The sequence below is a fragment of the Struthio camelus genome, chromosome 4, assembly GCF_040807025.1.
Source record: "Struthio camelus isolate bStrCam1 chromosome 4, bStrCam1.hap1, whole genome shotgun sequence".
NCBI lineage: Eukaryota > Metazoa > Chordata > Aves > Struthioniformes > Struthionidae > Struthio > Struthio camelus.
Genome location: NC_090945.1, coordinates 52,087,785 through 52,159,873, shown reverse-complemented (window position 1 = coordinate 52,159,873; position 72,089 = coordinate 52,087,785). Strand labels below are relative to the sequence as shown.

General features: G+C 37.4%; 1 long non-coding RNA gene across 1 annotated transcript; it reads right to left on the bottom strand.

Annotated features, from left to right (window-relative positions):
- Window positions 1-16,340: 16,340 nt before the first annotated feature.
- Window positions 16,341-38,630, bottom strand: LOC104138318 (uncharacterized). Its single transcript, XR_692892.2, has 5 exons — window positions 38,460-38,630; window positions 33,423-33,529; window positions 23,528-23,705; window positions 21,719-21,804; window positions 16,341-19,492 (listed from the first exon to the last, which is right to left on the bottom strand). It is a non-coding gene; the product is annotated as an uncharacterized lncRNA (long non-coding RNA).
- Window positions 38,631-72,089: the final 33,459 nt, after the last annotated feature.

Here is a 72,089-nt window from a genome sequence, read left to right as displayed (position 1 = left end):
GGGGATAAAATTCTTCCTGCCCTTACATCTAGTCATCACTATCCTACTGAGCACATGAATGTGACGAACCCACCAGATAGCCAAGAGAAAGGATTTCCTTTACCATTTTGAATTTTACAGCAGTTGGTTTCTAGACATCATCAGGGTGTGGTGTTTCAGAGAAAGAAGGAGGAAAATAGCAATCAAGAATACATCTGATCAATTGTGTCTCTGGGAAGAATTTTCTTTCTAACCTCAGTGGGGAAGCCTTGAAGCAATATTCTTTCCTTGAATTTCAGCAAAGAAGGAGATGAATAAGCTGACTCATATATTCATAGCTTTTTAAGTTGAAAAGAATAATCCTAGCCAACTCAAACACTATGGGCCTGGAATTTCTCCCAAAAGTTATATTAAACTACATTATTTAGAAAAGAAAAATCTATCTCATCCAAAAGACAGTAAGGGATGGTTAATCTAGCATTTTTACCTGAAATCCTTATAGGCAGGAAATTGCTTCTAATTTCAAGGTTGAGTTTGTCTAACATCAACTTCCTCTAATTTCAAGGTTGAGTTTGTCTAACATCAACTTCTAACTATTAGATCCTGTTATGCTTTGATCAGCAAGATTGAAAAGTTCTCCATTATCAGATAGATTTTTCTTCCTCTGGATAAATAGATTTCCATAGGAATCAAGAAATATTTCAAACTCCTCCTTGATGAGCTCCGTATGGGCTTATTTTCCTGCCTCACATCATTTCTGGAGCACTCATTTGATTTTTTTTTATGAGTTCAACACTTCTCCAAGTATGGATCCCAGAAAGGGACATAATATCTTGGTTCATTAGTGTAGTGTGCAGTTACAAACTTCAACTTCCACCTGCAATGTGATACTCCCATTTTTATGAATACAGTAGCATTTTTGCCACAATATTATATTGAGAACTTATTCTTAGATGACTATTTGTATTTACATCATAGTCCTTCTCTGTGTGTCTCCCTCTTTGAAGAGATTCTTGCATTTTATTAGGTTTAATCTGCATTTTTTGCTTCCTTGTCTCTGACTAGTATTAAAACATATTTGTGACCATTTAACCAAATAATTCAGATCACTATGACTCTGTAATGTACATATTATTTACCATAATAGTCTGTATATCATCTGCAGAGCTTTCCAGGCAGTATTTTATTTCACCATCTTAACAAATGGCAAGGAAACTAAATAGGGTCATAGAGAGAATTGGTCTCTAAAGGATCCTACTTGAAATGACCTTACTTACTCATTTGTATGTCTCACATTTTGAGGTTTGTCAGTGAACCTGCTTGTAGTCCAGTTAGCATGTGAATTCCATCTAATCAATGTCTTTCAATCAAAACATATGTCAATACCTTGAAGAAATCCCTGTGTCTTTAGTTATAGCAATTATTCCCATAAGCTGGCCTCAAAAACCTTGATGCATTTATTTAAGGAGATCAACTTTCCAAGAAACTATGCTGACTAGCATTTTTTTGAGTCTTAAATTGATCACCTGATTAGATATTCAGCTTTTAGGTCACACTAAATGATTTATAACTGCGTGGTTGTTCCTTTTTACCCTTTTAAAAAGGAGTTACATAAGCAGTCTTCAACTTTTGATCAATATTGACACCAGTTTTTCAGAGGTGCTCAACTAGTTCCCTCTAGGCTGCATATTACAAGAAAAGATAGAAAAACAAACATTGTAGTGGCATCCCATTGACTTACGTCAGTTCTAAAATTTTGCTCTGTTGGAAGAGAAATGCATGCCGTAAAGGATGCTCATCTGGGAATACGGTGTGTCAAATTCCCAGCGGAGAGATTAAAGTGAGATGCAAAATCAGCATAGTTTACGGATTGTCACTGTTCAGAATCATCTAGGATACAATATTATGTGAGAGACCAGCTGGAAAACAAACAATTTCACTGGAACGCTACAAAGAAGGTTGTAAACTAAGATTTATTGTAACACACAATGAAAATTAATGCTTAGCTCCTGGGATGCTGAAATTCAAGGAAATGTACTGTAGCATCATCTTCATTTTTATAGGCATTATACTTGATGTTCAAAGCCCACATTAAGGGTTCAATTCAGCTGCCAAAACACAGGTATGTAACAGCATTTGGGATGCCCCAGGGTATCTTACCTGGCCTACAGCTGAGGCTCTGGAAGGTCATGCTTATCCCATAAGCCCTTGGTCATGTCTGCCAGCCCCAAGTAGCCTGTACACTTGCTACCTTTTCATTGTAATTTTAAAACTTTCAGTTTTTACCTTGATACTGCAGCACTGCATTCCTTCTTCACTACATCGTTATGGAAGGCGCTGGCAGTGAAAGGCACTCAGATCTCAAACATCAGAAATATGTCTCTCACATACTGTTCAGTCCTTTTTTTCCACTGTGAAAATGATGGGTGTTCATTTAGTTAGGAACAGTATGACAATGTTCATAGTGAAATCTCGAAATTTCCATGGATAATGCCTTAGACAAGGATGTTCTGGCATTGACTAGGTCCTGGTCATTTTACCTGTCTCTTCTCTTCTCCTCTCCTCTCCTCTCCTCTCCTCTCCTCTCCTTTCCTCTCCTCTCCTCTCCTCTCCTTTCCTCTCCTCTCCTCTCCTTTCCTCTCCTCTCTTCTCCTCTCCTCTGCTCTGCTCTGCTCTGCTCTCCATGATGAGAAAGGTTTTATGGTGTATTCTTGGCAAAGAATGCACAGGTAAAACATTTTGAAAAATATTGGGTTAAAAACTTCAAAGTTGGCTTCCTGATTCTTTCAAATAAACTGGACAGCAACAGAAACAAAGAAGAAAGAATATAGTAGAAAAGGAAAGAAGAAGAGCTTTGGGCCACGTCCTGAATGTGATAAATAGTCCTGCTGCTGGAGCCCACAGCAGTGGATATGCCCCCTTGCCTTTACAGTAATCATGTAGTGATGTTAATCAAAGAGCCCAAAGCAGACTGCAAAAAAAGACGAATCACTGAACTTGTAAAGAGCTCTTACTGAGATTTTTGCTGCTGTGGGCTGGGATTTATCTTAGTCTACATTCTGGGAATTAAATTGCAGATCATACTGAGTTGAACCTTTAACTAATTAGTTCAGATACTGCAATGTATTTTGGGGTGGAATTCTTCTCTCCTTATAAGCTATGTGAAAGTTAGGGATGGAGAGGAAACTGGACTCTTAGGTTCCTTCTGTTGTCAAAGAAAAGGCTGAGTTAAGTTTTGTGTCTAGAAAAGGTAGCATGACTTACCCTCTGGAAATACCTTTCTCTCCCCTCATTGTTGAGGAGGCCTAAGCCTAGACCAAATTTTAACTTTCAGATGGTAGAGTCTGGCAAGATGAGTCTCACTCATCAATAACTGATTTTTTGAACTAATCAAAAGCTAGAATCAATATTTCTGTATCACTAGCAATCACAACAGAATAACTACAGAACAGAATGCCAATTTGGAGTTTGACCATAGGATGAAAAGGAATTGAGAATGAGTGAATCCAATAAATTCTCTCCTTACCTCTTCATGTAGAGTACATAACCGATTTTTGTGGAGAAAAAAAAAAGATCTGGAATAGTTTGTGCAATCTGAATTCAAGAGAGCAAAATGGCAATTCAAACAGTGTAAGGGATTACATAGTATTTTTTTTGGTGAAAATCTATATTTTGCCCCATGTAGGAGGCAGATTAAATTATCATAGAAATCCCTAATTTCTTTGGGATATCCTTTTAGATAATTCCTGGTATTTGAAGTGATTCTTTCAAAAGCACCGTAGCATATTGCCTTCTTCCATAGATCCTCTATGTGCATAGGCATGTACACAGTGGTTGATATCCTCTGTGTCTTGAACTAACTGCAAGATGTGGTAAGCCTAACATTGCAGACGGTTCAGCAAATACAGCTTTTTCTAATACTTGCACTTGCTTCATCAACACATATGAGTTAACTCAGTCAACTTTTAAAAACTCATTTAATGTTAGTAGGCTACAAGATGAATCTCGTACTGTCCTTCTTTGAAGTTGAGTTTGGAGCACCATTTCCCCATCCCATAAAAGATGTACCATGCAGGATAAGATGTTTATGATGCACGGCAAAGGGCAACAACTGGTGGGGGGGATGAGGGGCTTAATCTCCATGACTAAAGCTGTTTTGCTTTCTGCTCTTCAGAGCAAGGCCTGGAACTTAGGTCTCCCAGAGTGCCCTCACCAGCAGACTGTAAGGTCAAACAGTGTCTTTTCTCTCTCTGCTTTCTGACTAGGTTATATGATTTCACTTGCTACACATCGCCTGCTCAAGGCTGTTCAGCAGCAGACTTTGCAGCTTTTGAAATCTCACAAAATGCAGTGAGCATGCAGTAATGACTGCAACAGTTGCACATTTTCCACACATCACATTTGCATTATATTTCCCAGAATCTGAGATGACATGTGTTACCATATTAAAACATTTTCAAAAACTGAGCAAACAGACAACTTGTTATACATTCCTGTTATACATACCTGTCTTTTTAGCATGAGAGGAGACATTAATATGCAAATACATTAATTCTTGCAAGCCTTGCTTGTTGAATGACTGAACATTGTTCAGTTACTGTTGTTAGAATTATTGCTTTGCCTGATTAACATCAAGACGTTTTTCCCTGACATGAACTACTGTATTGGTTTGCATGCTGGTGCTGATCTGCTACCTGGCCTTCATATAAGCAATGAATACTGAAGATCTTTTTCTCCTCAGATGCTCTCACACATATGATCACTGTTGCTTGCAACATTTTTTCCAGTTAATATGACAGTGATAGAGAATCTCAGTTAGAGTTATTCTGTTTTATGCCAAGCAAGGGATACTCCTGGAGTAAAGAAAGCAGTGGGAGAAACTCCCTAGAGTTTCTCTTTCTTTCCTTCTCTCTGTATTTCCTCTGTCCACTCCTATGTGAATTTCTGCCACAGAGGTCACCGCTAAGCATCTGGAGGACAAGGAGGTGATCAGGAGTAGTCAGCATGGATTCACCAAAGGGAAATCATGCTTGACCAACCTGAGAGCCTTCTCTGATGGAATGACTGGCTGGGTAGATGAGGGGAGAGCAGTGGATGTTGTCTACCTGGACTTCAGCAAGGCTTTGGACACTGTCTCCCATCACATCCTCCTAGGTAAGCTCAGGAAGTGTGGGCTAGATGAGTGGACGGTGAGGTGGATTGAGAACTGGCTGGATGGCAGAGCTCAGAGGGTTGTGGTCAGTGGTGCAGAGTCTAGTTGGAGGCCTGTGGCTAGCGGTGCCCCCCAGGGCTCAGTCCTGGGTCCAGTCTCGTTCAACGTATTCATCAGTGACCTGGAGGAAGGGACAGAGTGCACCCTCAGCAAGTTTGCTGATGATACTAAACTGAGGGGAGGGGCTGACACACCAGAAGACTGTGCTGCCATTCCGAGGGACCTGGACAGGCTGGAGAGATGAGTGGAGAGGAACCTCCTGAAGTTCCACAAAGGCAAGTGCAGGGTCCTGCACCTAGGCAGGAATAATCCCATGCACCAGGACAGGCTGGGGGCTGACCTGCTGGAAAGCAGCTGTGCAGAGAAGGACCTGGGAGTCCTGGTGGACAACAAGTTAACCATGAGCCAGCAATGTGCCCTTGTGGCCAAGAAGGCCAGTGGGATACTGGGCTGCATTAGGCAGAGTGTTGCCAGCAGGTCGAGGGAGGTGATCCTCCCCCTCTACTCAGCCCTGGGGAGGCCACACCTGCAGTACTGTGTCCAGTTCTGGGCTCCCCAGGACAAGAGAGACATGGCACTACTGGAGAGAGTCCAGCGGAGGGCTACAAAGATGATGAGGGTCCTGGAGCATCTCTCCTATGAAGAAAGGCTGAGAGAGCTGGGCCTCTTCAGCCTGGAGAAGAGAAGACTGAGAGGCGATCTCATCAACGTGTACAAGTATCTGAAAGGGGGAGTGTCAAGAGGATGGGGCCAGTCTGTTCTCTGTGGTGCCTAGGGACAGGACAAGAGGCAACGGGCAGAAACTGAACCACAGGAAGTTCCATCTAAACCTGAGGAAAAACTTTCCTGTGAGGGTGACAGAGCATTGGAGCAGGTTGCCCAGAGAGGTAGTGGAGTCTCCTTCCCTGGAGATATTCAAAACCCGCCTGGACGCGATCCTGGGAAATATGCGCTAGAGGACCGTGCTTGAGCAGGGAGCTTGGACTAGATGATCTCCAGAGGTCCCTTCCAACCTAAACCATTCTGTGATTCTGTGATTCTGTGATTTGAAGTCTTGCTCTGTCTTGATAGAAAAATAGCTTCAAACTGTGTAAATATTGCAGGAGTTCCCCCGTTCTGTAAGTCTCTCCGTATAGATTTATCTTTCTTTCTGCTGTATATTCCCCCTTTTTCTAGGACAGAGATTTCTCATTCAGAAAATGGAATATTTTACAGCATCCTACTATTATGTTATGTCTTTATCTTTTTCAAAAAATACGATCATGATAAATAGCATTAGGCAGCATCCTGTATTAATGTCTTGATTTTTAGAGAAGAGTCAGTGGTAACAGATGTTCTGTGTAATGGAGATAACACATTAACAAATTCGAGAGCAACGAGGCAAGGGTCCATGCGACTCCATGGTCATTAGGAAAGCTTTCTAGTTTCCCAGTGAACTAATCAATCCGCTCCACTTTTCCTCTATGATATCATTGGACATAAATGTTTCCTCACCTTATGGATGCTCTAAAGATTCTGAACTTACTCCATAGAGGTAATGCTTTTTCTAAAGAATCAGTATGACAGGTGTAATAGGAATAGGATGTTATACAGTTCTTTAGAGTGAGTTATACTTTAGACTCTGTTTGGTACAAAATTGGAATTCCCTAGAAAAAAAGGCAGTCTCTTAAATCCGATCAGGTATTGAAAAGATCTTTTCTATGCTCTTGTTGGAAATGATATAGCCAATGAGTAAACTTCTGAGAACGGAAAACACAGCGTGAAATAAGCGTTCAGTAGTGTAAAGTGCTTCCTATATGAATGGCTGTGGTTCTACTAAACCAGTCACTTCAACTATGGCACCAGCCATTCTGATGGAAGAACTACTGAAAGAAATGATCAGCGGAAACTAGTAGCCTACTGCTTCAAGTCATAAACAGATGACTGTAGACCTCCATTGAAATATTTTTCCTTTTTAAATTTATGGTTTATAAAATGCAGTTAGAAAACTAGGCTGTTCTACACAGTAAGGTACAGTCTGCAGGCAGTTCATGTGGTTGGTAATGCTGTGGTAGCTGCCAATTACCTGTCTAGACATACTTTCAGAGTGACTGTTACAACAATAGCATAAATGACCCAATACATTTAATCGTATTAAAAACCTCCAAAAGTTGTATTAATGTCCAGTGAATTGATATAATCAATCAGAATGCTAAAAAATGAGGTAGTCCAAAATGTTCTGTGGTTCAAGAGAGTAACTGTCGTAAATATCTTGAAATCAAAATTATGTCAGCTGTCTTCTTGGAGTTGTCAGAGCTTCTTTTCTCAACTTTGTTCATCTTTGGCATTTGTGACTTTACAGCCCCAAATGTTAAACTGGGCAGAAGCAAAGCTAATCCTGCTTATTATCTTCTCAGGCGTAGCTATGAGACCAGGAAATGAGAAATACTAAAGTACATGAAAGGCAATTTTATAACTTCATCATTTGTATAACGTCAGTGCCTGCAAATTTCAAAATGAGAATTTTTTTCAATGAAAAGACAAAAAGAAGTTTCACTACCTATAGTAAATTAGTAGAACTATTTACTAAAATGATTCCTAGCTAAGGAACAATATAAAAACCTATAAACAATGTATTATAGTTATGGGGGGGTTACCATTGCAGCTTGATGCTTTGAAATTTTGATATGTAAAACCATGCATAGACAGCTTTGCAGTTTTACAATCAGTCATCTGCATTTCTATTTGATAAAATTAGCTGTAGAATTACTGACATGTATGGAAATACAGTTACTTGCTTAAGGTTGGCAGCTCTAGCAGGAAATTACTTTATTTATAAATGTGTGCCTTTCTTTCCTCCCTGTAAGTAAATTTATACAATCCACGACTATACTGCTTCACAGAAGCAGTCCATATGCAGAAGGAGAATACTCACAGGCTTGTACACGATGATAATTCAGCATCGGAAAGAATACTTCCCTCGTAATATGGGATAGTGAAAGATATCAAAGTGTTTATAACAAATTCAGAGGTTAGCCAAGACGTTTTGCTTACTTGTCCAAAGGAATTCTATCCTTTATTTGCTGTCAGAACCTGGAAAGAAGTAGAGACTGACAGCTGTGAGTTGCAGAGGTGGAAGCACTTGGATTCACTTTACAGCTTTTCCAAATACTTAGGAACTGAACACATATCTGACCTTTCTATTTCAAGTGTCATAAATAGCCTTAAGACTATGTTTTTGCATGGTGAGAAAAATCTAGGAACTTGTCATATGCAATGGTCCACAGTTTTCTGGGAAACAATTCATGTCATTTATAGACAAAAATTACTTTAGCCTCTAGCTAATGCCAAAGCAAAGAGAACTGGTCAGCACACAAAGAATCCATTGCTAGCTTTATTCTACTATAAAAAGTATTACTTTTTCAGCTATAATAAATAATACTGGACTAATTTTAGTCCAGTATGGCTGATTATTAATGTGTAGGTGAAGATGCTGATTCCTATGCTAGGAAACATATTGCATCCTAAGCACAAATCTATGCCAAAACAAAGATGCTAATAGTTCATCAAAAATATATGGTACACATCCATTTTAGAAAATTAATACTTCAAGGGCAGCACATAAGCTGCTTTCCTGAGTTAGAGTAAAATAGGCTGGTAAAACTGGTTGACCAGTATCTATTTTTGTGTAGAACAATTGCATGGTTTCAAGCCAAGCAGGTACTTATAAGACAAACTGAGATAGCTGCTGCTTATTCCAAGGTCAAGAGATGACTCACTAAACTATAATAATATATATAAATATTATAGTTAATATATAAATAATATACATTGCAGAGTTTTGATCAAGGACATCAGTATTCCTCTAAAGAGGAACTGGAGATCTGCCTGTTAGGTGGTATTATGAAACCATCAAGATCTCAAGAAACCATGTGAAAGTTTCTGGTTCAAATTTAAGACCACAAACATCTAGAGGAGGAATCATCATGAATGATTGATAGTAATTCTGATATATATATTTTTTATTTTGAATAATTTGTTGTCTATTTATTGCTGGAGCCTCAAAAGTAGCTGATTACAAATCTTTCCCTCTTGTGGGATCCACACCCTAAATCAGATGCTCAAACTTGCAGTGCAATGCAAAGAAAGCATGTGACACTTATGAATGGATATTCCAAAAAAAAGTTGAGTGAGGAATTGTGTAAATTAGCTCAGAGAGATATAAAAAGGAATGATTCAGATTAGGTGCCTAACTTAAAACAGCATGAATATCTCTTGTCTTCTGCCATTACCTTTTCAATACTTGCATGTGTCTCTTTCTGTCTCTCTGTCTCTCTATCTCTGTCTTTCTTCCTGTATATATGTAGGCACACAAATGCACGCACGTATGAGCGCACACACACATGCACACATGTACATTTTTTTTTACTTCTTTTAGAAGGTTCATATTGATGTCCTTTTTCTTTGGCTAGCTCTGTTGTCTTTCCATATTCTCTAATCAATCAAAAAATAACATTAAATACTTCAGGCTTTGAACCTAATTTTTCTTAATTGAATTTTTCATTGTTGCTATTTTTTTTCCTACTGGCAATATTACCAGTATTTTAGAAATTTCTACAAGTTTTGGAATAGATTAATTTACTGGCTTGAAGCCTTTCTTCTTATTATAGCTAGGATTCTCTGCCAGTGAGCTATTTGCATTTAAAACGTATCTTTTGGGTGTTTGCTGATGCTAGATTAATGCCATCTCTGGCTTCATTGTAATGCTGAGCTTAGACTTTAGGAAACACTGCCCTCTTGTGCCTCTGTAAATAGAGTAATTTGTGTGGATTTTCTTCTTTTAATTTCAGGTAAATCATATGATCACATTCAGCTGATATTTTACTGCGCTATAGCAGGTTGCTTCTTCCTTTGACCGTCTCATCTTCATTTGTTTGTAGGCAAAAGTGCAAGGGATGTCTGCTGACAATCTTTATTATTAATGGATGAATAAGAAAACAAAAATGAAATCTCAGAACAGAAATGGCAAAAGCAAAATTATACGGCTGGGAGAAATGCATGCAACTACAGATAAAATAAATAGACACAAGTATACTAAAATAGAGAGAATAGTAATGGGAAAGAAACATGATATTTTCTCAGAAATAGTTATTTGTTACCTTGGTAAATAGCGAGCAGTGTCCCACTAAGACATTAGCTATGTGTTAGCTGTCCATTTTTAAAACCATATAGATATATATAAAATATATAAATCTGTCTGATGATAACTAAATCAAGAAATAATTTAAGAAGAAATTAATAACTGACATTTTAAATTATTTCTCTGAGCATACTAAGAAGGTGGCTACAAAACTGGCTACAAGAAAGATGCCTCTGAGATAGTACTTCAGAGAAGCGAGGGACTTCTGGCCTGCTCCAAAACTATCCCATTCCGAACTTACTTCCAACACACCTTCATTTCAGACCTTACTGAGAGCTATAACTGAAGAAAGGTAAAAGACTGACACCTTCTCAAAACTGAAACCTTTGACAAGGCCTTGTAAGGTTCCATTTTTGCTGAGTTAGGCCTGGATTAATAAGACTCCAGGATGCCTATCCAAGTCTTTCACAATCAGCCTGTTGATGGGGAAAAAAAAAAAAGAAAAAAGAAAAAAGAAAAAAAAACACTTAGAAACTAATATGAGGGCATTAATCCTGAAAGCTGATGGAAGAGTATCAGTAATTCTTGGGAAAAGTCTTAGATCAAAAAATCTGAAGCTGAAACTCTGGTAAGGCTGTTGCTGCTGCTGCTGCCCTTGGGATGACTCATACAGCCAGACTTGAGGACAGCAAAGAAGAGGAAGTAGAAATAAAATCAATAACTCATTTCTGGTCATCCAAAGTTCATATGATCAATTTTGTAGGCATACCGGCTCTTCATAGGTTGTTTTGTCACACACGGACAGTGACATTAAAAAACAAAAAAAAAATTCTCAGTAATTACAAGTCAGATCTGTTATTCATTACATATAAATATAATTTCTTACTGTGTATTATAACATTTAATTTTCCCATTGCAATCGCTGTGTTATCTATATTCCATCATTGACTTGCTTTCCCTGTGTACTCCCTTACAAAGAGTAGTTAAGAGCTTCCATAAGTACTTTATTGGTGTATGAAACCAAAAGCCATGCATCTGGGAGCTGACCTTGTAAATCTTTTCACATGGTATTTCAATCTTTTTTAGTGTGAGAACAGTCCACTGAAAATCCAGCAGTGCAAGCAGTACGGCATTTTTGTTGCATTTATGAACTTCTGCCTTCATTCATTCTCTCATCTGTTCTGCACCTGTTTGTGTAAGACCTGTCCCATATTTTCTGCAGTCTCTCATCTCTGATGTAAGCTTTTCATAATATCAGAGATTGCACAATTTCCTTGCTGGAGTTATATTTGGCCATTATGCCAAACATAGTTTTCCAGTGTTTGGCACAGCTGAAATCCTATCTCTCTCTTCTAAACCTAAAGGTCTTGAGGAGAAGACTGGACTGGTTCATCCCTTCTCACAGGAACAACAGGAACAGAAGTAACAATTATTTTCCATAATATTTTCTCTGAGTTAAGGGAAGAAGTGCAATCTGAGTACAAAATATGTCAAAGAATGAAGGCAACAAAGATGTTTCTCCTGGAAGTGAAAATTTGATAAAATTTCACATGCATTTGACGATGCTATACGTTCCTTCAAATACAATCTGCAGAATTACCATGAGGTGGTCGATTCAAGCAACTTACTTAAAAATATTATCATTAAAAAGGCCAATTATTACAACATAGACAAATAAACAGCAATTAACAAAGGTATATTTGGGAGGGATCTTTTGACTACTGAAAGTCAAGATGTCTACCAACAACTACACACAAGGAACTTTTAAGACTACATCAGGTCTGGAAAACTTCACAAAACATCTTTAAATTCATCGAGGTAAAAGCCTGACATTTCTAATCCAAGATTCACAGTATAAGAGTATAAATAGTAGGAAAAAAGAATAAAATACACTTCTGATGGAGGAAGCCAGACATCTAACTGAGGATCAGCAAATCTGGATGGCAATAGATGGATGTGGCTACTTAGAAAGTAGCCAGTTCTTCATTTTGCAACTCACAGTCCTACTTCCTTGACCATCCTATTGAACTGTACTATGGCTTCCTCTCTACCTGTATGTTCAGGAATGCTCCCAAAGAAAAGCCAAGTATATGGAAAGATGGCATGCAACTCATTCTTGTTCTAGTACAGAATCAGGATGTGTTCTGACTGCATACACAGGACCAGACTGCAAGCTGCAACCCAGAGTAGACAGACTCTACTATGTCAACACAGCCAGTATAGATTCTAGCAGATAGTGACAGAGGAAGAAAATTGGTTGTGAAATTCACTGGAAAGAATTGTCTCGTTCTCCCAATATGCTGTGCATGTTTATCAAAGAGCATCTCCATCTATTTTGTGGAAGTTCCTCAAACGCATAGCAAGAAGGCAGTACACTCAGACAAGCATCACTTTCCTTTTCAGTTTTCTATAATAGGGAAAGATTCCTAATTGCTTTATAAGAAGCAAATAGCTTAATGAATCAGCATGAAAGATTTCTGAAAATATTCTATTTGGTAACATCCATCACTCCAAATTTCTTTTCTAGAAAAGCCCTTTTCAAAATATTTGAGATGTGTTTGTGACAGAGAATGTTACTGAGTCAATATACTGTCATATTCTGAGTGATTCATTAGTTATCCTGTCAGAGTTAAGAGACTGGCAGCGTTATATCTCCAAAATACCTTAACAGCAGTACAGTAAAAATATTTTTAATGGAATGAACTAATCCTGAAAGATTTCAGGTGCTATGAAATAAGACTGAAATTGAAGTTAGTAAAGTTCAAATGGAGAAGAGGTATGGAGGCAAATGTCGTGAGTGGAAATAATCATCATCTTCCAAGAAGCTAAGGAAATCTTCCTTTACTTTGCATGATTACAGTAAGGTTGGATAGAACTCTAATGCACTCTCATACTGACGTAATATTTCTCTAGAAGATCTGTGCTCATCTGTGCAACTATCTATCAAGGAAGAAGAAAAAATGAAAAAGCCTATGTTCCTCTCAGATGTCAAATCATACGGACGTTAACAAAACTGTGGATGGAATCTGTATCACCAGATACATGAGACGTGATACCAGAAATTCTACTTTCTCCAAAAGCACTCAGGCTATCTCAAGAAGTGCCCTATCTACAGGCATGTTTTTACAGTATGGGGCTATGAGGACTTTAATCCCTCCCAGGAGTGATTATTTCCTGTTCACGTGCTGCAGAGTTTGATTGTCACACTGTCACTCAAACTGCTATGCCCTTTTCCCACTCCAGGCCTCCCTGTGACGGCTGAAGCAAGCTGCAGTGCTGCACTGCAGCTAGGGGTCAGGTACCTCTTCTCCCCTACAACTGTACACAATGAGGACTTCTTGTCACAGGAACCGGATTTGGCCCTATCACACATGACTCTGTGTCAGGACACTCAACCAGTTCTGTATCAAAAAGGTGTCCCTCTAAACACCCTGCTTTGAGCTAAACCCTGTATGGCACGCACATGGTACACTCCAGAATTATGAATTCAACTCAAGGGTGCACAACACTATGAGGCAGAAATATTAGAAGGATAAGATATTGGCTAATCTATAGAGCAACTAAAAAGAGTCTGCATATCTTTTTATAGGAGCAAGGCCATCTTTCAATTTCTTTAACCAAAAATTTCTCTCTAGTGTTGGCTGCTATTTTACCTTGCTGCCTAAAATCTATTTGCTTTAAGGGTTCTCTATAGACTTATATACAAAGTCAGTAATTTATAACCAAGCCTTGCTTAGCTAGACTAGCTAAGCTCCCTCATGCTACTACTGAGTATCTGGGGGGCAGATCTTCCCAAATGAGTCACTGGCTCCAGATCCACAGGAAGAGGTGAAAGAGGGTTTATACTCAGAGACACATGAGTTGATCATTTCTTTTCTCCAGCTGTTACAGAAACATTTAAATCCCATGCCAAGTGTCTGTGTGACCCTGCACCTATAGACTGAGCCAAGGAATTGTGTGTGTGCCTCTACGTTATCAGTTTCCAATTATCCACCTATATCTGATATCTTATATATGGTAAGATTATAGGGACTTTTGAATTCAAAAGCATTTTGAGATCCTTCAAACTGAAAAAAATATATTAATATAAAATTTAGAACCGGTGCTTGAACTCTGTATAAGAGGTGAAGCATCTCTTCAGGCACTTGCTACTAAAGATCATGGGAAAAAAATCTGAATGAGTAAGAATATTACCTCTGATATTCTTTATTTTCCTGGGGAAACAGCACTATTATACACATTTGTGAACTAGCTCGGTCCAACTGTTCCCAGATCAGGTATGTTGTCTCATTAGAATATTCACTGTCTCAGGCCCTCCCTAGCTGAACTGAAACATTAATATTTAATGACTCCTTCCTTCTCTTTTTGATAGTCTGGAAGGAAATGACTGAGAATTAGAAAAACTGTAAATATTCAGGTAAAGGATCGAGCTTGTAAGCTTTCTACTTCTGAGCTTCTGAAGTTTCCTACTTCAAACTCATCATATTTGAAGAAGTCATATAAACAGGCTAGCCCTACAGCATTTATAAATGTGTAGGATTTCAATTTGGTAAGAGCCCTGGCATTAACTGCTCACTTGATAGTCACTAGACATATGCTACTGTGAGAGGCTATGAGGAATGCAAACTAGGTCATATTTCAATATGTGTTTCCTGATGTCTAGAAGAAGCAGTTCTCTTTCAGAGAAAAATTTCACTTTTCCCCCAAAGATTAAGATTATTAAATAACCTGAGGAAGGAGGTGCAAGGAATTCCTTCCAAATTCATGCAATATGAAGGTACAGGGTAATATATATCCTAGACCATTTTCTAATCACTGATGTCATATGATATAATTCCTTTATCTGTATCAGGTGAGAAATATGGCAAAAGAATTACTTTGAGCCCATTGAAAGCAGATAGGTCAGCTGTACTGAGGAAAATTAACTATAGGTGTTTGAATTGTCTATGGTTCCTTAAACACTTTGAGCCCACATGTAATCAAACATATTCAACTGGGAGCCGTTGATAAGGAGTCAATCTGAAAATTTCTGAGGCACAGTGGATGTGGAAGAATCAAATGCCATCAGAGTCCCTGTGGTATGGTGAAGTACTCCATCAAGTTGTTGCCCTGTGGACCAGAAAGCAGCGGGCCAGGCTTTGTATTAACTTAGCAAAGCCTCAGAAGAGGGACTTCTTTGACTTGTTATCAGTCTCAACTTGTGTGAACTTGTTGTGCCTTAGTACCAGTTATCTTCTGTTATGATATGGAGTACAAGTAAGGGGTAATAGCAGAAACTCTGAAAATATGAGCATGGGCTGAAAGCAGTTGACCAAATAGGTCACTAATAGTCAGTTAGATCATTGAAGAAATGCAACCTGAATGCTGGGTAAAAATAATTTAGCCACAACAAAGAGAATGTAAGATTTAAGCTAGAAAATAGTTAATCAAGGGGATAGAGCACCTGATCCAGTTTGGGAAAGTTAATCCATCAGATGTCACACAGCGCATAGTCTGGAGGTGGGAGGCAAAGGGCTAAGAACCTGCCTAGAGACTCAAACATAGTGTAAGAGGATAAGATTTCAATATGATGGAGAGATCATCTTGCTGGACACACTGTATTGAACCTGCAAATACAGCACCTGCTTCAAGAACCCTAACTCTTCAGTGACCTTTCCACCAGGCGATCATTCAGGACTACATTTAGTGTGTGTGCCTGTTTGTGTGTCTGTGTGAGTGTATGTATGTTTTGCCTTGGATTCTGTGCATTTCTCCCCTCTAACTGAATTACCATCTATCTATAAAAAATAGTTCAATGTGACTTGTAATTGGATCATTACTACTTTGGGCAACAATGTGGTAGATGTCATTTTCTATACATAATGTGAAAGCAATAGATCTTTCACCAAAAAGCTGTCATTCATTTTATAGTTAGTTTTTCCAAAGCCATTTGTTCCCACAAGTGTATATGAATGGCTGTACTATGTTAAATAATCAGCTTTGGTGGGAAAAATTGTGGAAGAAGGCAAGAGGACAAATGAGAGAATTCTTGTCAGAGTCATATACAAGACCTTATTTATTTAATTCTTATGTATGCAAGATATGTAAGATCTCAAGATCATATTAGTGTTCATCTTGTCCAATATTTTTGTAGGTGATAGTGTTGTCAATGAGCCTTCAAGGCGTGGGTAAGGAGCACCACAGCAGACAGCAGTGAAGTATCTTTACCAGATGTTTTCGTATGTGTACATAGATCTTAGTATTTTAGTTCTAGATCATTTTAGTAAGATGATCTAGAAATAATCTTTTTTTTAATTAAAAAAGATCATCTGACAAATCATCTGACTTACCTCTGGTTGGGGCAAAATATTGTCACAACCCTAGTCTATACTGATCAGAACCAGCAACTAGTCTTAATGCAACTGATGACTAAGGGAGGTGAAAAATACCATCAATCATTGAAATGACTGGTGAGAACACCTTCACTTTAAAAAGTGCCAACAATAAATTAACAACTGCTTTAGGAATAGAAATATTTTTTCTTAGTATCATTTACTTAAGGATTTCTCAGCTAGAACAGATAGGAACATAGACACGAATAGAATCTTTTTATGGTTACAAATGTACAGCTGGCTGTCAAAATTCCCACAATGTAATATGAATAGCAACAATGGAATATTGGATACTCAATAAAATGAAACCAGGTAAGAAAAAAATCTTTACAAGCTAGTTGATGTAGTTCAGAGTACTTGAATAGCAATAAGGTATAACAAGAAATTGAGACAACAGAAAACAAATGAGATTATTCACAACTGAGAAAGGCTACTTGTGTTTTCTCGGTCAAAAGCTGGCAGCTTTCAAAAAACACAGAAAGATGAAAAATTATTCAGGATATTCACAGGAAGCGGTCAATCCTGAGATGTATTAAAAACAAATGCAGCACAACTCTGGATTTTTTTAATCAAGGTTTTCCTCCCTCTCCTCTTCTGTGTGTGTCATGCCCTTTAAAAAACAATTTCTGAAGAAACGTTTCATAAAAAACATCAAACATTTAAGCAATCAGACCTGCCAGGAAAGGAAATGAAGATGAGACATGGACAACTTTGAATCTCATTAGAATTCCTGCCTTGGAGGTCATTGTTAACCTATTTTCCCTCTCCTTTCAGAAGTCATTATCTGTGTCAGTTAGGAGAAAGGAAAGAGATAGGAAAATACAATGAAGGTCTTCTTAACCTTTAAACGACATATATAGTTTAACTTGTGGGAGATACTGATGCTGCTGATAATATAGTCATTTTTATCTGGAGATAAAAGTGCAAAAAATAACAAGGGACTAGAAAATTATGTGAGGTGAGGCATATTCTTACTACATCTAGAAGTGCTGAGCATTATAAGAAGTATATAAATAGACTTGCTTCAGCAAAGCCTTTTATACATTATTGAACTTTCCCACAGATTCAGTGGTTTTGCCGCTATGTGGTAACTGAAAAAATGTATTATAGTATAAATCAGAGAAAGATCAAATCACGGAAAATGTGAGCAATACAGTCTTCACTCAGAATTATAGACATTCCCCTCCCTAACCTCATAGATTCTTGTTTTTAGCACCACTTACGGGATTATTATCTATGGAGCAAGGAGATAGGACATAATAGGACATAGGGCTGCTTGTCTACTTTTGCTTCAGTACTTTCTGCGGCTATCTTTTGCCACCTCATAATCTTTTCACATAGCAGAATTTCCAAAAAACCTTTTAGGATAAAACTAATCAAGGAAATTTTGGCCAATATGTCTTATTTTCATCTTGATGAAGAGCATGGGGAAAGACACAAACTTCATTTTCATTCCACAGGTGCCCAGAGGAGATACCTCTACCATTATAAGTAGTTCTTCCCCAGCCACATGTATCTCCTTTACATGATCAAAATTGTGGCTTTATTTGGTCAAGAAGGAAGGAGGTAGAAAAGGATGTAGTCTAATTTCCCGGGAATCCTATAAGATTATAAGGATTTACAAGGATTGTGTTAGCGTCCTCAATATTGATTTTATCTTGTTTTATTCACACATTTTACCCCCATCAGGTGGCATTCTTTTGGCAAATGACTGCTGTAACAGGCAAGACAATGGGAGAAAAGATTCTGGGTAGAAAGCTAAGATATAAGCCTTCTTTATACAGATGGACCCAATTTTCTTGTACAGAGGGGGAATTCACACTTGTAGGAGGACAATCTCCTACCCATCTCAGACCACTTTTCCCTATCCTAGTGAAAGAAAACTCAAAAGGACACTATAAATTGACTCATAAAAGAATGATAGGCCCTTTATTCAAGAGCAGCCAACCAGGTGGGCAGGAAAGGAATACGTACTCAGGTGCTTATAATTCAGCAAATCTCCAAAGCGTAGCTGCAGATTCTGACAACTGATCTGCCAATTTTCATAGCATCTTGGCAGTTTACAGTAACGCACATCTACCATTTACATTTAGCTACTGTCAGTTTTTGATTCCTAATAAGCGCAACTTAAATGACATTATCAATTAGAGCGTCATCTTCATCCACAGCAATCGTCATTATATTCTTCTGTTTTAGAAAAGAACAATTTGAGGATAATAAGCATTTGAAATTGAAGGAAACAGTGACAGTTCTAAGGTTGCTCAGCCTGGAGGCATTCTTATTGCAGCTCTGTTTTCTCTGTGTGATGTTCATGACTACACATTTTTCCCATCTATGTTTTCCTTCTGAAACAGCAGTAGCAATATTAAGAAGCATGTTTTGCTGCTATCATGGGTCTCAGACACAGGATGCTCTTTGGAGTAGCTCAAAAGAATACTGACTGGTTTGCAAACTGTAAGAGAAAGGCTAGAGTATCAATAGCTGTGTCATAGGCTTACTCCAGTGAATATACTTCTTCACACTGATAGTTCTTCACCCTTGGGAAGAAAAGTAGTTTCCTCTTGGTTTATGTAAAACATAATTAAGTCTGAAAACAGTAGAACATATCTGATGTGCTCCTGATATGCACCAAAGCTGAGGCTAGTGTGCAAAAAGAAAGAAAGAATGAAAAATTTTGCTGAACTTTCAGTCCTGTCATGATGGATTTCAATCCATTTTCATTTCCTGTTGCTTAGTTCTCATAAGCTAAAGCTTGCAAGACGCCATGGTCTTCTTTTCGCCTCTAGTTGAACGTAATGGCCAAAAAATATCCTTGGAGACATAAAGAAGGTTATTTTTTTTATTTGGAAGGTCATTTATCTTAGGCTGGAGACCAGTGTGTGGGCAAGAGTCCCTGATATTTATCTGTTCTGTGAGTGAGTCTACACTGCAGCAAATACAGTGTACAATAGACTACTAATAATATTCATGGTAACATGAATATTAACAAAACCTAACTGCCTGAGTGTTTACTCAGCTTCTTAGGAGGGAATGGAGCTACTTATAAAATCTACCTGTAGCCAGTACCTAATTTAAACCTAGAATAACTATAGTTACACTATATATCCATCTGGGTCTTGACACTCTATTTTGTCACTTGTTTTGTAATCTAAATGCATTGTTGACACATGCCAAATACTGAATTGTAACTTCTATTCCATTTGTCATTCTGAGGATGATCCATATAGTTCCAAATTATCACATGAAATATGCCTGAGCTTTCTGGAATCAAGATGGTTTAGTTTCTAGATGACTGTGAGCATTTGCCTGAGGCTTTTGAAAGACAGCAGCAGATCACAAGCCATGAACGGTGGCATTTGATTTTAAGTTCTGTCCCCTTTACTGTATTTCATCTTTGACAACAACTTAGTCAAAGTAGAATCAAGATGATACAGACTGCTGAGTTGGAGGGCACTTTCCCATACTAAATTAATATTTAGGACTAAAATATTCAGCATATGCCCTTCTTTCCACTAATTGAAAATATATGCATCTACTACTGGAATTATCAACTTGGAGATTCAGCAAAGATAACAGAAAAATTCTGGGAATCCTGCCATGGATGCTGAGCAGTTTTGTTGAAGCTGAGATGATTCGACCTGAGTGGTTTATATTTCCTAATGCAACTATGCCTCATTGGAAATTTCTGAATTTAGCTGTGCTGTCAAGTTATTGTCCTTCCTACTTTTCTTATTTTGAAAGCTAATGATCATTCATGAGAAAAATATGCAAAAAAGAGAGCACAAATAAAACTATAGAAAACTACTAATATCATGTCAGAGATAGTGAAAGGAAAATGCATCTTCAAGATAAGCCCACTTTTATGATTCTGCAGTTTTTATTTGAAGAATGTGAATCCAAATGAAATAATTTAGTACAAGGTTCAGAAGCTTTTGGTTATTTACTTGTTCCACACATATTCAAGATAGATCTGTGTCATGCTACTTGCTAAATAAAGAAAAATGACTCATTTCCTTAAGAACTGGAGGGGTTTCTAACAAAGCTAAAACTTCAAGCTATCATAATACAATAAATAGAAAACAAAGCATTATTCAGGAATTTTTTTCTGTACATAATTGAGGAATAAGATTCTATATAGAGCTCTAATTACCACTGATGGGAGGGAAAATGGAAATTATAAAACATTTCAGTGAACGCTTTGATACTAAAATAGCTGTGATTTCAGAAGTATTTTTTTCCTATTTTAATCGTCATAGTAATTTCTTACTTCATTCCAGTATATGTTTCTTAATTGATGGTTCTTATAGTAAGCAAAGCTGAATGTAAAATATTGTTTGAAATAAACATCTTTTGATGGCGCAGTTGTACAAAATGTGTCTTTCTGCTGCCCATATACAGTTAAAAAACAAAAGTAATTTGACTATATTAGGCTAATTTTGCTAGACAGATTCAGTTCATGCTTCAGCTGTCAGAACAACTGCTGCCTTCATACTGATACTGATTTTGACGTTTGTTTGAGCAACTGAAATATCACAGATTCAAGGTAGGCTAGATAATTGTGGTGCTTTATTCTAAATGATTTTTAAATGTAAGGTTAGTTTAACAAAATGTTGTACTGAAGAATTTTCAGATTTTTCCTAAACACAGAAATGTATGAACTACAGTTGCACAAAATAGGAAATAGATGATTCAAATAAATTATTCTGCAGATGTATGTATTAATATAAACTAACACATAGACAAATTACTTCTGCGAGTTTGTTAGTTTATGCCATTTATAAATATAGCTTATTAATTGTCAAGCCTGTACAGCCTTAATTCCCATTTAGTGGAACAGGATTTAAGCTTTTTTAAGAGTTTTCAGGTTCAATGTATCACAGCAATGATGGAGAAGAATGAGGAGAAACTGCAAACCGTTCTGATAAATTACATTAACCATACATCTTTGAACAACTCGCCTGAATTTTTTCCATTTTGCCATTGAAACAAATGAAAATGCCTTCTGGCTTGGCTGCAAACATAAAAGAATCAACTTACCCAAATCTCATCTCCCCAAAGACAGTAAATTACGTAACACAGTGAGACTGTCAATATGCCAGTGTGGTATGCAACAGGTTTATGGTCTGTGGGAAGAACATGAACAAAGAATTTATGTTTCCAAAGTTCCCCGCTTCAGTCCATAAAAAAGAGTGGAACCGCTCTGGAAGCACTTAATTGCTATGAAAACTTGCTTGTAGGAATCACAAGTTAGTCTGTGGAAGAATTTGTAAGCTGTATAATGCATGAGACAAGTCAAAGGAAAGGTATTTTTCAAACTCCTGTCCCAGCATATTCAGCCTGCACTTGTAACCACCCTAAAGTTGCCTGCCTTTTTTTTTTTCTCCAAACTCATAGTCCCCTTTCAAACTGACCCCTGACTTGCAAAGGTTTTGCTCTGTCGCTGCTGTTCACTCATTCTTAAACTTAATTAGACTGTAGCTGCTGTACACTGTGTGATGCTGCTGTAATCAGGCTAGAAGGCTGCTCTCATTTTGGATGCAATTTCCTCAGTTAAAGGATGACTTTTTAATGATACAGAAAAGATAAATTGCTTTGTAAAATGTAATTTATATTCATGTGTACATATGTGTGTGTGTTTATGTTTTAAATATAGTCCATATTAATATAAATTCTGATATGTAAGTCAATATTTACTATCTTTGTGGCAAGAAATAATTAGCTTTAAAAAATCCTTTTTCGTTTAGCTGGATCTACAAAAAGTGAAAGAGTTACCCAAAACGGTTGGAAAAATTTCCAGTAGTTCACTAGTCTGTGTAACACATGGAGGCCTCTGTAAGTACACTGCTGAGGGAAGTTAGTTAAATTAACTGCTGTGAGCTTTTTCTGCAAGAATTGAGTATAACTTTGCTGAAGAAGTCCATTCGCTGTCTTCTGCCAGTGAGCCAAGTGGTTAAACTTATTTATGTGGAGTTCTGAGCGTTTTCAGATTTGAGTCCTGACTGTGTCAGTGCAGGTTGTTCAAATCACAAGTCTACTGTTATCTTCACTGTACATGCTAGTCTCAAATGTCTACTCTGACCTTTAGGCAAGTTATTTGCACTCTATCTTTTTATGACTGAAATAAAGTGGGTAGCCTTCCAGCTGATGAAACCTTACTTTTTATACATATGCCTATTAGCAAGGGCAGGCATAGCTTTGAACGACACATGAAAATAGATGTTTCTTGCCTTATTTTTAGCTTTTGCAGAAGAATTTCAATGGACAAACGTTAGCTCCAAGACTAGTTTCCAAAAAATGAACATCCATTTCACATATACTGCAGTAAATACTAGATGACACAATTCTCTGTTAAATAATCACTTTTCAGGTAATATCTACTTTTTTATTCGCTTTCCTAGTGACACTAACTTGAACAATCTGTCAAACAGCTTTCAATCCAGTAGATTTTTTTAAAGTGAGAGCGTTCAGTTTGATTTATATTTTACTTGTGCCTGAAACATGGGAAGGTGTTTCACTTCAGAATATAGAGAATAGCTTTTCCAGAAAGCTATCTGTGGAACTGAGATTCATCTCCTGTTCACATCCAGTCATTTCTTCAACAGTTTCTACCTTTGTAAACCAAACTCCTGTTGGGCCAGTATCCTTCATGCTTGGTTTTAATCTTTGAGTGTTCTGCAAAGTGCAACTAAACTCTGGAAAATTCAGCTAAAATAATCAATAGCAGTTAGAAACATTTACCCATGTGAAGAAGGGGCTTCAGATGTGTCCTATTCAAATATCCTCTAGGAGAAAGGCAAAATAATTCAAGAAAAGAAAGAAATCAATTTCCCCCTATAACTGTCATACCTGGAAAATTGTTGAGTAATTCAATACTTAGGGTTATTGTTTCCTCCAAGCTTCTGATCACGAGTCCGATTTTCCCATTTTCTGTTACCAGTAGGTTTTGAGATGAAATTTGCTGCGCTAATTATCCACCTTCAGTTGAGTTATTTGGAAGTCTTTAACTGAAATCCTTGGGTGGGTTCTGAGAAAAGATTTAGGAAAGTTTTTTATTTTACTGAAAGTTAAAGCAGAACTTTACCAACTACTTTCCCATAAGTTTTGTGTAACGGTCCTTCCCCCCACCCCCCCGGCCCAAACCGGTAACTTTGCTCTCTAGCTGACCCAGGCAACTAAGGTGTTCCAAAGAGAGTTACACTTCAGACCTGGATTGTAAAAGGAGAATCACCTCTGCAGTGATCACTGCATGCATGTGTGTCCTAAGGCTCCATCTGAGACAAGTATAAGCTGCTGTGGGTCATACCGCAGTACTCACTTCAGTCCTGGTCCTTTAGCTAGCCAAAGCGTCCACAGTCTTTCCAAGCCACAAGCTCCCTAAATACCTGCTCATTGGAGGGGAGGGAGGAAGAAAGTGGGGTGACTTCTACATAGTTTGCGTAGAATGCGTAGAATACCAAGATGATAATGAGGGTGAGCAGAAGGAGAGAGAAGGAGAAAAAGAGAAAAAGAAAAGAGACTCTATTCCAGGTATACTTAGTGAGACAGGAATCTCTGGGAAGAAAGTAGCATGCACTTAAACAGTTAAAAACTACAAGGTGTGTGCAAGCAGGGGTATTAGGCAAAGATGACCAAGCTAATACTAATTCTAGTATTTCCTAAGTTCTGAGAGTTTCCCCTTGAACCTTAGTATTTTTTGAACATATGTCATTAGGCTTTTTAGAATGTGAAATGTATTAAGTCGTATGGAGTCATATACTGAGATATATATATGGCTACTTGGAATGAAAAATCGAATCACTCACCTAAGATGTTCTCCGTTTATGTATTTTTTTGTTTCAAAAATGTGTACTGGTATAATTTATGATATTTGGATTATTCTTTTAAAGAACATCAGGTGCAGAAATCAGCTAATCAAAATTTTTTTGATAGAATTCAGATAAAAACGTGAGTTTGAGGCTACACTAAAATGCTATATTCATTAGCTTTTGCTTGCATTCAGTAAGCTTTCCCCCCCTAAAGCAAGGACCTTGAATTGTTCTTAAAGCTTCTTGATTAAACCAATTAGTTTTAGCAGTAATACTCAAAAAATCAAAAAATCACTTTCAGTGAGCAGCAGCAGTAGCTGGGCAATTCTGATTCTCATGTCGAAAAAACAAATTTCCAAAAAACCCACCATTCAAAATGATCTAAGTCAGAAATCATATCATATTTTCTCAGATAGCTTGAAGGATAAATTAATTTATAGCATTTGCCTTTCTTTATTTGACTTACACTGACAGTTTAGGATATTTATTGACTCTAGCTCTCTACATAAGGAGGGAGTTAGTTTAAATGACTTAATTTTGAAGAAGCAAAAAATCTTTTAGCGTGCACATATTGTCATAGCATATAGATATTATCAGAATTTTTTTCAGAGCATGATTTTGGAAAAATGTCACATCCATTTTATTTTACTTAGACATATCATTGCCTTAAGCTAAATTATAATATTTGCAAATGAATCACAAATTTATAGGAGATTTAAAAAACCGAAATTTCATGAGATCTCTCAACACATTTCATAAAGTACAGGAATAATCCTAACATCTTAAAAATTCTATCTCTTTTAAACGTGCTAATACCCAAGCTTATGTTTGGAGCTGAGCAACTGTAACTTATACATACTACTTTTTCACACTGTCCCACTACTAACCACCATAGTAACTGTTACTGTTTTCTGGAACCTTACGCAAAGAAGAAATTGAATACACTCAAAATTCCTATTTTGAAAGTCAGGCATCTAGTACAAGTAAAGAGCTACTGAGACAATATTCAAGTGTTCACAGACACCAAATAAGCCTCCTACCAGGTTTGAAGTCGTGAAGGAATGACTTTTTCCACAGGAATCATTTAATTTATTATCTCTATCCCTTTGAAGCACACTTCATTTTCTAAGACCATTCAGACACTTGGTCATACACAGGTCTTTTGAAAAGCATATTCACAGAAAACTCACATTTCACTTCTAGCTTACAGGAGAGCCTCAAAGGTCAAGAGGTACTAAGAGAAACTAAACTAACACACCAAAATTACTGTCTTTTAATGCATAGATCAGAATTCTGTGTCTGGAGAGTAATTGAGAAATGTGCCTGTAAGTAGAAAATGTGAGTAAAAAAAGCTTAAACAGACTGTACTTCTGTTATCTCATTTTAATCTCCATAGTTTCAATCAACAAGATCAATTTTTTTATTTAACCTTGTTTTTCTGTTTGCAAGGTAACTTTCTTTCATGACACATGTTTGAGAGCAAGTCTTTTGAAGCAGTGAACCTCTCTGCCTAGCATTAGTTTAGGTCACCTTTGAACCTGTTATTTCCATACGATAACTTCCATATGACTTCCACCAAATGACTTGGAGTGTCTTTCAGGGCAACTGGCAGTAGAAGACCTGGCCTTTCCTGCTTTAAGGATTAGTTTATGAACAGTCTCAAAGGCTTATTTTTCTAATATGCTGCAATTACAGTTTAGTTCCTAGCCTGGGCTTGGGACTAGTGGAAAAGTTGGGGACACTTCTAATGGAGGAGATCTTTGTTTCTAAATTCAGAAACCTGAGCCTTGGAAGCCCATAAGACTTCTGTGAACTAGGTTATTTTGGACTTAAGTATAAATGAAGAGCATTAAGCCAGAGGTTTAGCTAAAATACAGGAAAATCCCCTTTGCTGTATTCTATCAGTAATCTGATTTTTCATTAAATTTTCCTAAATGAAGAGAGTGAAATGAATGAAGGAATGTATGTCATTTAAAAGGATATGCTCTAAATGATTTTTTTTTATAAATGCATTCTATTGCATTACTAAAAAAAAATAATGTTTTAGTAGTTAGGATAAAGCATTTAAATTCCTATGGTGTCAATCAAATCCTCTCTAGTGTAAGAGCCTACCATGCAGTTCAGATGATAAGAAGGCTTGAAATCAATATATTTTAGGTCCTTTATTTAATTTTTTTTTTCTAAATATCCAATGAATTCCTTCACTCTGGCATTTGATTTTCTTTATTGTTCATGTTTAATGAAAATATGAAACAACTCTTTTCAAGCAAAAGATAAGTTACATTATTATTCCAAATACTTGTCAAAACATTTGGAATGCACGTAGAACTTCCTTGAAGATGGGTCTATAGTATGAAATTTATATTGCTTATAATAACTTTAGAAATGAATTTTAGACCAATAGGTTTCTGTTGCATTAATGGAAAACAGGGGATTGTTCATATGGAATAAACAACACATCATACTTCCCATAGAGCTGCTAAAGTAAAAATTTATGCTGTGTTGAATAGAGTATCCCTTTTATAGCTCAAAGGCGTGGTACAAATTCAAGGCTTAAAAATATGTTTAGTTACTCTTATCCATGAATAGAATATAATGGTTTTTCATCACTATCCCTCTTCAAAAGTTGCAGAAGTACTGAAGTAAAAATCATCATCTGAACATACCTAGATACAGATTTCCTAGAAGTAAAATATCATTTCCAAATATAACATTATTTCTTTACAAGACTAGGGAAAAGGAGAAGAATGAAGGAGCAAGAAAGAAGAATGTTAGGCCCAACTTGGAACTAGAATCATGAAAAATCACCCTCTGGGAATTCTTCAGTTCTACTGTAAAAACTCCGGGATCAGAGTTTCCTTTATTGTCAGACTTTCCTTTATTGTCAATCCCTTACCTCAAAGAGATTTCTTAAGGATAAGCATCCTTTTGTATAATAGTACCAAAAAATAAACATACGGAAAACAACATCCTAGGAAGACAGAACAGCAGTGACTTCAATTTGTGCAATAGACATACCTGCTCTAGAAACTTTGAAATTAATTTGATAACTGCTGACAATGCAATCATGAAAGCCAGGATTTGGGTAAATGAGTAAGTTGGAAACGACTTAAATCTTTCTAAAAGTGTCTTCCCAAAGGAGTTATTTATCTGCCTTGTTTTATTCTGCGTATCAGTAGCACTGCCTTCAATGTTCAAGAGCTATGTATGGTTCTTTGTTTGCCTCAGTGACTGAGGCAACAAAATAGATTTGATCACTAAAAGAATTTTTCTTAGGACAATATCTTTACAAACACTGGTACACAAAATCATAGAGTAATCTGGACTGGAATGAAGAAGACCCCTAGAAATTAAAAATAGCCACCTCTTTCCCAAGGAAGAAGGTCCAACAAGAAAAAAATTGTTTGCAGGCATCAAAAAGAAATAATAAACTTTCTCCAAAAATCATCAAGAAGTTATAGCATTTCCCAGTGAACTCATCAAGAGTCTATTAACTTCTTTTCCTCCTTCTAAACATACCTATCTTGATAAATTTTATTCCCAATATTAGAATGCAAACGCACCTGAGCTGTCAGTGATGGAGTTTCTGCTTCTTCACATTTGGCACTGAGTACAAGCAACGGACACAAAGCAGAGGGGGAACACTCAAGTCTTATTGGCAGCTCTCTGCCTGGCTCTTTATCTGATAATAGCCACTTAATATGAGTGTATGGAAAAAAATAGCAGCCAGATAACAAATGAGAATGTGGTTTAAACCAGATAAACATTACTCATGACTAAAACAGTTTGCCAAATGAACTACCATCAGTACATAGCAGAAACTCCATGTTGAGTTAATAAAAGTCTACTCAAGGAGCTGTGGGGCCTACAATAGCTATGGAGGTAAGTCTGCATACATGAGAGGTTATAAAATGTTTGAGAGTTTTTTCCTGTTTAAGTAGATGGGGAACTATAATTCAGCTTTTGGTTAAAATTGTCTAAGACAAGTAGGGCAAAAGTGAGTCTAGGGGTGTAGTAACTGACTGAGAAGATCCGTACTCTGCTCACACAGTGTACTCAGACAGGAACTGAGGGACAGGGCACTTATTTCTTCTCCATGTCAACTAATGAATGGGCTAAATAAAGCATAAAGCAGCAAAGGATTCATCGCTGCAGTCCCTGAAATTGTTGTTCCATGGATAGATTACCGGTTTCTAAACTCCCACCTGCCTCAAGAGGGAAAATACTGACTCAGCCAAGGAGCCTCAAGATCCGCATGAGCCACCATGGGAGATTCGTTAGGTAGACACAAGCCCCTGTGTAGTTGTATACATTTGTCTTATTTATATGAGGAGATATTGGTGAACAGCATGTACACGTTAAACCCCTCTAAGCATTTGTGCACACACACAGATTTCTAAAAATAAAATAAACAATCATGGCTGGGATAAATGTATATTCCAAGTATTCAATAATGCTACTTTTAATAGATGATTTTGCTGCAGTACTAAATTATAAGTTTGCTGCATATCATTTCCTCCAAGTAAGCATCAGTTCTGTCTCCTGTAGAATCTATATTTGTCCTTTTAAAAAAATGATTTTGACTGACATTATGACTAATGAACATATAGGGAAGATATAAGATGCTTCAAAAACAAAATAAACTGGCAGTTATATGCAAGCTTCAGAAATTTAATATTTCTGTCCCAAGTATAAAGCAACTAGGACATAGATTATTTCATCTGCCTCCCACCACTGTCTTCAAGTAGCACACTGAAAAGTTTTATGTGATTTAATTATTCCCTTATTCAAAGAATTAAAGTTCTGAAGCTCACACATTGCACTGTCTTTTCTATTTTATTTATTTTTGAAGTCCTTTTCCTTCCTACAATCATTAACCTTAGAGATCAGTCAAAATCATGAGGAGGAAGAATGCTGCAGGAAAAGAACAAATACAAACTACTTGTAGGAAGAAACACTAAAACTTTTAGAGGGTACCCAAATCTACGTTACTCTGCCTGTACAAAGAACCCCAGATCTCCCTTCCTAACTATCTGAACTAGACAGAGGGCTTTTTCGTTTATTAAATTTATAGATAATGCTGAATGGAAAAAAAATGAAAAAGTCCAAACCTAGTATACTCAAGCAAAAATGAAGGAAAGCTTGATTAGTTTAGAATCAGATAAAATGTCAGAACTATACTTACAAATATGAAGAAGAAGGTAAGCTTTTGATTAATGGTGTCTTAAGTGATATGAGCAATGCTTAGAAAAGAGGTACAAAAAAATTTAGAAAGAAACAAGTACTCTTGTGACAACAGTCATCACAGCATCATGAGTTCCTTTTCAGAGAAATGAAATGCAGTGAGTGGCAGTGGTGCTATGATTAGGTGAGTCAACTAGATAAACTTTGCTCTTCGAGACCTTGGAAAGTTCAGCTGGTTTATATCCATTAAAAAGAGGAAGTATAACTATTAAATTACAAACCAAACATCTTCCTTATTCAACTGCTTTGAAGCTATTAGAGTTCTAGAAAACTCTCAATAATTGTAATAGGCTTCAGAACAGGTCCTATGTGAATGATAGACTTTTCAAAATTAATGAGCTATAGAAAACTCTGAGGTTCCTTTGCAGAAAGGAAAGATCTAGTGAGACTGAGAGCTGTTACCAGCAAAGTATTAAGAAAATAGAGCTTCATGTATCCATTATATATGATATACTTTTCAGCTTAGAGAATATTTTTGGCCAGGATGAGCACTAAACCAAAAAAATGACCATGATTCAAGTTCTTACTTTGCCATCATCTTCATATATGACCTTGGGCACTTTTTCCTGTTTATTTGCAAATATTAAGAACATTAGACACCTTATAGCAGCATTGTGTGTTCTGTGCTGAAGATATTCAATTGAAATAGAAAAGGGAGTATTTGATTATCTTTGAAAGCCCTGATACATGGGCCCTAGATCAATATCTAGTCAAACAGCCAATTTCTTTATTTAGGCCATACTTAACAGCTTATTTGTTCCTTGCAGCCTGTTCGTCTAGACAGAACAGGAAGGCTTGCATGGGGTGATAGACAAAGAACTGTTCTGCTTTCTTGTTCTACTTCCAGCAGAGAAGTTCATGTCATGTAGGAGAAGAGAGCATTGCTGCGCTGTGCATGACCAGCCTTGACTGTAACCACTACAGCGTTTAATACGCAATATTAGATGCATACCCTCTGGGCAAGTACAGCCCTCACGGGAGAGAGAACTCAGCAAAGTCTTTTATTCTTTGATATTTGCAGGTTATGTCAATACCTGAGAGTGTGTATGATGACTTGAATGTCCATGATCGTGATACACTGATCTGAGGCAATGTACCACTCATAGCTATTTCTTGTTTGTTTTAGTTGTAACTATTGTGTTAAATCCAATGTCTACACTTTATTTTGAGGTACTGTCATTTGATTCCACAAATGCGAGGTTAACAATGTCCAGCCTCAAAAGTGGTTTTGACAAAGAAGTGTGTTCCATCTGAAATTAGTTTTGATCTCAAAGTACTTTGCAATTTGTTTGTTCCTGTGATTTCTGCGCAAATGACATATAAGCTAAAGATTTGAATTAGAGGCACTGAGATCCACCTTCTTTGCTGGCTCAGCATTTGGAAAGCAGGATGCATTTTTCCATCAAGTAGTGTACACGTCCAGTGACTGAGAGGTAATCACATGCTATTTTTTAAATAGATAAGCATTTTAGGAAACAGTTTTCATAGACACACAGCTTTGCCCTCCACCATGTTATCCAGCCATGAAAGCTCCAGCACTGAAAAGGTTGTTTCTAAGTTCCAATATTTCTTACATCGATGTGATATTTTCAGATGATATGGTAATATAATGGCTGTTGGAAAGGCAGATAGTAATGTCTCTAGAGAGAGGTGGCTAACTCATTTCAGCTGGAAAACCAGGAAAGACAACCTTCATTTCCCAGTGAAACTTATTATAAATTTCAGTTTGGAGAAAAAATAGTTAAAAATACATACTTTGCAGGTCTAAACTGGTAGAAGAGGCTTAAATATAACTTTTCTATGTAGCTAAAAAAGCCCCAAGCAAAAGCAAAAATACTTCCTTTCATTCATGTTGCCATATGTGCTATGGGAGAACAGATGCCCTTCTAAGTATAGCGTTCACTAAAATGAATTTTTATTTATTCGACTGACCTTTCTTTGAATTTATTTTTGATGATAGTTTTCCTGTTTTGGCATAAAATTTACTCTTGAGGGGGCAGTGGATAATGACATTCCTGTTTATAGTAAAGTCTAAACATTTTGTTGAGCTCTGTGATTTTTTTCAATGAGCTGCTGAGTTGTTCAGGTGATACTAAAATATAACACCTGTTTTGTCTTGAGTAGGCTCATTTTTTTACAGTTGTATGCATACAAAGATTGATAGTCTTAGAGTAAGGATTGACATTCTTCTAATTAAATGAATAATGAATAAATCAGTCATTTGGAAATAATAGCAAATAGTTTTTCAGGCATATTTTGAAATAATTGTCATGTCATTGTGGATTACAGATATTATTAAAGATGCAAGACTATTTTTATAAGTCCTCTCAGAAAATCAATTATGCTGTGCTGATGATGCACTCTTGTTATGAGCACTGTCAATATTTTTAACTAGAGGCAAAACTCCACATCTGTAGGAAAAGCACACATTTTGCTATAGCCCTTTGGAGACTAAACATGCTTTTTGGTGTACATTAATTCAGTCTTTTTTGCCTCTACATGCGGGGAAGTAATTGGTACCTGTTCTGTCTTCCTTGTCTACTGTGAAGCAGATAAATACTACCATCTTCCACCCTTGTTCCAGTACAAGCCTTGCTAATAGTATATGGCACAAAAAAGACATGGGGGTTACTGTGTGTTGTCTCACTTTGCTGTAAGTCCCTTTGTAAAATTACAGACCACAAAGAGTAAGGAATAAAGTAGCCCAATACTTTGTAGCAGGATATGTATATATCTGCAATTTTTTATTTATTGCTGCAGTGAGTTGTTATGTGTATTATTTATAAATCTCTCCAAAACTAATCACTTTTTAGATAGAAATAGTTACATTCTTCAATCATTTTTGAGAAATGAAAAATGTACCCTAGTCTCTGAGAGAATCTGCCTTACTCCAGCTAAAATTTCAAGAATGAAAGCTAGGTCATTCAGCAGGGGACAAGAGAGAAGACTAATCATCAATAGAAAAATAGCACTTACTCTACCTGTATTCTATTAGGAAATACGAATTAAAGAAGCAAGAGAAAGCCAAACTGCAACATCAGCAAAAATGTCCCCATAAAACAAAATTTTAAGTGGCTAAGATATGATCAGGAATAATTTTTTTTTTCTCTACAGTCTGATTCTTCTGGGCAAAAAATGTAATTTTAAATACTGCTGCAAGTGAGTATTCAGTTTTTAGTAACTTCCTCTGCTGGTTGATCTTTGAGAAGATTTTGAACACTAAATCATGTTTGATGAAAAGGTTTCCATCAAGCTCAGCGAGATGAAGCCAGAGGAAAAAAACATGTAAAACATGAGACAAGCTGTTAAAGCAGAGTTGTTACTGAGTAGAAATAACCAAAGAAGGAACTGTGGTTGGCATCAAAATGTGCTTCTTCCATGGAGATCTTCTCAAAGGTTCTTTGATAGGGTAGTCTTTGTAAAAAGATGTCGTATATGCATGCACATGAATTTCTGGTCCTTAGACCAAATCTGAGGCAGGACTGCTCTCAAGAATATTACTGATATAGCCTTGCAATGTCTCTCTCACATCTGTAAATTTTAAGATATTATATCAGAGGTAACAAGCATAGTTTCCTGAGCATTTCCTTTGCTGTTGATTTCTCCTTTATACATGTAAATTCTTTCAAAGAGGGAGTAGGAAGTGATCATGACTTGAGAGAGAGCTGCTGACCTAGGGCATTACCTCATACCTGTGACTTTCTGGTAGATTGTGGATGTCCTTGGTCCAGCAGGCCATATCCACAATTGGAGCACTTGAGAGGGAAGACAAAGCTTCATGTGATCCACCATCTCTTACCTGAAATTTAGATGATAGTTTGGTAGCTGACTGTCACCTAGTCTCCCCACCTTCTCTTATCTTAAAATTTGTAGAAAATTTATGAATTTCTTTTAAGATTCCTACTGCTCAGACACCCTCCACTTACTAGCAAAAGGGTGACATGGGCAATTCTTTTTGTTTCTCTTACCTTCAGATTGTTTATGTAACCCATTATCTGAATGAGCCCTATGTTACTTTTCTTTTTTGAAAGGGGAGCTGGGGAGAGAGGGTGTGGAAGGGTGGTGTTTTGGAAGGGCTTTTTTTTTTTTTTCGGTGAGCTTCAGTGTTTGTCTGAACACCTGATTTACGCCTTTCAGGAATGGCTCACTTTAAGACCAGAATGATGATCTTCCCAGGTTTTCTGACCAGTCAGCAGAACAAGGATGAGCCCTAAAGCAGTTCATGGGAATTACAGAAGTGATCTCTCATCATTAGCACACCAGTGAGTGTAGTCCTGTGCACAAAATTAGCCTTTGTGGGTACTGCCAGGATGGAGGCTTCTGTCAGAGACTTTAAGCATTGACCAAAGTGGGTACTAGGAGTAACTCCACCTACAAGTAACACATTTCTCCATTCATAATATTTCCTATGGATAGTATTTTGCTATTCTGTTCAGTCTGATGAAGTAATGGATCTGAAGTGCATCAAATAACAAACATACAAAACACTAGCTGCCATTAAGATCTGTATTTAACAAACCTCTGACATGTCATCAAAATAGAATATTTAAGACTAATTTTTCTATTTTGATTCATATGCACTCTAATTTAATAAAGGTGAAAGGGAAAATGAAAGGATATTAAATGTTTATTTTTGTCTTCTGTGCTTTTGAAGTGAGGGTTCAAACTAAGGTTTATTTCTTAAAAAACAGTATTATAATGCCAATGTAAAACATCTCATTCCTTGATCTAAAAAACAGAAGAGTTTCTTACAAAACCATTTTGAAGATATTTGGGTTCTCCAGTCAATTAGTAGCAAAAGAATTTTTTAGGTCCTTCAAAAGTATTTTAGAAGGATATCCTTTATTTTGTCTCAATAAGTGTCAGCTGATTTGCAAATATGAAAAGTTACAGAAGCGAGGTAACAAGAAAGTAAGCTGTGGAGTCCTACTTTACTGGTTAAGTTGCTAGCACTCAGTGACATAAACTTGGACATCAATTCAGAGAATTTGAAGCACGACAAGATGGACTGCTTTCAGTTAGGTAAAGAAGAATATATGTTTTATTTAAAGAAAGACTCATTCTGTGCTTTAGCTGCACTAATAGGACCTAAGAGATCCAGGATGTGTTCGCAGCTCTGCCCCAACACCCTCAAATTACATCTAATATAACTTTATTTTGACAGAGTTTATCACACATCTAATATAACTTTGTTTTAACAGAGTTTATCGTCTCACAGCTGGGTTGAAGTTCAAGTAGGAGAGCTGTGGTTTGCCTGCATTCTCTGTGGAGACATGCCCTGTGTTCCCTTCAGAAAGTCCTTCTGCTCTGTTTTTCTTTCCTACAGAGATCTCCCTACCTCAGCAGATGCATGCAGAAAGGCAGAAGTGCAACTATGTTCCGTTTTTTTCAGAGTAGAGGTTTTTGTCTCGTTAGTGTAGATTTTTTTAAACACAACGTGCCTTTATTTAGTTTTTTAATGAAAAATATTAATGAATTTAAAATAGAAATTTAATGAAGAATTTCTCTTGGTTGATGTTCAAAGGGTAAAAGAATTTTGAGGGCTGAAAATAAAATTAAAATTATGCCCCAATGCTCCCCACACGAGGACAATTACTTCTGTGTGTACTATATAAGGAAAAAGAGACTACAAGGAAGAGCAGCAATAGTCCAAGAGCCAAAGGTCATTGCAAACTGAGGAAAATGGAAGCAGAGAGCCACAGCATACTTCAGGAAGAGTAGTGAATTTATATATTGCATTTTAACCAGTTGTTTAATATGTAAATACATTGGATAATACTAGACTTTTCAGGGGTTTTGCTTCACTTTTTCATGAAGAATAGAAAGATGTGTTAGGGTTCCGATTAATTTTGAACTTTCTTAAAATGAAAGTAATAAACTAGATAAGATTTATTGTAAAAGTTCGGTCCAAAATTATTCTTACGAGTCTTTCTGAATGCTTCCTATTCCGTTCTGATTTTATGGTACAATATAGTCTCCACCCTCTTTTTTTCCCCTCCTACCTGCTTTGCAACCTCTCTCTGTTTCACAGACTATAAATTAGCAGTGTTTCGCTTCTCACTTCTTACTAACATACCCAGTGTTTCACAGGTTGCAACTAATTTTGCTGTCATTTGCTGTAGAAAATACAGGCCTAATTAAACTCTGAATATTCATTTAACATCCAAAGCAATATTTCTCCTTTCTTACCATACACTCCTCACAAAATGTCCAAATTTCCTGTTCCTCCCTGAGCCTTCTCTTTGCCAGGACAAAGAGTCCCAGCTCTCTTAGCCTCTCCTTGTATGAGAGATGCTTCAGTCCCCTAATCATCTTTGTGGCCTAATTCTTGGCACATTGTCTAGGATTAGGTGGAGAGCCAGCTGCATGGGATAGCAACCTGGAAAGATTTTTGAACATAGTTAGATGTGTGCTTCTCCACTTACTTATTGTATACTTATTCCAGTTCGTGCACTTAAATAAATTAAAGCTTGCATTAGATACCTTCTATTTTTAATAGTGCTTCCATATATATCTTAAAGACCATTGCTAATGCTAAAAATGACTGTCATGACTTTACTGTCCTTCACCGTGAGTTTCTTTGCTGTATCAGCTTATATATTTTTATCACTTTTTTCCTGGCTCTTCCCAGCATCGAAATCACAGTGTTTCTTGCCTTCGTACATTCTTAATACTATTGTATGCTCTTTTCTTCTCTATTTATTTAAGTTCTTGATCACTGCTATAGTATTGCACAATAATCTCGATGTATTTATCCCTAGGTATCTACGTTTAGAATTTATATGTTTGACTGCAACCTGTTATTTCTGCTATACTTGTACCATACAAAAATATTGTAGCATATACATCCCTTTTTTTTTTACTTTAATTATAAGAAATAATTGCTTCCCATAACTTTCTCCAGTGACAAGTGGAATGGTTCTTCACTTTTGTAGAAACAAAATGACTGATTTTTTTAAGGTCAAAATGCCTTTTCATTATGACGTTTTTAATTAAATTTTGTTGGAAAAAAATTCGAATGTCATTGACCACTTCCAAAAGAAGGAATGAGAAGATTTTTTCATGTTGCATGCGTTTCTTACCATGATGTAAGAAGAAAGATGATATCTCCCACATCGTCCTGAGATGGAAGGCCACCTCCAGTCATTTCAAACACTTTTCTAACACTTTTAAGACCCCACGCCTTAACTTTCTTTCTTTAATTGTTTTCCTTTGTGATAAGTAAAATATAAGCAAAATAAGAAACTTGCCCCAGAAGCACGTGATTAATGAACTGATTTTCTAAAATATGGTTCTCTAATACTGTCTTTTTTGCCTTGTCATTCTCATTTACCATTTATGAAGAACACCAGCTTACTGCTAATATATCCTCATGCGTAGTCTGCTATTTTCTTGCTTATTCATTTTATCATACCATCCTAGACTCCATTTGCCTTACTGAAATCCAGTATTTTAACAGTTAGCTGACACTGTTTCTTCATTTATCCTACTATTATAGCTCCTTCATTATTTTTTTCCTTATAGATTTCCCTGAGCCATCTGTTTTCTCCTGTTCTGAGCCTCTAGTGTACTACTCCTACAGAATACAGATGGCTCATTTCATCTAGAGTCACTATTTTTAAGAATAAAATACTCACCACCTGTCTCAGTGTGGGAACCTTGATTTGACAGGATTGGAAAAGCAGCCTGCAGAAGGATGATAGGAAGGAATGAGAGGATAGAGCAGAAGTCCTGCTCCTTGTGTGGGCTGTCGTCCCTCTTGCCACCCACCTAGCCCGAGGGAGAGGGGATTTTGCCAGCTCTGTACTCCCCTCCCACACCCCAAGTAATGCAGCAGCTGTCAAGGTACTCTGTGGTTCTCGTTGTCTGTGGTTTCTGCAGCCTTCATGCCTGTAGTATTAGCATAGGAGCAGTGTTTATCCTGGAGGCCAAAAAGGAATTATTCTTTTGGGAGCTACAAAGGCTGCATAGATCTTTTTTTCACCTTAGTTACAGCCTCAGTTAGTCATAGCCCTAAATCTAGGGCTTCAGCTACTGAATATTACATTTTCTTAAAAGGTTTAATTCTTCTGAATATTTTAAGTAGGTGAAGAATGTAAGGATCAGCTCCTAAATGTAAAGGGAGATGGGATAGCATGATGGACATAGACTGTAATACTCCTCCTTCCTGCAGGCTGTGGTTTGTGCTAAGCCAAATGAGAGCCTACCTGGACATGTAGATTACATTGCAGGTACCATTTCTAACTTCATTAGATTAATGTGATACTTCAAATCACCTTCCAGAAGATGTTCTACATCCACGGCAGTATCATGTAGCTGTCTGTAATCTACCTCTAACATCTATCTGTAATTTGCTATTCCCCAGACTGAGATTGCAAAAAAAAAAAAAAAAAAAAACCCTAATGACTTGTTTACAGATTGCATTACATGTAGCATGGGGGGTAAATATTTAAAAAATGGTAATGGTCTCCACAGGTCTCAATTTAACTGTCCAAACTTAGTTTTGGAATTCATGCTCAAATATTAGTATTTACTACAGGAATTCATAGTATTGGAATGCATAATGCTGGAAGAGAGAGTATTGTAATATATATATACATATTTAGCATTGGAATTCATAGTATTGGAATGCATAATGCTGGAAGAGAGAGAGAGAGTATTGTAATATATATATACATATTTAGCATTGGAGTTCATGCTCAAATATATTTGCAGTTTGCCATTCTTACCTCTCAAAGCATGCTTAATACCCATTTCAATATTCATGAAGACTAAATTTTGATAGCTCTGCAGCAAGCCATTGCTCCATGCACTAGAAACTCTTGAGAGCTGGTCGTTCTTCATTCAAATTCTAGCACAAACACAGTGCTGTTATATGTTCACAGACATTCTTGTAAATCATTACTGTTAAACACTTACAGAATGAAACCCTTTGGACTTACCTACATTTCACTGCTGAACCAAAAGCCAACATTATTTGACTTGATAAGGTAGTCCAGTGTCTTCCAAATGCAAAGTCATTTTTGTGGTACATTACATTGCACTTTTTCAGTCAATGACAAAGGACATTAAGTGAACGAAAGTGTCATCTAGATTTACTGAGAACTGACCTTGTCTTCTACTTATTCTCTTATTTTGTTCACTTGAACAATACTGAATAACAGTATATTTCAATTTGCAAACATACTATAAAGTCTTTTGCAGTTTTTGAAGTCTTATTTAATTACCGAAAACCAAATAGAAAAGAACCCATTCCTCAATTTTATACTCAGTAATATTAGCTTTTTTAGTCATTTCCTTTCATATTTGTTCTATGTCTTCTGCAGTTATGGAAGCAAAAATATGGAGCGTAGAGTCTACCTGAGGAGAAAGAAAGAAGCAGGTTGTCATCTAAAAATAAAGTGCCCTAAGCTGATAGGAAAAGATTTCAATTTTTAGGTTTAAAAATAGGCTAGGCAACAATTCACAGATAAAATTCACAGACTGTCTGTTTCTTGGAGGAGGAAGTAACAACACCTATTTCATGAGAATAATCTGCCAAAGAACCTATAAGTTCTTTTGACTTCAGGTAGAAAAGAAAAGATCATTTGCAGAATCTGACAGGTATTATTAGACTTGTTAGCAATGTAATTTGCCTGTAGGTTATGCTGCTGGGAGACATTCCTCAGTAACTTGGCTGTAAAACAGTAGAGAACTGATACTTTATTTTAAAAAATTGTAAATAGGAATTTTCAGTCACTGACTTCGAGAAGACAATTATTATTTAGGTGTTATTACTTACTGTGCCTTGACACCCTGCAGTACCTCTGACTATGGGATAGGTTAATATGATGCTATTATAGGGTTTGCTCTTGGCAGATGAGCATTTCTTTTAGACGCTGAAAGCATACCTAGAAAATGCTAGAGATAGTGCAAGCTAGCTAGAATAAGTAGGTTTTATACAGTTTTATACAAGTACCCCTACCAAAGTTCAACTTGTGCATACACAAAAGTCTTCAAATAATCCTATTTTCATAGGTCTCTGCTTCTTTTGTAAAGGATAAGCCTTCACATGTATCAGTATTAGAATTTACATTCCTAAAACTCATCTGTCTTAAAGTTTCAAATAGTTGCATGACTGCATCCCCAAACTGAAGCATCCATGTATTTGGAGGGTTTAACTTGTACATTCTATCTCATCACTTCCAGTGGTGTGAGTTTAATATAACTTTTTGTATCTTTTTAGTAGCATACCATGCTTCAATGCACAGATTTTGAGATGATAACGTATGTTCATCTTCATCTAACAAATCTTTTTGGAAAGAAAAAAAAAAACACTGCAGCTGGGATTCTGAACCTCCCAAATCCAGTGAAATCACGCTTTCGCTTATGTGGAGTATCGAAGTAGCCAGACTGTTCTTGCCCACTGACCTTAGCAATGCTGGCAATTGTTGATAACCTAACAGTGAAGTGAGATGACAGAGGTGAAATATGAGCAGAAAGAGGAGATTTTGTCAGTGGATTTGCATACATGTAGATGTGTGTCAGGCCTTTACCCATTTTGCATCAGCTTGTCACATAAATACGTGGCGCTAATGCTGCCAGCAGCACCATTCAGATCTGCAGATGCAGACACAGCTTGCTAAACTCTTCACCAATTTGCCCAAGGGACAGATGGAAGAATGTAGAAACCACTTGAAGAGCCCTCAAGAGGGCTGAAGACTACCTTATCATTAATTTATTTATTAAAGGCACACTGTAGGAAGGATTCCCCATACATAATATGGGGAGCTCTTTGTGAAACTTGTCACAGCTTCTCTCTCACAGCAGTTTCTGTTCTAAATGCCTTTAGTTGGAAAAAACAAATTCTGGTGACCAGTGTGCAACACACTCACTAAGAGACTGACTCTGCCTTAGTGTTTTATTGACTCGGGTAAGAGATGCTAGAAGAGTTTGAGTTCTGTGTGGACTAGAGTTGTTGTTAATGATACTGTAAGCAACCCTTTCCTTTTTATGAGCTATTACTGGTGGCAGGAGCTTCCATCTGGCAAAAGTATTTTTGCTCAAGAATAAGTATACTGGGTCATACTGCTGAGACCAGAACCTGAGAGTGTTGCATGAACCTGAAATATTGTTTTATTTGAATGAGGAGAGCAGCACAGCATGATGCAGTGGGTTTGATATAGTGACCTCGGCAGTTTTTTGGATTCTTATTTCACAATCTTTGTCTAATCAGTATGTTTTCCAGGTTGACATTAGCACAGAGGTTTAAAAATAAACAATTGCTACATTTTATATGTACATATACATACATACACATATATATATCTATATAAAATACAACTGCTCTTTTGAAATACTTTGAGGAACAGCGTGCATGGACTCCCTATGGAAGAGGAAAATGCATGTACAGTTAGAAGAGTTATTCATTAGAGTTGCTTGATCAAAAGACAGCTCAAGAGAAGAAGCAGTTTCATCAACTCTGGAATGGATAATTCAGAATGTTAAGCTAGAGGAATTTTCCCTATGAAAGGTGATTTAAAATTATTTAACAAGAAAATTTCATTACCCATTGATGAAGGAGAATGGCAGTGTTGGCAAACTTCTGGACCTCATTATTACAAACATAGAAGCAGAATTCAGGGTATTCTTTTAGGAATTAGCTATTAGGCTCACCATCTTTAGATTTCAGCACATTATTAAATGAATGACAGTGAGATAGCTAAAAAACTGGAGAAAATCCAAGGAACTAATGCCTTTCTGTAAAGCTTGCAAGATATTTAAAGTGGAATTGTGCAAAAGTCTGGCTTTTATCTTGTTCTGTTCAGTATTTGCAATGATAGCTTGGACTGATGGAATAAAGGAAATGCATGCAGAAGACACTAAGCTGGAAGGAACTACTAGCATTTAGGAGAAGAGAATCTGAATATGAAATGATAATTTAAATACTCTTTAATTCACAAAATGACTTTCAATAAAAACAAGCATAAAGTGCTACACATGGTAGGGAAAATCAAATGCACATATTCTAAACGAGAACTAGGATAAAGAGGAGAACTTCAGAAAAAAATATTTTGCTATTTTGAGTGGCTTAAAGTCCTTGAATATGAGTCAATAATGTGGTCCTGCTGTAGGAAAGGTTCATAAAAATAGTCCTCGTATGACAAAAAGCAGGAAGCTGAATTGTTCCATTCAGCTTGGCTCTGCTTAAACATGGAAAAATGCATTCACTTTCCAGTGAATAAAAAGGCAGAGAAATCTGAAAGAATCCACAGGAAGGCAGTCAGAAATCAGAACATAAGAAAGCAGGAGGGTTTTTCTAGGCCACAAAACAGAAGACTAAGAGGACATCTGACAAGCATTCCAATTTAAGAGTCTTATGAAATGTCCTCTAAATACATTGATCTTTCAATACTAGTTTAGAAAAAAAAGTGTATGTTTTAAAGTATGTGACCAAACAGCACTTATGCGTGCCACCATACCTGCTGCCCTCTGTAAATATTGGTCTGCTCATATCATGCTTAGTTGAGAGAGGGAGTTATTCTAATTTAGCTTCCACTAATTATCTCAGAGTTACAAACATAATTTCTAAATCTTAATCCAACATCCAAGAATATTCCTAGTAAAATGCATTCTGGGCTATTATGCATATATGCTATGTTTGTACTAATTGAGAATATAAAGAGGAGTCATGGGAAGATGAATGCAAATGACTCTTCTCCCTCTCTCATAAAATAGAAAAAAAATATGACAGAAACAATTTTGTTGGGCTAACAACTGCAGAATAATGAACTTTTCCCAAAATAAATCCAGAAAAAATTAGATAATATCAAACATAAAATAATACACGTCTGGGCATTAGCTACACGAAGAGGAGGAAAACCCTCATAGAAAACTTTAATTTCATGTAATCCGAAAATTATCAAAGAATTGCCAGGTATTCAGTTTTTCTCAGCCCAGACAATGCACAGTTCTACAGTTCATACATGCCTCACCTTCCCAAAACTGTAGCATAAGCCCCTCACCAATAAAATATTCTTTCTTAACAGTGGTGCAGGGGAAATAGGGTCTCGTCTTTCAGAAGATCCTCTGCACCCTCTTTAAGAGTTCCCCCAAGTTAGAATCTGGGTGAGCAGCTGTGGCTCAGCTCTACCTTCTAATGTTTCTCATCCTAAACTCATGGATTCCTTTTCTTTTTTGGCCCTGGAAGAGGAAAGAAGGAAATCCTTCCGTTCTTTCACACCCACATCATACCTGAAGCTGTTGATTGGACGCTGGGAAGAGGCTGGCTACCCAATAGCACTAAACCAGCTGAAGGTAGACATCCAACCTGGAGTCATGCATCTCATTGAGTTGGTGCACCTCTAGGTGCCTCCTAGAGGCTACCTAGCGCTGTTAGATAGCCAGCACAGTTGTGCCATACTAATACAAGCACATGCAGAAGTGGCAAGGAATTGGAAAGCAGTAAGGAAACCAAGTAAACCTTACAGGAATATTTTTATCTTACCTCTGGGGCTATTCATTTGTGGACCTCAGGAGAAGTGTCAGGTGATTCTTCATCAGTATTGCTGCAGGAAGAACAGAGAGAGCAATTTGGCCCATAAGTCTGTTCCTTCTGCTAAGGAACCCAGGACTACTTCCGGGCCATAAACTATTAGTGCTATCAAGACCATTGAGTTTAAAGATGTGGGCACATCCACCCCTAACCTCAAAGGGTCATCCTCCATCACTTCGTAGTTTCTCCATGTTCCCTGTCCAGATGCCCAGTTTGCTGTTCTGCTGCTTTATTTCTGACCTTCAAAAGTCTCCATTAGCTCTTATTGCTACATCTAACATAACTCTGAGCTAATCCAAACACAGATCCAATACGATATAAATAAATACTGTAATGCTCTCCTTCCTCTATCCCCCTTCACAAACTGTTCAGTTATTAACAACCAGTACAAACATGCACAGGATTAGTGCTATATAAGGTCAGTTTAATCTTGTTAATTTAACAGTCTCAGTTTCATCATGTCTGGATGAGCTAGTTGTGGGCTAAGCTCCAGTTTAGGTCTTCATAGGCTGGACTACTGAGGGGCTGTCAGGACCCTTGGTGCACTACAGACTTGCAACCTTTCCCCTTCTCCTAGGGGTTTGGCAGCCGGTGCTGGAGGCCAGCTCTGATACGGGGCAGCTGTGTGACCTTGGATCAGACTGCTCAAGGAAGAGCTCTGTGAGAAAGAGCAGAGAGAAACCTCAGTGGGGTCCCCGCCACTTCATTTGGTAGCTGCATTTAAGCTCAGACCCTTGCCTTTGGTTCTCACCTGAGCTATGCTGTCAGTGTGCAATGCAAGGTCATGTACCTCACTGACCGTGCCAAACTGTTTGGACTTCCTGGTTTCACCTTAGGCCTGCTTCATCACGATGGACATGTCTAGCAGTCACTGGACTCTGGCTGACCCTGGGTACTGTCACTAGCCCTGTTGTCACTGTCTTGTTTGGTTACTGCGGGACCGTGTCCCTTGTCAGTGAGGACACTGCTCCTCTCTGCCGTGCTGTCGCTGGTGGATCCCAGCTCACCTTCCCTTGCAGAGCATCCCACTTTCACTGCTCCCTGACAGGTGCAGTTTAGTCATTTAAACTGTCAGAAATCATAAGTCATATCTCTGCGTTTGTGTGAAATGGGAGCACAAGTCTCAGGAGCTCTAGATTGAGCAGTCATCCAGAGTTAGCTATCAGGTGGATGCTGCACTTACATCCGTGGCTGCAAGAGGGAGGAGGTAAGATAATATCACAGAGTGCAAGTTTATCCTCTGAAACAGCCTCTGATAGCTGACTCATGGCAGATGATTGCACCTACCTGTCTTTAAGTGGCTTAAAGTGCTATTTTCTGTTTCTTCTGTTAAGTCTCGTAACAAGTAAATCTTCTTTTTGAAGGGAACTCTTACTTCCAGATTGTGAGTTCATTCAAACCTGGATTTTGGATATAAACTTCACTACAAGTCCTTTGCATAGATGCACTTCACAAGAATAAAATAAGCTAGGAAAAGCTGAAAATTAGATATCCACTCCCTGAACTGGATTAAAAAAAGTTCTCCCAGGTCTTGCTCTCTCTCTTCTGTACCAAACAGTCTCTTCTGTTCTTACTACCTGGGCTCTGTGCCTCACCACAAATTTCGCATAACTTTTTCACCTTGAATTCCCAGAGCGTTGGCTAGAACTGTACATGGGAAGCGCTGTTAGATCAATCTATCTGATTTATTTTTCTTAGCTACTGCTCTTTAGTAGAAGCTACATGTACCCTGAGAAAAGAAACTCATTTAGAGTGGCTAATATTTACATTAGGGAGAATCAAAAACAAATGATAACAGTTTACAGGTATTTGATTCTTCCATGGCTGCTTATGGGATTCTGGTGTAACCACTGTGATTCGTTCTGGACTAGTGCAACAAACTTAGAGAGAGTAATACAGATTGATACAGATTTTCATGCACTTGCCTGTTGCCTTGGTGTTTCAGCTCTGTACAAAACACTTCTTAAAAGTCAGTGGTTTTTTTCCTCTTCTCAGGGAAGAACAGGGAAAAGAATAGAATAACCGTCTTTTAAGGTGTTTTGATTCCAGCTGTCATGTTAGTGGGAATGTGGGTTTTCAGACTATTTCTGTCCATGATCTTATGTCAGAAGGCAAGGTATTCAGAGTGCACACATAGTAGGTAGTTGTCACTGCTAAACAGATAGTGTTCTGCAACATTTTTGACAGTGCTACACATGTGGATCAACGTGAGTATTGTATTTATTGCACCTGAATATGTGAAATGGCATGAACAAATGGCAAGAGAAAATCTCTGAGGTGATTAAAACAAAATGGAGAAGGTTGTTCACATTTTAGGTAATCATCTCAGTATAAAATTCTGACTTTTCCAGTAGATTTCAGTAGCTATTCTGAAGGTAGCTGCGACCATGAGATGCTGCATCCAAACTCTGCCAGACTGTGACAGTGCTCAGGCCTCCTTTTCCTATATTCCAGCTCTGTTCTTTCCTCAGAGATGCTAGAAATACCTTTTTCTAGCATTCTCCCTGAATGATCACCGTCACTGCATGGGCATATTTGAAATCTTTCAGCCAGGTTCATGCTGGTGCAGGTGAGGAAAAGACAAGTGAATACTCTCACATTCCCATGCAGAACATGTGGGAACTGCAATTCTTTGGAATGGGAAGTGTGCAGGCAGGAAAGGATCCTATAATACTTGGAAAAATAACTGAGGAGACAGGAAAAAAAGAAGGATCAGAGTAAAGTTGGTAGCAAAAGATACCTAGTTGCTGCACCATTACTTATTTCTGTTCTTTCTTTAAAGTGTTTTTATTTTCAGTTACCTGAATTCCCCCTTTCCCTCCTCCCTCCACCCCCCAAAGCAAAAGGAAATTGGACTTTATCAGCAGACAAACTTTAACAAAGTCATTCTCATGACTCAAATCAACTCTTGCATATCAGTGGGGGGGCTGAGTCACACAAAGGAAGTCCAGCTCAACCTCAAAAGACATCAGAGAACAAAATCAGTTTTCAGAAAAGCAGAACTGTGGGTTGATTTAGTTTGGTGAAGGAGAACAATCAGGATAGATCTAATTATTGGTAAGGCCGTGAAAAGGGAAATCTCAATAACAAAGTAGAAAAATATAGCAAAAAGAAGCAAAGTCAGAGGCTTTGGGTTCCCTGCAGTGACTGTTGATGTTGTTACTTCAGCAACTTTTTTTCCTGTTGAGAAAATTACTATTTATTCTAGAAGCGTGCACACATTGTGTAATACCACAGAATGTAGCCTTGACTCAGTAGCTTCTGCTCTACTTCCTCACAGACTTCCGCCTCCCTCCCCCAGGTTCTGTTAACAGCATGGAAAAGCGATGATTGCTACAGGGCTAAGCATCTTCTTTTTTCCTGAAGCTCCATGGCAGCTGAAGGTACAAAGCCCTCTTACAGAATAAAACGTAGACTGACTACAGTTAATCAGCAATTTGCTAGTTGCTTTGGTATTGTTTCCATGGATTGTCAGTTATCAACATGGAATATATAAATAATTTAGCAAAGAACTATATTGCAAGTAATGACATCATTCTTAGTTACTGAGATTTAAATAAAAAGACGTTTTTCATTTTAAAAAGACTCCTTTTGCACTTCTTTAGCTCAAAGTTTCTTCTTTTGATGTTCTAATCAAAGTAAACATGTCCCAGTGCCAAAATGTTCACTGTTCTCCATTCAAAACCACTCTGACACTAAAATGCTTTGTGTTGGCCTTACTTTGTTTAAGTGCTCTTGCCTGAGATCACACAAAGCTGTTACAGCCTTATTGCAACACAGTCCAACATTTTAAAGTTTTTAAAAGAAAATTTTCACCAAATTAAAGTTTACTGAAGTACTTCTGATAATTGCAGAAAAAAGGGGGAATGGGAAGAAGGAAGAAGGGCAATGAAATTACTGATAATTACAATCATTAATATTTTAAAATTGCCACAGTTTGGCTTCTGAACTGTACTGAGATTCATGCTCAATGAAAACCAGATATTGGATTAAGCTTTAAAGGACTACATTTTGTCTCTAAATATAATGAACTAACTCTTCAGCAATCATATGTTCTGTATAACCTTTTTGATCAAAGAATTGCTAACTTTCATTTTTTAAATGTTTAAAATCAAATGCTTTTAGAAATTAGACAAGTCATACTTTCTTTTTTTTCACTGAAAGCATCAAAGAAAATGGTTTCAGCATTTTATAGACACCTATATTTTGATAATATTTCTTGAAAGCGTTTAAGCCACTATTTTAATATGATTTTTTTCTCACTACTTTCTTCAGACATCTTTCTTCCTTCCACCTTTAAATACAGCAAGGTGTTATTCCAAGCCTGAATATGAGGATATACTAGCAGCAAAACACAACAGTTTTTCTTCTCTCAACATTCTTGAGGATCTCCTCAATCCTGCTCTTCATATTACATCAGAGCAACAAATCAGACAGGGTTTTTCCCCCTCCATGAGGTTTTTATCACAAACACCTTTGTTTCCTCACTGCCTAAAAGCCCTGCTCATTTATTCTGATTCTCCCTGCTAAATTCTCACTCACCTCCACCAGTCAGGTTTATACATTCCTATACCTGCTCTTTGCTGGGTTGAAGCAAATTAGTTGCATCATAGACATTCTGAAACATAAAAGTTATCCTATTACCCAGAAAGCTTCCTGCAAACTTTCTATTAGTAAGGAAAATAAAGACATTATTCTGTTGCTGCTGTTGTTACACTGGAAAGTTTGGGATGCTTGCTAGTCAATGAGAGGTGAAATTGCAATATCATAGTAGAATGCAATATATTTTATACTATGTAATCCTATCACAAGGGTTAATATATTTTGACCAAAGTGAGTTATGGAGCCAGTAGAGATAACCCAGTGTCTTAACCAGTGTTATCAAGAAGTTTATCTGCTTGAAATATTCTTCATTTTCTAAATAGGATATAAAAAGTGTGATGAAGAAATTGGTTCTTGGGAGCTTTCCTCATATCATGTGCCTGAAAACTATCCTTATGCAAGACACATTATTGCTAAAAATAAAGCAATAATTTCTCAAAATATTAACTCTGCCACCTTATTTTTTTTCTTTCTGAAATAACTTTAGCCTGACTAGACAGGAACAAACTCAGCAAAGTGTCGAGTACCACTACACTGACACAGGGACAGCTGGGGGAAAAAAGGGGATGTGATGGCTCATTCCCTTCGGAGACGGATTGCTGATGGTTACATTCACAGCACACTCTTCTACTACCTTGACTATTTCTCTGCATTCCTAAACTTGAGGGAAACTGAAGGGCCTCCACCACTGCTTTGGCCATTTAACAAGTCATAAAAAGAAGATAAGGTTTCTATGTGTCTCTGCGTATATATATATATATATTACTGCAGCAAAAATTACCCGGTCTTCAGCACCTCTTTGAAGGTATGGCAATAGTTGAATATACGTATAGACAATATCCCTCAAAAATGATACCTTGGAACATCATTGTGGATAGTTGGTGGATAATTCCAATTTGATCAGGCTCTGACTACTGTAGGTTCCTGATGTCAAAAAAAATGGGCCAGTTAAAATCAATGTTTCAGCATATCAACAGAACAGAATAAATACTTTTGTAGCACATGTAAAACTGACATCCAGAATTTATGAATGCATATTCAAACACATTGTGAATGAATTGTAAAGTAAGATCGTGAAAACTAATGCTATTTTTGAATTATATGTTTATTAAAAGTAATCCTTACGCTACTCAGGGTCTGCATTAATGTGATGTGTATCTGAGGATGTCATCTGTATCTTGAACCTGAGTGACAGAATACATGAATTGTTTTACTGTTACCTTTCTTCTATAAGGCATCACAGAAGGGATCAGTAGCTCTTTTTCTGCAATGTAGCAACTACAACAGAGAAATTAAAGAAGATCCATTACTATATGTTATATATATATAGTGTGTGTGTGTATATATATATATAATTATATATATATAATATAGTGTGTATATATAATATATATAATTATTCTATGCATTCAGTAATTCAGTATGCTGCTTCAAAAATACATAATCTGTCACAAAAGAAATGACTTCTTCTTGATATATATCTGAAAAAATATTAAACTGAATCTGAAATTACAACAATGGAATAAGTTTTATTCCTGAAATGAATCTTTCAAAGATTTATCTCCTATGTTCTACAGAAAATAATCTTTTCCTCGACAGGCTTGTAAATCAATTCGATTCTATGCTTTTAGGTATCTTGTGTCAGACACTATTACAGGGTGAAGCAATTATTTCTATTATTCTCTGTAACAGCTCTATGGGTTTGTGTTTAAGTTAGTTTGTACACTATCCCCTTGATAATAGCTTTTTTTCTGCCTATCGTATCTGGTTTAATCTCAATGACCTTATCGATGAACATGATAAAGTATTTCCTATCTGAAATACTGCACTATGCATTTCACTGTTAAGAGCTATAAAGTGGATCCTTATGTGGGCCACTGCTTCCATCACTATATAACACAAAATAGCTTCTTAATATATACAATATTAGTTTGATTTTCCAAATAACCACTGAAACAGACCTGCATTTTCTTTCGGGCTGTTAACATACTGAAATAAAGTGTAGCTATTGAATTTCTTAACTGAAAATATTTGACATATAAGTATTTTGGCTGAAAAGAATTACTTTAAGAATACTGCTGCTCCAGACAAGAATGGAAGTCTACTTGTCTGCTCAGACAAGCAACCTTGATTGCAATTCTCTTTCAGGAAAGAATACTTCTAATCAGCTGCTTACAAATAATAATGGGACCAAGAATTATTCACAGAAGAAATTCCTCAATAGCTGCATGAAGCACATATACTTGAAAAGAATTATAAGGTACTAACAAGTCACAAACTGTAAAAGACAAAATTCCAAAATGTATCCAGATGAATGATTTAGATGGCTTTTCCACTCTTCTAGCTTCTTCTGTTGTATGCTTTATGACATGTCTTTAAGAAAGACATAGATGAAAATAGTTTGTGGATGAGACACCAAGAATTGAGGAACATAAGAAAAATGTAAGCATTTACTTTTTGTCACTGCTTCTAGTGACCCTGATTAAACATGAAACAGATTTGCCAATTCTAGATTTTACCAGTGAGTGTTTCTAAATCGCCTGTCCACCTCAAACAAAATGTTTGGGTAAGTATTTTTAAATATTATTTGTTTATTCTAACTATGTGACCCTTTCTACTAGTCCTAGATTTACTGCTCCATCTTAACATTGTCAGCCAAATTTTAGATAAAATGTGTTTGGCAATGATATAGACCCTTTAGAATTGTTTACAGCTGCGCTGATTCTATCACCCTCACAATTTTTTTTAACTATCCCACTGTGCACATTGCATGAAATCCTGCCTACAGGATAACATAACTGTCCCATTCTGTACCTGACTGGATGCAAAATCCTGAAGGAACTAATTCTTACAGAGCGGTTAACAGCTTCAAGCATAATCATTGCTTGCTGTTTATTTTCTGCAACTGCAATTGTATATAGTAAGTAACATAGTCCCCCTCAAATACAAAAACGTTACTCACTTCTAATAATGGAATCTTTAAATAAGGCAAAGCAAATATTTGTATAAATTAAAATATCTCTAATCTATTCCCTTTCAGCTGCTAACATAAGAATAATCGTAAAATCATAATTTGCTTGGTTGTAGCAATGAATAACTTCTATTTTAAAGTAGTTCCCTGCAGTATCCTAAAACAAAATCAATATTCCTGTTTGGTTGTAAGGAATGTAAATAGGAAACTTCCTCCCTATGAATGGAAATCTAAATTTTAACTCAGTCACTTGTTTTCAAAATACCTAGTAGAGCAAGAATCATGTCTCACTTCATCTGTGTGTGCTACAAAAGCCACTAAACGTGTTCTTGCACAAACCTGTGTTCTACTTCATCTGCTTGTAACATGGACCCAGTTGCTTTCTTCAAAATAGCAATCAGATATTTGAATAATTAAAAGCACTTTGGGATCTTCAAATGAGAAAGCCTCCTATGTGCTAACTGGCATTCATTGGTTTTTGACCAAGCTCCATAAAAACCTCACTAAATTCCACTTGTATCTCAAGAAGCAGAAAATAGCTCAGGCACAGCTTCCTGATCAATGCACAGCCTCTTCAGAGGTGCTCACCTGCATTAACCAGGCACCTTGTGCCCATTCTGGCACAAGACCGCTCATATTCTGCCCTAGGGAGTAGAGGCTCTAAGAGGTTAACGTCCTCTCTCTATAGCAAGCTGCAATCATATTCGTCAAGTCTCTGACAATGTCATGAGATTGTCACCTTTGCTCACCTCCCTTCCTCATGCTCCCTTCCTCATTGCCAAGTACTCTCAGACATGTGTAGAATAAAACGGTGGCCTTTCTCTTGCACTCTAGTAGATCTATCTGGCAGTGTGCTCCTAAAAAAGGAATAAATATGAGTAGCTTCTGTGCAGCATAAAAGCTACAGATCGTATGCCTTATAACAGGGTCTTGCCTTCAAAGCAACCTAGCTAGTAGGGTACCATACAAGCAGAAAACTTATACCACAGTCTTACTTTTTCTTGCAATGTAAGACGCCGATCAGTTAAGCTGATGCAGAGAATCTCATGTTTCTGAGAGAACTTAAGGAAAGATGCAGAAGCAAGTGAGCGTGGTGATCAGCATGATAGGATAGAAACCTGTCTATAAAATGAACTTGTTCTTCTTAATTGTCTCTACCTGCTTCCCCATCACTGCCTTTTTCTTTTAGGAAAGGCTGAAGGATAACTGCATTAAAAAAGAAAAATCAAAAGTCCCAAGCCCTCGAATAGTTTGGCTTTTCTCTTAATGCTTGTTCAAACCAATTCCTCATAAACACACTCTTTAAGAGTGGCATTGACTCTCCCTCAGGAGGAATGACTTGCCTCTTCCAGATCAGATTAAGCCCTTTAAGAGAAAAAGCATGTAGCAATTTAGTCTGAGCAGCTCTTTGACCCATCTGCCTTCCCCAGTGATGCCTCTGCTCCCCTGCATGTATAGACCTGACTGACGGATTTTTTTTTTTTAATGCTATACCCCCCCTGGGCTACAAAGCTTCTAGCATCTGCAGTCACATGCACATTAGAGATCCTGTCTCCTGTCTGCACTTTGCTTTCTTTCTCTTGTGTAAGATTGGGACCAGCAGATTCTCATATTTATTTATAAACAAAAATATAATTTTCAAAGAATTTCTGAAAGGGAAATGGTTGTACCTGCTTCACAGCTATTTTTCTTTCATCAATGTAAATGCAGTATTATGTCATTGTAAATCTGCAGTAAGTATTTAGGGAACATTTATATATAATGCTTCAAACATTTAAATGTATTTTTTAGGGGAAAATGGCTTCAGGTGTTGTATATATATATCATGAATTCTTATTGTGGTGACTATTTCTCTAACTGGGAACCAAAAAGCAAAATGGAGGCACCTGGAGCCATTTTTCGGAAGATGAGGGAAGGACGCACAAAACTCACCAGAACACAGAAAGGTGTTTAAAACGGTGGAGAAGGCAATTATGTAAATCTTGACAGTCTTGAATCTTTCAAATTCAAAGCTGACTTCAGATGGGTAAAATACTAGATCTAGGTATCCTGCTCTGTACAGAGCCTAAATATTCCTCAGACAAAAACTGAAGTATCAGCTCCTATTGTATATTTAGATAACTCATATCCTCCAAATCATACTTAGGACTGCTGACAGAGTTCTCCTTTGAGGAATATTGAGTCTCTTCATGGAGCAGAGCCCTTTGGCCTTTGGCTCAGCCTAGGGTTAGGGTTAAAGCTGAATGAAGAAGAAAGTCCAGACCAGTTAGAGTGGGGCTGGAAGAAGACTGCAACAAAGGATTATCCCTGGAGGAAGTTTTACCTAGTGTAAAGGTTGTCATGCCTTATCCAAAGCACTGCCTAGGGTTAGGGCTGAGACAACCAGAAAAAATAGAGCTTCAATGAGAGCAGGGCTGGATAGGGGCTGTCAAAATGTTACATTCAATATGTTATTTTGGGCAAAGGAAACACAGCATGTATATGGAGACTAATTAATCTTTTAACAGTCTAATAGTCCAAATTGTCTAATTAATACAGAAAAATCTCATTAATAATTCTTGTACATAATTTTCTAGTATCTACCTCTTTTCTCTGTTGTTGAGCCTGTCCCACCAATGTGCCTCTGGGTCCAAAGGCTGACAGGTTCAGTCTCCCTCAAAAGGACTGAGGGGAGAGGAGGGATGTAGTAATAGCTTTCCCCTTATTCTTCTGCACTGCCACCATCACAATTCCTATTCTTTATAGCAGCCTTTCATTTTCCTTGGGGAAAAATGCACAAACAATTTTTAGTATAATGTCTCAGAATGTTTCACACTACATTAATGTAACTTGCCAAGATGTGGAGACATATTTAGACATTTTGTGAAGTCCATGGGATCCTCTTATGCTTTCTGGTAGGATTATCTACTGTAGTGGTCACTCACTACACAGACATACTATAAATACAAAACTAGCAATAGAACTTATTTCAGGGGAAACATGACACTTGAAAATAAGGTTATTTCCAAGAGCAGCCTTGTACAAAATTATCACTCGGAGAGAAAAGAGAGAAGTGAAAGCTCAGCTCTATGAGCTTTCCTCTCTCCACACCTGGGAGATACGGGGTATAATGGAGATCACATGGGAAGAGCTATCTGAGAAATATCATATCATTGTGGTAAGCAGAGCCCTTTGTCTATGCTGGCTGTTCTTCAGTGGAAAGCATACAAAAGGAAAAATATTTGAATGGTTCCAAGCCTCGATAGCTGAACTCACCTTGAGTACTCTTATTCTGGGAAAGTTCATGAAAAATTTATAACAGAGAGACTGTTCTGAAGCGTATTCTGAAAACAAAGTAACAGCTCCAGGATAAAATTTAAACTGATTTTCTTGATTAAAATAAGGATTAAACATTTCAGTGTATGAGTAGTTCGACATATTTCCCATACTACAAGTCTTACATCATTTCTGTCAGGAGAATAATATTAATTTTCATGATGAAAGGTGTTTCAAAAGCATTTTAATTCCTTATGCATATCCTTTTGTGTGCAGATCCAACCTTTTCTATATATTTCTGGAAAATAAACTTTAGCATGTAAGAACTGAAAACTTACCTATTTTTCTATGATTCTATTTTGTCAAGGAGAGTACACATGTGCCTGTATCCATCAAGTGACATCATACTCCTCAACAGCAAACAACAAACCTTTGACCCTTAGTAAGAAACCAAAAGCAACAACTACAGCATGTCTCAGGAAAATAGGAGTCTCCAAGACCAGTATTATTGGTTTATCTGTGTGCAATTACAAAGACTGCCCTTGAAGACATATCTGCAAAACTGTACACTCCCTATTTCTTAAAGAAAAGTGGAGAACTCTATTTTTCTAATACTATGGAAATGTTTCCTTACTAAGTAAGACTTTTGAATAAGAAAAGCTGACTGACGTCAGCTACAGCAGGCTGTAGCTACCTAGTATCTTTATTTTTCAAAAAGGGTAAACATAAAAGAGCTGGGGAAAATAAAAGTTTATATGAGTGAACATTTGCCCATCTTTTATTCCACTATGTACTTGGAAAACATAAAGCACACAATTATCTTTATATGTACTTTGTTAGAGGGGGTAGCAGCAGGGACTAGTTAAGAAGTAACAAGAGCTTCCTGGGCCTAGCTAGCAGTATGCTTTAAAAAAAGGAAGAACACTCACAAAAACCTTAGGAACAAATACAAACATAGCTCAAACAAGTAAAGCATTTAAATACTGAATTTAAAAAGAAATAAAGTATGTTCTTATGGTCCGGTCTGTTTTTCTTGGCAGAAGTAATCTGTCATAATGATTCTGCCTTCAGTAGCATAGAAAATAACATGAAATGAAAAAAACTGTACTGTCTCTTTTCTGTCATTCTTTTTTCCCTTTTCTTTGTTAATTCTGTACCTGAAATCAACTGATATTGTTATATCAACATCCTTTTGTGTTCGTGCTTTCTCTTCAGTTTCTGGCCTGTGGGTCAGCTCTCATCCTTTTTTTTTTCATGTTTTTATCAGTCAAATATCTCAGAATGGCACTTTTACAGGTTTACTTCAAAAGAGATTTCTTTTTCCTATCTGGAATGCTAAGCATTTCCTTGCATCTCTTATGATAGAAGAATCACTGAATCATTTCACTGCATACAAATATGATAAAAGAATCACTGAATGATTTGACTGAATACAAAATTGTCTAGCAATAAACTACTTTTTGCTGTTCCACTACCTGAAATTTTAAAACAAATAGTTCACATGGCTACACATTAACCTTAAATATAGGAAGATCTGTAAATATTTGCCCAGCTTAACATGTAGATCTCTCAGCTTCCTGAATGCAACACTTTGGTTCACATGATCCAGGCAGGTGTCTAGTCCTTTAAGTCATGGGATAAAGATACATGTAGAGATGGATTTGTAGAGCATTTGTTCTTCAGTGTTCCAGGTCATATGATGGAGATCATTTCACTGTGCTGCTGCCCAAGGAACTTACTTGCAGTATGGCCCCCTTGAGCGCAGAGTTTTTCTAGATGTTATTACTGCAGCTGCCATCAATTACTGCAGTACCTCTTGCTTTCTGAGAGCTCATAAGACACAAAAGATCTGGGTATACTGTGGTAAATTTATTCCTGTACTTGCAAGAAACTTCTGTATTCATGGATAACACCACTGATATATCGGGGATGTCTGCAGGATAGCTCTAATAATATAGAGTTTACTGCAGCCTCATAATCTCTTAGATTATAAAACATAAAAAGCTACAGGCAATCACTTTGGCTGTGGACTCTCCTCTTATTACAGCACTTACCTATAGCATTAGCCCTAATGTCTTGTGCCCTCATGGGTGAAGACTGGCGTGGATATATACATTTGTTTCGTCCGGACTGGAGATGAAAATTTTTTTTAACAGAATTCTCAATAATGGCTCAAAAGGTAAGAGAAGTGCTAATCCTTTGTGGGCTGGAGGAAGTAGAGAAAGCAGAAAAAGTGAAAGTATCAAAGTGCCATGGTAGTGGAGGTATTAAAGGAATATGTGCCCACCAGAAACTATAAAGTAGATAGATAGTAGTAGATTCTTTACCCAAAACCCTTGGAATTATCTCCCTTCAGGAAACATCCCTGAAGGGATGGGAAGGGATGGGAACATCCTCACGTTTTCATTTGAAGCATGTAAGCACTGTAAGACTTTCTCTTTCCTAGTGCATTAAACGTTCTGAGGGGATAATCCTGGACTGAAAGTTAAGGAGGTATAAGCTAGCAGTCAGCAGTAAGCAGAACGTGGGCAAATAACAACTGAATAAGACAGAAGGTAAAAGGCTGTGAATGCATGCAGCAAAAGAAAACGGTCATATGTGTATATGAGTTAACAGAAAAGGAAGGCACACTTGCTTCCACAAAGCCCTCCAGAGTCAGGAAAAGCATTAATAACACTTACTAATACTAGAGAAAAAAGTATCTGTGTTAATGTAATGAAAAAAGTTCAAAACAGTGTAACCCTGAGGAGGGCAGTTAAATGAGGTAGTTCTTAGTTTTTTTAGTGCCCCTTACGAGCCCCTTATCCACCTTTTGTCCATTACATCCCCCCTCACCTACCTTTTGCAGGTTTTCAGACCAAAAACCTCCAGAAGTACTGACCCAAAATGATTGCTGAGCAGCCTGATTGGGTGAGTTATACATCAGCCTCTACTGCAGCCTCCCTGCTCTCCCCTGCCAGCAGGCAGCAAAGCCTACGGAGAGCGTTCTAGCACCACCAGGCTCCTTGGACACATTGGCCTTGGAGCTCAACTAAAAGTAGTAGTAGACCACAGGCATTGCTGGGTGCAAAAGGTAAAAACAATGTGACTTGTCAGAAATCTCCCTGCACCAGTGTTATTAATCAATTGTATTGTACGCTTATGAGCCTGTGATAAATTTATTACCATAAATATTGCAGTTACGATATTGGTCAGGATTATAAAACTTGCTTGTTTGCACACAGTGTGCTTTATAAGTACTATATATCTGATTTTGTGGCTGGGTTGCCTTTCTGTCTTGTGATGCCCCCTCAGGACAGGCAGAAGCCTCCGGAGGAAAGGGAGGGCCGTATCTTCTCTTGCAACACATAAGCATTCAGAGTTAAAAGCAATGATGTTTTTCAAGTAGTGTGGGGCAACGAGAGTAAGAAACCCATGAAGCTGCAAGTCAGTAGCCCTACTTATAGGCTGGGACGCTTGTGAGGGAAGAGGCTTTGCTTGCGATAGCCTAGCCTCAAACATGACAGTAGTTTTTTTTTTCCTAGGAAACCAGAGAACACTCGGAGGATTTGGTTTAGCTCAACTTTTCTAGATTACAGAGCAGAACTGTAAAGAAATAATTTCCCAAGTGACACTGAAGTGTGGCAGATTACATTTACTTTCAAATCTGTTAATTTGATCTGTTTCACCAAAGTATTGTGAGGAATTTTTTTTTTTTTAACTTAAAGGAGTTATTTTTTTCAGGTTTGTATTTTGTGTTCTCTTGAAAGGCTACTTTTAAGATAGATACATTTTGCTGTCTCTAAGGCCTCCTCGCTTCATGAAAAACTGGGAGAGTTCCAGCTCAACACTCCAGCTAACTCAGGGCTCCGTTACAAAATGTTTGTTTAATTCAGATACTTCCAGGAATGCATGCTGTGAACGAAATACTGTTATCATTGTCCTAGATTAACTGTATTCACCACGTTGCTTTGGTATTTTTTTTTTTCTTCTGGAAGGACACTTTTCTCAGCAAAATCTGTGATTTGGGAGCAGAAAGGAATCAGTTTCTGTGCCATGCCTACATGCCATGGATTTACGAGTGCTAACTTTGACTTAAAGCTTAGAACATAGTATATTTGCTATTGATGGAAATCAGACAATTGCTATATGAAGTCATTCTCCCACACACTTTCTGCAGCTGTTAACATAATCTTTGCAACTACCTCATTCAAAACTGTGATCACTGGCTTCCACGGCTCCAGGGAATTGCACAAATATTATTTTCTCTCTCTTCAACCAGAGATATCTAGGTCTTTTTACACAGATAAATTCCTTCCATAGGAATTCTTAACAAACCACTTGTACAACCATGCCATGGGGAAGAAGCAGCAGCCACTGGACACCCAGTAGCGTGTGTACCTACCCTGTGGATTTGTACCAAGGCAGGATAAGTTATCAGAGATTTTTGTCCTGAGCCGCGGACTGGTTGAAAGAGCCAGTGACCTGAGCTAAAGCTGACCACATACAAGGAACTCCAGCATGGGAACTATGCTACTTTTCCAATCCCTGATATCAAAGTCTGCCACGGAGAAGCTATACCACTGATATCCACCTCTTGCCTCTAGGAGATTGGGACACGTGGACATATCAGGTGCATTTCCACCTGCATCATACACTAACGTCCTTGTACAGCTATTCATCTACTTGTCATCACGAACAGAGGATGTAAACTGTAATAATAATTACTTATTTAATCAACTTGAAGCTAACATTTTGAGAAAAGTTATGGCAACAATTTAGCAATCTCTAGGGGCCTAAGAAGTACACTATCTGTTCCAGGTGATTTTCTGGATTTATATGGGATAATGACTAAAAGCCCTGTATTTGTGAGCAACTAGTGGACGCAAAAGGACGGAAGAGCAGCTGACAGATAAGTATCGACTAGGAATTAGCTGATTTTCTCAATTCAGGTCCCAAGGAAGTTTGTTAAAGAGCATGAAGTTCAAACTTTGTTTGCCTGAAAGCCAGTAAATGATAACTAACGAGTGCTGTGACGTCTGAGGCAGTGTTTGGAATGCCAGCAGCTATATACTACCCAGGCTTGAAGAGAATGGGCAGTTATTGAACCACATTTGTTTTTAATATAAATTAAAATAGGAAGCCTTCAGGACAGAGGAGGAAGTAATTCAGTTTTACATCTGTTTGTGAACATCTACCCTTTCCTTACACAATGTCATGTAAATATATTATTTCTGTCACAGGAATGGAGCTGAAGTATAGCCTGCATCAATCCTGAAGGCTGCCTATATATGGTAACCTGTGCTTTTTGTTTCATACTGTAATTTGTGCAACTTTCCACAGCCAACCTTAATAGAAAATTCTTTGCAAGGAGTACTATTCTGAAAGTTCACCTGCCTACAGCTAATTATACTAAATAGTCAGAAGATAAACACTTAACTCCTCTCTCTTACTTAAACTTGTATTCTGCAAGGTACGAGCTTATCCTCTGAGATAAATTTTTATTTCTCCCAAATTTGAAATAATTCACAAGTGTACATTCTCAAAAACAGAATGAATACTGATGAGAAAAAACTGAGAGCAATGTAGCTCATTATTTTTGAGAGGTAGCCTTTACAGATCTGATTATCATAAAATCCTTAAATCTTTCTGTAGAAGACACAAAAGGACCCCTCATCACAACTGAGTATTTTTAGAACCATCCACTGTAAAAAAAGAGAGGGACAGACCCATTCATTATATTCTTATATTCACTCAGAAAAACAATGTTCTTAGGCAGTAGCGGTGTTTTCAAATTCACAAATCACTCACTAAAAAGTCATTCACAGTATTGTCCTGTAGTGCAGCAGGATTAGTGCTCTGTGTGTAGAGAATATCAGCTACACAAAAGTCTGCATGATTTTAGATTACAAGTTCTCAGCAAAAATTAAGTAGAGCAGTATTAGTTGCCTAGCACCATTGGCCTGATCCTGCAGAGAGAAAAGGCTGAGTCATGCCAGTGGAGAGGAGCTGCCTTATGTCCATTTAGTCTGCTGTGCAGAGTCCAGCTACAAAACAAAAATGTAAAAATAAAATCAATCATTAATGTCAGCTGCTTGATAATCACAATCATTAAACATATAATAATTTATGTCTGTACCAACTGTAGAGTAACCTTATCATAGGATCGTGGAATACTTAGGTTGGAAGGGGCCTCTCGAGTCCCTTTAGCCCTCCTCAAAGCAGGGTCAGGAGTGAAGTAGGAACAAGCCGCCTGGGGACTTGTCTGGTTAAGTTTGAAAGTCTCCAGCGATGGAGACTCCACATCCTCCCAGGCGACATGTTCCAGGGTTTGAGCACTCTCATGGTGAGTAATTTTGTCTTTATGCTATGAGTTTCACTGTGTTTGGAAATCGTAAAATCTAATCAAATTAACAAACTAGCCACCTCAACAAGTAGCATAGAACCTGTAAGGATTAAAATTTCAGGCCTAATTAGGCAGATTGCATTATCAGACCTGTATTATTTTCTGTCTGAGTAGGATGGTAACACTGACTGTGCTTTGCTGAGAAAAGTCAGGAAGGTCAGGAAAGCAGAAAACATATTTGTAGTGAGTGACTTCAGCTATCCCTATATATTTTGGGTAGAAGTTTCAATGGAAGGTGAAGCATCAAATTTTTAGATGCCTTCCATGATTGCCTCATATAGTAAGGGGTTAACAAGTCCACAGGTGAAAGTGCACCCTTGAGTTGGGGCTGAATAACGTGTTCTCGGTACTGAATAATTTTGATTTGGTTCAGAATCCCACACTGGGAGCTCCACTTCTTAACAGTAACCATAATGTACTTAGATTCACCATATCTAAAAGAGCAACAAAAGCGCTTGTACACTTAGGAAAAACTTAAAGAGAAAAACTACATTAAAAAAGCTAAAAGAGATACATAAAAGAGTTAATCTCTTACAAGCATCACAGAAATTCCTGAAAGACAATTTACTGAAAGTGCAGAACCAGGATATAGCATGTTGTAGAGCTTGAAAAAAAGGTAAAAGGAACTTAGCATAAGTAAAGGAGGTAATTAGAATTCAGAAGACCTCACTCACAAAGCTGAAGTTATATCCAAATTAAGAAAATAGAAAGAATTTGGTCTGTCTTCATTGTATGCAATTTTACTGAAAGAACTGCACCTTTATATCCTTGAAGTGCGATTGCTTCAGGTATGGGAAAACTACTGTTGTACCAAATATGTTATATTAACATATATGGTAGCAAAAAAAAAAAAAAAGTGAGAAGAAAAACAAACATGCGGGGAAGATTAATAGTTGTAATGGTATTTCATGATCCTAGCAAGTAATCTCGATTCTCTATCAAATACATTGACTTGTGGCCAAAATAGTTAATGTTAGGTTTGGGAGAAAAATTAGCAAAACCCCTCAGACTAGTGGGATGAAATGAGATATCACAAAATAAAGTTGTGTTCACAGTAGGTAAAACTGTGTATGTGGGGATGGTGATGGAAGTGCTCATCATGCCTCACGAATTTAAAATCAAGGCCTGTACTTAAGTGCAGATAAAGCAACTTGACTCGTGAGGCAAGGGGAGGCAGAGATGCTACCTCCACAAGCAGAACTCAAGAAAGAAAATATGTCTGACCAAATATTTCTGGAGTCTACATTAGAGGCATTGCTCCCCTCTCCCAGCTATTTGTGTAACTCAGGAGCAACTGTGCAGAAATTGAACTATGCTGGTGTAAATTTGATTGCAATAAGCCCCAGGAAACTACATATTGACAAGTGAATCAGAATGTGAACAGCCTGAAGTGCTGCAGGTTGGCTAATACTCTCTCTCCTTACTTACCAAGTCAAGTTTAATTATTACCTTACATTTCAAGTTAAAAAGAGGGTTTCTGTTTCAGTCCTGCTTTAGCATAATAGTTAAGCTTTGCTTTAGAAATATGTTGGATATACTTGAGAACAAAACAGTGGAAAGTCTAAATAGGATTTATATTGGGTGAGATTGCATGTTATGCCAATATTCACAGACTAGATTTCAGCAAAATTGCTCAGTCTTCCAATTATATTATATGTATTTAGTAAGATGAGACATGTTAGAGTAGTAGAAGTTCTGCTCTCATGGATATTAACTTCCATTTTCTTTAATATCTGAACACAGGTCAATTATCATCTGAAGAGGTTAATATTTATGTCACTGTTTAGGAATTGGTTATCTAGATAAATCAGGTGAAATTAGAATTATTTGATATCTTCTGACTCTTGAAAGCCCAGAGAGACTGAACCCATAGTTTAGCTGCAGGCTTGACCACATGATATTTGGATAACAGGCTAACCTTTGTAAGAAAGCTGAGCTTTTTTGTGGATCACCACCCTGCAGATTCTATAAAAACTCTAGACTCTGCAAATACAGTTTTGGAGCTGCTGTGGGGGCACAGACTTCTGTTCAGTGGAAGCGAATGTGTAGATAGCAAGGGGTCTTCTCACACAGCACTCAACTACCATCAAATAAAACACAGCAAGAGAGTCCTTAGAACAGAGTTTGGAGCCTAGATCTTTCCTCTCATGCATCAATATCCCACCTCTAGACTAGACAGGCTTTCATGCTCATTGCCTTTCTAATTCTCTGAGTATTTCTTTAATCTATAAGAAACATAAAAGCTTTAACAAGAGAAAGATCTTCCAGTCACTATTCAGAAAAAGCAGATGGCATTTAATAGGAAATGAAACCCAAGGATCCCATAGCTTGGGTGGGTGGTCAGCTTCTGAGCATAAAAGGCAAATAGGAACGATAGCATCCTACAGAATCCTTGTTATGTCCCTTAAGGGGCCTAAAAAATGATCATTATTGTCTCTGAATGGTGCTGATTACTACTATTCTCAAAACCAGTGAATTTTGCTAGAACAACTTTGCCAGTCCATGATGTACTGAATAATTATCATTCTATTGTTAAAGCCATTAGATGGCACTATATTTAGCTATTGTAGGAATTATATAGGATGAAGGACTCCGCAAGACAACACAGAATCTGAGAAAGAGAGCTTCCAGGGCAGATAGTACTAGTTTGTCCATATACCTCCAAACCCGTCTTTTATGAACCATAAAAGTTACACAATACACATGTTAACCTGTTTTTCCATATGGTAGTACTTCTTTGTAGAGAGAGAGAGGGTCACTATAGACTCAGATTAAAAAAAAAAAGACTTTTCAGTCTCATACCTTCTAATTTTCTATGGCTTGCAAGATAAAACAGTGTGTCTGCTGGTAACACTTCTGGTAACACTGTTAACACTAGTACCACTGGCTGGTAACACTTTTGTGTCAAATAGAGCTTGACATAAAGGACACAGAAGCAATCTTCAACAATTGCCTCTGGTTCAAAGCGCTGTGAAAAGTACTATGCAAGCTTTATTTTCTTTTCCCCTTGCTTTTTGTTATGTAGGAGAATATCTGCTTGCAACATTTTGGCTATAGATAATTCAATTTATTTTGTGTATGCTTCACACATTTTTTATAATGACTCTCTGATCACTTTTGTCTAATTTGACATTTTCTACTTTGATGCACCTTGTCACTATTGCACTCTGAATATTTTTCCAGGATAGAGGAGGCTTTTTTTGACAGTGTAACAGAAAAGATGCTTAAATCATCACTGAGGTTAACTGAAGCTGGTATCAAATGGATGATACAGCTATCATTGAGTTTACACTGACACAGAACTGCTCTGCACTTATCTCAAGAATTCTAAAGTGACATTTAAAAAGTTAAAGAAAAAAAAAAGATTAAATAAAGGTTGGAGCCAAAAGCTTTATGATCTCATTGGGCAGCCAAAGGTGAACAAGATAAGGAGAGGTCTTCCAAGATTAGGAATAGAAAAGAGCAATGAATTCTGATGTCCTGAATACCACAAGTCACTATATTTCACCAAAATGCCTGTATATTCAGCCCACTGCTGTAGAAGTGTTAACCAAAGGGCTATAGTCTAAACTCTGAACAGGAGTAGAATACCACGCTGACCAAGCACCCCATCCGCTGGACACTGAGAAACAAGAAATCAAACAGATGTAAAGGAAGTAAGGCTGGATTGCCACATAAGCTCATAAGCAGAAAAGAACAACAAATAAAAAAAAGGAAGTAATTAGTATTGCTAGTCAGATGCACCAGGCTTGTATTTACTAGGATACTCAGAAATTATTCTGTTCTGCAGATTTCCAGTGAACACAGGAAAAGTAAAGAAAAACTGTTCCTACGGGAAAAAAACTGTTCTAAGCGCTTTCCTTTCCTTTTCTCAATTATTTATTAGTTGACTGAAATTAGTAATGGATGTCAGCTAGGTGAAGTATTCCTTTTCTCTCTCCCAACCTCAACCACTCATGACTCCAAATAGCTTGAAAAGAAAAGAAGGAAGCCTGCTTTGACGCTACATCAAATCATTCATTTTCAGAAGCCCACAGGCATATATTGATGCTGTGTTCACATTGAACTCCACAACTAGGAGCAAATTACCCCCAGCAGTGAACAAGGGTTTATTTGCATCTCGCTTCATTTATTTATCTTCTGCATTCAGGCTTTGCCAGTTTTATCCTCAGAAAATCTATCTCTGTGCAGACAGTCAGTTTTTCATTTAAAGGATAGTAATGACCACAGAATTATTACTATTACTTGCTTGTTAAAATTGTTCTCAATAAGTCAAGACTCACGTAACTATCAAAAAATGCTGACACTCCAGTGGGAGACCAAGGAAGATTTGAATGCCATAGATTGCTTTTCATTCTAAAAGGTGATTTCTCCCGTTCAGAACAAACAGAGAAAGAAGAAGGGAGTTTTACTCTGCCACTGTCAAGCTAGTGCATTAACTAATTTATCTGGTATTCTGTCTCAATCTGACATATTGCTCAGACACTTATTTTGCTCTCAGAAGTTTAGAAATTATCAAAAAAAATATAAACATGCTGTTCGCAAAACTCATACTGAGTTCTTATTGGTTTATTATGTAACAAAACAGATGCTGACTCAGCATATTGTGAACATTTATCTTTCCAAGAGTCTTTAAAACCAATGCAAAGCAAAATAAAGAAACAACCTGAAGTAGTCCTTACAGTGACCTAGCCTCAACCTGCCTCCAGCTGTCAGGGCTTCTAGGTGTTTTCACGCAGAGGCGGTCAGCCAGATCTAAAGTCTCACGCCTGTTAGACGCAACGTGGAACTTGGAAGCTGAGGAACAATTCTTGCCAAAACGAGGTCTGGGTGGCATCTTATAGAGCAGCTATAAGCTGCTAATGGTCAAAAAGCAAGAATTCTACAACTCTAATGGCTTCTACCCGCTCTCTGTCCTCCCTCTGCTGCTTCCCTCTCAACCCCCAGCTAACTAATTCTGCTCCAAAAGCCAAGGACAAGAAGAGACTAAAAGGTCGTGCTTCCTCCCGTTTCTCTATAGAGTGCTTATACTTCTGCTGGGAGAGAGGAAAAAAAGTGCAATTCCTAAGCAAACGTGAGCCTCCAGTTCTGAATACTTTCATGCAAACCTTGAATTGAAAGGAGATGCTTTGGGTTTCTTTGAATGTTTTTGCTCTTCTCTGTAAGGGTCATGGAGAACCTGGCCTCAAGTTGCTCCCACACAACTTTAATCTTTTGGTTCTCACATCCACCCAGTTAATATCTGAGATAGACCTTATAATTAAATACATCTTCAAAAATAGTTTACTGGTGTAAGTTATATTACCAGTGATGCAATGCCAAATAGAATAGACCATTTCCCAACAACAAACAGCTTGTGCATGTGAAGCCGGAAATAAATCTAAGAATAAAACTCCACAGGCATATCTTTCGGCTGACTTTTTGTCCTTCTGGCTCCTTACTTGTGCTGCCCATATTACTGGTGACTTTGCTTGTCCTTAGTTTTGCCAGATAGCTACTGTATAAGTAAAATGCTTGCAAGCAGCTAAATCTGTGGAGGATTAAGCTATCTGTCAAAGGCATTGGTGGACTGTCAAGATCATTCTTCTGCTTCATCTGTAAATCTTAAACAAGAACATTATTCTGTCACCAATCAACAGCACAGTTTGATGGTGTCTGATCACCTCCAATCTCTGTCTTGAGAAACAATGTCATCCAGCTAGCACAGAATTAGAGGCCAATATTTAAATGGAGAAGAAACCAATATTTAGATCCAGCTTCAATAATGGCTAAACAAGAATCTCCTTATTCACAGGAGCTGCCACTGGCTACTTGCACCCCCTACGTCTAACCAAGGGGAAAGAGAAATTGGGCTATTAAAAGCCAGAGCCATATATATCTTGAAACATTTAATTCTTGCCCAATAGATAAAACAATATATTTAAATGTTCCATTGCAGAAAGACTAGTTTTCCCTCAGTGTGCCCACTGAATGCTGCAGTTTCAGAAGAGAATTTATTGTTGTTAAATGTGGAGTTGAGTGATGATTTCCCACAACATGGATTAAGGAGTCTGAATCATGTAGCATAGAAGAGTCTTGACAAACACCTCTCTCCTCAGGATTTCCCACTGATAGGCTAGCCATTTTTACACCAGGCCACTCATTTTTGCAGATCCCAGTCCCATATTCTGAGCTATACCCAGTCATTTGACTCCTGTCTATGGATTCCACTAAGCAAAAGAGTACCTGTGAATGAAATGATGCAACACCAAATACAGCCGTATTCAGGTTGCATCTAAATTGTTCATGATCCATTAGAAAGAATCAGAGCTTCTACCTGCTTCACAAAGCTACTTTTCCTTGTTGGTGGAGAATGAAGGATTGGAAGGGCTGGCACTTCCTCCGTTCTCCCACGCTCTAGACCTACAACAAGGAGTATGAGCAGATCAAGAACACAAAACCCTCCCAACTCACTGAAAGGGGAGGCAGATTCATCCATGCACAAAGACGCTGAAACTTATGAGGTCTGAAAGGGCGAAACTGCCAGGAGCTCCTATCAAAATATCTGTCATGGCAAGAAAAGGAAGATTAGACACTAGGCTTATCACCTAAGAAAAATCTGAGCAATGAGATCCTCTTGCACTGTAATTATCTTAGGGTCTACTTTCTACTTTTCTTGAAGCTGAAACTGTGTTCAAAGAGGTACTGCACCTTCTGTATGTTAAGAATATCACTTAATGCTAGATGCCTCACTTATCAACAGGAAAAGCTGGAAGACAGACAATTAGTCTGAATATTCTCTTTATCTGCTCTCCCTATTTGTGGTCTAGGAAATATATATTTTAATTGAGTCCCTTTTTCTTTTATTCAGACCTCCCTACTTAGTGTATCCTGGCAAGATACAGAATGGCCCTCATTGAAATGGACAGCAAAAGCCAGTAATTTCTTCATCTGCCTGTTGTACTGCACTTTGAACAAGGCAGAAAGCATTTTTGGTAATGCTTAAACAAAATCTGATACAGATCATATTTGGTAGTCATGATAAGCAAGAAAGTTCTTCATTCATAGAAGCTTCAATATTTTCAATTGGACCAAAGGCTGAAATAGGTTTTCAGGCAAAGGGCAGTGTTTCCCACAGTTGGATGGTATCAAAATTTGTCTCTGAATAATCCTTCTAGCTTCCAGGAGTTTACATCGAGTGTCTCAGGTTATATAAACAGACCTTCATCTACATTGTCCTTTGTTCGGTCCTTCTAAATGGCAAAGGCTGTTTACCAGTGTGTCTCAGTTTTCCTATGTAAAACTCATTAGGCAATATTCTCAGCAGTTATCAATCACCCAAACTCTGCTATTTCATTGCTGATTTACAGTAGCTGAGAATATGCCTCATCCTGTTTCTTACTCTATTTATGCACAAATCCCAGTGCCTGGGTGTTATCTGTTCCACTGAGTCTAACTATCAAAGTGTCAGAGTCAGATTCAGGAAAAAAAAAAATCTTCAAACAGAGAAGGTAACTGCGTGCTGGAGATCTGCAGAACAGTTTTAGACAATAGAAGAGTGTATTTGGAAACAGAAGAGCTGGGTGCTAAGAATATCAAATTTGACTTTGATCTGTTTCATATCAAAGAGCACACGGATTTTAATTAGATCTCAAGCTCAAAAATATTATTGCATTGCCAAACAGAATTAGAAACATGTAGTGTTACCGGGAGAAGCCTGGGATTTCCACACTGGCAGAAAAGCATTGATTACAGTAAGTAGTGCAACAGGACTATTCTTTTTTGAAAAACTTTTAATGTTCTTTTCATCAAGACAAAGGACATTGCAGAATGAATTCTTATTTACTGACAAAACAAATCATAGCATGAGCATTAGCTGTGTAGGTTTCCTTGTACTGCAAAATACTCTCAGCTTTAGAGTAAACATATATTTAGATAGCTGGGCTTTGCAACCCTTTAACTTAGGTAGCAGGTGCAAAGCTTGTAGAGAAATCTGATACGTTTTACTGGATTAGCTGAGATAGCTGGGAAAAAAGGATACACTGTAGGGGCAGAGTCCCTTCACTCAATCACTCTACTGAAACACCAAGTATCATATGCTCCTATTAGTCATAAGTTTCAATCTACAGAGTAAGACTAGGCAAACTGAAGTGGCCTCAGAAAGGACAAAAAATTCAAGCTGTCAACACATTGGACACAGGACAGTAAGAGGCCTTCTGGGTAATTATTTAGCCTCCCTTTATAACATATCATACCTCAATGCTCAAACTATCTTAAAACAAATCTTGATATTTGTAGAGAATAGCCTGCTTCAGAACTGCATTTCTGTAATTTTCTAGTTTCTCTATTAATCACAGCCAGCCCATACCTATTGGTTCCCATGCTATCATTTGTTTTTTCAGTTTAAATACCTCTCCATCCTCTGTGTTATGCACCCAGTGATTATCGAGAGCATCTCTTGCACTTTCATTTTGTTGGACTAAGGAAGCCAAGCTTTTTTAGTTCCCATTCGTATGAGTCACTACCTCTGCCACCCTGCTCACCTTGAGGGGCCTTCAAATGAGGACCTGACTTAGCTGAGCAGTGTTATGCAGAGGATTTCAAAACAGGTTTTCATCAGTTCGCTTACAATAGCATTAATTCCCTATTCCCACAAGCATATGAGATACCAGTCCCTGAAATTCATCAGTAATTCTGTTTGGCACAAGGACATTTCTACATCACCCACTGTTGATTCCACTTTGCTCATTTCCCTATCTTTCTTACCATATTATTTCTCAAATGAATCTAATCCATACTTGCCACAGTTTCCATGAGATAATGCATCATATGCTTTTACTTTTTGAGAAAAAAAAAAAATCAATCATTTCTGTTTGGTATAACCTATCCTCAGTAATCCCATTTTTTGCATTTTATCCCACCCTATTTTATCAATTTATATCCAGCCCTGGTTTTTTCTTTTCTTCAGAATATATTCTAAACCTTCAGACAAGTCTGAAGTTAAAACAATGAATCTTTACTGGATTGCTTGTTTTTTTTTTTTTTTCTAAAATATAAGTTATGTTTCCTGTTCCATGGTCATGGGCTCCTGTAACCCTCAGTTGCCTCTCTCTCCTTAGCTTTCCTTTATCAGTGCTACCAACACAACGGTTTTTCATGTTTGCCTAGAAAGTATTAGTTGCTAATGCAACTTTGAGAGCTGTATTCAGCTATTTAACATCCCTTAAAAGATATACTGCTGCCACTCCAATACACAGATTTGTTTTAAAACTCACTCTGGAAATAAGTTAGACTTTCCCAACTGTATTTATTCTGCAGCACTCAGTGTGCCAAATGCAAGACGGTACTCAGAATGAGGAATTTATATACCAACAGAGGTATCTGAACCCCATTTGGAAGCCCCAGATGATGCCCTAAATCAGCCATGAATTCTGGTCTATAGCAGCCTTAAATTTCATATGATTCAAAAGCTAAGATTTTCTGCAGTTCTATTTTTTTATATAAGATGGGCTAAGTAACTATGAGAATGCCATCTTTCCCCAATTTCTTTAAGGGAAAAAAGTAGAGATTGTCAAAAACTCTTCATGAGACTGCATATGGATGGAATACCTTTCAAGCCACTCAAAATAGGCTAAAATGTTGGTGGTACAGATGAGCAAATACACAAAGTAATTCCCAGTGAATTGGTTAAAAATAGACACTTGTTTTCTTCATTTGTCGGTCAATTTTTGTGCACAGTGAAACAATGTCTGAATACTGGAAGTAGCAGCCGGACCAAAACAGCAATTTTATGAAGCAGACATTTAAAATATCAAGTCTGATTAGATCAATTTATGCCTTTATTTGCAGTTCAGACATCGATCAAGCTGTCAGTGTTTGGTATTCAGTCATAGATAGTTCATGCATAAAATTCAGAGTCCGATATAACTGTTGACTGTCAGAAATATTAACATTTCTACATTACACTGTAAATGAATACATAGCATTTTAAGTGATTCGGCAAATCATCATTAATACTGATTTACTGAATGCTCTCATTTTCATCTTGAGTCTATATTCGGCTTACTTCTTTTGAAATAAATAGGTTTCCTCATGGAGGAAATTAAGAGGCACAGATAGTTTTCTGCTTAGGGCAGAGATGATCTTTTGATCATGTTTCTCAAAACAGGGTGAAAGCATCTAGCTGGGAATCTCAATACTGTTGAAGCAAAAACAACAACATATTTTAAATGGATAATTAAATAGAATTTACTTAAATCGCAAAGCTGAATTGCCTAAAAATATACAGAAATAGTCTTATACTACAGATTAATTACTTATTTTCCCATATCAAATATTCCTTAGAATAAGGAATATTAAATAAGGAATAAGGAATAGTAAATTTGAAGTATGCTGTTATTAGAGCAAGGAGGGAGAGTTTCAGCAGTCTTGAAGAGTTGCTTGGTTCTGATTTGGGACAAGAAATAAGAACAATTCAAAATTCTCCAGAGTTCTTCGGATTTCTGTAAGACCAGAAGGGTCCATCCTCCTGCTCGGGGGAGCTGTGGCCCTTGGGAGGGAGAGGCTGCGTGCCTTTTGGCTCTCTGTTCCTGGTAGCCCAGAAGCTGGGCAGGTAACTCAACGGCAAGGCATGCAGGAGAAGAAATAGCTCAGAACACGGGGTGCCAGTAACTTTGAATTTGTATGGCCTCTGGGGAAGCAAATAATAATCATCTTGAAATAAATTCAAAATGAAAAGTCTTTGTTGGAATTTTATCTTACCTTTACTAGCTGTTAATAAAGCCAACAAGTTAATACCTGCAGGGTTAGTAGCACAGTTTATTAAGGCTGCTTGGCGCTCTCCATTAACACACTATTTTCAATGGCTTGTGATGTAATTAAGCAGTAATCACCTGGGCTGAAATTATGCATGGCAGGCAACTGCCATAAAATGGGACACTAGCAGGAATTATTCTAGGCTTCATCAGTTAATCATTAATTGATCCTAATTTCAAGTTACTTACTAATGCAGCTGGGTAACTTATGAGTCAGCACAGAATTCAGTCTGTAGGAGTAGACACGGTTGTAAAGCAGATGAAATTGCTGAAGTGGAAGTCAATTGATAAACAGACTTGTGCAACAATATTCTGACCTGGTGGCCGAAGAAAAGGTCACTTTTTGCTGCGGGGATCAACTATGTAAGTTTTTATGGGTTTCATTTCTAGAAACATCTCACTAAGAAACACTCCAAGGCCTGTGGTACCACAGTTACTTTCCTGTCCCCGATTCTTTTCTCCTCCCTGCTTTCACATATCTTGTCTGTGTTGTCCCCCCGCTGAAGTGTAAAGTACTGATTTATTTCATTTTCATATTCTACCAAGCTGTTAAAAGTGTCAGTTGCATAAATGTGTGTAGATGTATTGCATCCACAGATGGTAAGCAAATTAATAATGATGATTTTGTTCAGATATTTGTATTAAAAAGTAAAAAAGTGATCCTTACTTGGAAAAAGATAAAGGCTCTGCCTTCAAAAGTAAATTCTGTAAAGGGGGAGCTTGAAATAGGAGAGATATTTGAGGGGAAAAATTTGTAAAAATAGGAAAAAAATGATGGAGAAATTCTACTCCCTTCTTCCTCTGTCTTATTTCTCTCCC